The sequence below is a fragment of the Polyergus mexicanus genome, unplaced genomic scaffold, assembly GCF_030449975.1.
Source record: "Polyergus mexicanus isolate NDT 795.1 unplaced genomic scaffold, iyPolMexi1.0 SCAF_13, whole genome shotgun sequence".
In the NCBI taxonomy this organism is placed as follows: domain Eukaryota; kingdom Metazoa; phylum Arthropoda; class Insecta; order Hymenoptera; family Formicidae; genus Polyergus; species Polyergus mexicanus.
The window spans coordinates 4727493-4799581 of NW_027223333.1; the positions used below are offsets into that span (position 1 = coordinate 4727493).

Below are 72089 nucleotides of genomic sequence, written 5' to 3' on the forward strand. Positions count from 1 at the left end.
ATAGCGATCTCAGCTTTTTGCGCAGAAAAACGTATATCTTCAATTTCCTTAATGTCGTGCAAGAATTTTCGACTAAACTCACTTACTGACACGTAACTAAGACGTTCCGAACGAACATAACTTGCGTACATAGCGATTTTCACAATGTATGCCGTGAAGCGGTTCTTCTCAATTTCCTTGATGTTGCACAAGGATTTTAGACAAATCTCACTTACTGACACGTAACTAAGACATTCCGAACGACCAAAACTTGCGTACATAGCGATTTTAACAATGTATGCCGTGAAGCGGTTCTTCCCAATTTCTTTGATGTTGCACAAGAATTTTAGACAAATCTCACTTACTGACACGTAACTAAGACGTTCCGAACGAACAAAACTTGCGTACATAGCGATCTCAGCTTTGTGCGCAGAAAACGTATATCCTCAATTTCCTTAATGTCGTGCAAGAATTTTCGACTAAACTCACTTACTGACACGTAACTAAGACGTTCCGAAGGAACAAAACTTGCGTACATAGCGATTTTAACAATGTATGCCGTGAAGCGGTTCATCTCAATTTCCTTGATGTTGCACAAGAATTTTAGACAAATCTCACTTAGTGACACGTAACTAAGACGTTCCGAACGAACAAAACTTGCGTACATAGCGATCTCAGCTTTGTGCGCAGAAAAACGTATATCCTCAATTTCCTTAATGTCGTGCAAGAATTTTCGACTAAACTCACTTACTGACACGTAACTAAGACGTTCCGAACGAACAAAACTTGCGTACATAGCGATTTTAACAATGTATGCCGTGAAGCGGTTCTTCCCAATTTCTTTGATGTTGCACAAGAATTTTAGACAAATCTCACTTACTGACACGTAACTAAGACGTTCCGAACGAATAAAACTTGCGTACATAGCGATCTCAGCTTTGTGCGCAGAAAAACGTATATCCTCAATTTCCTTAATGTCGTGCAAGAATTTTCGACTAAACTCACTTACTGACACGTAACTAAGACGTTCCGAACGAACAAAACTTGCGTACATAGCGATCTCAGCTTTGAGCGCAGAAAAACGTATATCCTCAATTTCCTTAATGTCGTGCAAGAATTTTCGACTAAACTCACTTACTGACATGTAACTAAGACGTTCCGAAGGAACAAAACTTGCGTAAATAGCGAATTTAACAATGTATGCCGTGAAGCGGATCTTCTCAATTTCCTTGATGTTGCACAAGGATTTTAGTCAAATCTCACTTACTGACATGTAACTAAGACATTCCGAACGACCAAAACTTGCCTACATAGCGATTTTAACAATGTATGCCGTGAAGCGGTTTTTCTCAATTTCCTTGATGTTGCATAATAATTTTAGACAAATCTCACTTACTGACACGTAACTAAGACGTTCCGAACGAACAAAACTTGCGTACATAGCGATCTCAGCTTTTTGCGCAGAAAAACGTATATCTTCAATTTCCTTAATGTCGTGCAAGAATTTTCGACTAAACTCACTTACTGACACGTAACTAAGACGTTCCGAACGAACATAACTTGCGTACATAGCGATTTTCACAATGTATGCGGTGAAGCGGTTCTTCTCAATTTCCTTGATGTTGCACAAGGATTTTAGACAAATCTCACTTACTGACACGTAACTAAGACATTCCGAACGACCAAAACTTGCGTACATAGCGATTTTAACAATGTATCCCGTGAAGCGGTTCTTCCCAATTTCTTTGATGTTGCACAAGAATTTTAGACAAATCTCACTTACTGACACGTAACTAAGACGTTCCGAACGACCAAAACTTGCGTACATTGCGATCTCAGCTTTGTGCGCAGAAAAACGTATATCCTCAATTTCCTTAATGTCGTGCAAGAATTTTCGACTAAACTCACTTACTGACACGTAACTAAGACGTTCCGAAGGAGCAAAACTTGCGTACATAGCGATTTTAACAATGTTTGCCGTGAAGCGGTTCTTCTCAATTTCCTTGATGTGGCACAAGAATTTTAGACAAATCTCACTTAGTGACACGTAACTAAGACGTTCCGAACGAACAAAACTTGCGTACATAGCGATCTCAGCTTTGTGCGCAGAAAAACGTATATCCTCAAATTCCTTGATGTGGTGCAAGAATTTTCGACTAAACTCACTTACTGACACGTAACTAAGACGTTCCGAACGAACAAAACTTGCGTACATAGCGATCTCAGCTTTTTGCGCAGAAAAACGTATATCTTCAATTTCCTTAATGTCGTGCAAGAATTTTCGACTAAACTCACTTACTGACACGTAACTAAGACGTTCCGAACGAACAAAACTTGCGTACATAGCGATCTCAGCTTTGTGCGCAGAAAAACATATATCCTCAATTTCCTTAATATCGTGCAAGAATTTTCGACTAAACTCACTTACTGACACGTAACTAGAACGTTCCGAACGAACAAATATTGCGTACAAAGCGATCTCAGCTTTGTGCGCAGAAAAACGTATATCCTCAAATTCCTTAATGTGGTGCAAGAATTTTCGACTAAACTCACTTACTGACACGTAACTAAGACGTTCCGAACGAACAAAACTTGCGTACATAGCGATCTCAGCTTTTTGCGCAGAAAAACGTATATCTTCAATTTCCTTAATGTCGTGCAAGAATTTTCGACTAAACTCACTTACTGACACGTAACTAAGACGTTCCGAACGAACAAAACTTGCGTACATAGCGATTTTCACAATGTATGCCGTGAAGCGGTTCTTCTCAATTTCCTTGATGTTGCACAAGGATTTTAGACAAATCTCACTTACTGACACGTAACTAAGACATTCCGAACGACCAAAACTTTCGTACATAGCGATTTTAACAATGTATACCGTGACGCGGTTCTTCCCAATTTCTTTGATGTTGCACAAGAATTTTAGACAAATCTCACTTACTGAAACGTAACTAAGACGTTCCGAAGGAACAAAACTTGCGTACAAAGCGATCTCAGCTTTGTGCGCAGAAAAACGTATATCCTCAAATTCCTTAATGTCGTGCAAGAATTTTCGACTAAACTCACTTACTGACACGTAACTAAGACGTTCCGAACGAACAAAACTTGCGTACATAGCGATTTTAACAATGTATGCCGTGAAGCGGCTCTTCTCAATTTCTTTGATGTTTCACAAGAATTTTAGACAAATCTCACTTACTGACACGTAACTAAGACGTTCCGAACGAACAAAACTTGCGTACATAGCGATCTCAGCTTTGTGCGCAGAAAAACGTATATCCTCAATTTCCTTAATGTCGTGCAAGAATTTTCGACTAAACTCACTTACTGACACGTAACTAAGACGTTCCGAACGAACAAAACTTGCGTACATAGGGATTTTAACAATGTATGCCGTGAAGCGGTTCTTCTCAATTTCTTTGATGTTTCACAAGAATTTTAGACAAATCTCACTTACTGACACGTAACTAAGACGTTCCGAACGAACAAAACTTGCGTACATAGCGATCTCAGCTTTGTGCGCAGAAAAACGTATATCCTCAATTTCCTTAATGTCGTGCAAGAATTTTCGACTAAACTCACTTACTGACACGTAACTGAGACGTTCCGAACGAACAAAACTTGCGTACATAACGATCTCAGCTTTGAGCGCAGAAAAACGTATATCCTCAATTTCCTTAATGTCGTGCAAGAATTTTCGACTAAACTCACTTACTGACACGTAACTAAGACGTTCCGAAGGAACAAAACTTGCGTACATAGCGATTTTAACAATGTATGCCGTGAAACGGTTCTTCTCAATTTCCTTGATGTTGCACAAGAATTTTAGACAAATCTCACTTAGTGACACGTAACTAAGACGTTCCGAACGAACAAAACTTGCGTACATAGCGATCTCAGCTTTGTGCACAGAAATACGTATATCCTCAATTTCCTTAATGTCGTGCAAGAATTTTCGACTAAACTCACTTACTGACACGTAACTAAGACGTTCCGAACGAACAAAACTTGCGTACATAGCGATCTCAGCTTTGTGCGCAGAAAAACGTATATCCTCAATTTCCTTAATATCGTGAAAGAATTTTCGACTAAACTCACTTACTGACACGTAACTAAGACGTTCCGGACGAACAAAACTTGCGTACAAAGCGATCTCAGCTTTGTGCGCAGAAAAACGTATATCCTCAAATTCCTTAATGTGGTGCAAGAATTTTCGACTAAACTCACTTACTGACACGTAACTAAGACGTTCCGAACGACCAAAACTTGCGTACATAGCGATCTCAGCTTTGTGCGCAGAAAAACGTATATCCTCAATTTCCTTAATATCGTGCAAGAATTTTCGACTAAACTCACTTACTGACACGTAACTAAGACGTTCCGGACGAACAAAACTTGCGTACATAGCGATCTCAGCTTTGTGCGCAGAAAAACGTATATCCTCAATTTCCTTAATGTCGTGCAAGAATTTTCGACTAAACTCACTTACTGACACGTAACTAAGATGTCCCGAAGGAACAAAACTTGCGTACATAGCGATTTTAACAATGTATGCCGTGAAGCGGTTCTTCTCAATTTCCTTGATGTTGCACAAGAATTTTAGACAAATCTCACTTAGTGACACGTAACTAAGACGTTCCGAACGAACAAAACTTGCGTACATAGCGATCTCAGCTTTGTGCGCAGAAAAACGTATATCCTCAATTTCCTTAATGTCGTGCAAGAATTTTCGACTAAACTCACTTACTGACACGTAACTAAGACGTTCCAAACGAACAAAACTTGCGTACATAGCAATCTCAGCTTTGTGCGCAGAAAAACGTATATCCTCAATTTCCTTAATATCGTGCAAGAATTTTCGACTAAACTCACTTACTGACACGTAACTAAGACGTTCCGAAGGAACAAAACTTGCGTACAAAGCGATCTCAGCTTTGTGCGCAGAAATGCGTATATCCTCAATTTCCTTAATGTCGTGCAAAAATTTTCGACTAAACTCACTTACTGACACGTAACTAAGACGTTCCGAACGAACAAAACTTTCGTACATAGCGATCTCAGCTTTGTGCGCAGAAAAACGTATATCCTCAATTTCCTTAATATCGTGCAAGAATTTTCGACTAAACTCACTTACTGACACGTAACTAAGACGTTCCGAAGGAACAAAACTTGCGTACAAAGCGATCTCAGCTTTGTGCGCAGAAATGCGTATATCCTCAATTTCCTTAATGTCGTGCAAAAATTTTCGACTAAACTCACTTACTGACACGTAACTAAGACGTTCCGAACGAACAAAACTTGCGTACATAGCGATCTCAGCTTTGTGCGCAGAAAAACGTATATCCTCAATTTCCTTAATATCGTGCAAGAATTTTCGACTAAACTCACTTACTGACACGTAACTAAGACGTTCCGAACGAACAAAACTTGCGTACATAGCAATCTCAGCTTTGTGCGCAGAAAAACGTATATCCTCAATTTCCTTAATATCGTGCAAGAATTTTCGACTAAACTCACTTACTGACACGTAACTAAGACGTTCCGAACGAACAAAACTTGCGTACAAAGCGATCTCAGCTTGGTGCGCAGAAAAACGTATATCCTCAATTTCCTTAATGTCGTGCAAGAATTTTCGACTAAACTCACTTACTGACACGTAACTAAGACGTTCCGAAGGAACAAAATTTGCGTACATAGCGAATTTAACAATGTATGCCGTGAAGCGGTTCTTCTCAATTTCCTTGATGTTGCACAAGGATTTTAGTCAAATCTCACTTACTGACATGTAACTAAGACATTCCGAACGACCAAAACTTGCCTACATAGCGATTTTAACAATGTATGCCGTGAAGCGGTTCTTCTCAATTTCCTTGATGTTGCATAATAATTTTAGACAAATCTCACTTACTGACACGTAACTAAGACGTTCCGAACGAACAAAACTTGCGTACATAGCGATTTTAACAATGTATGCCGTGAAGCGGTTCTTCTCAATTTCTTTGAAGATGCACAAGAATTTTATACAATTCTCACTTAGTGACACGTAACTAAGACGTTCCGAACGAACAAAATTTGCGTACATAGCGATCTCAGCTTTGTGCGCAGAAAAACGTATATCCTCAATTTCTTTGATGTTGCACAAGAATTTTAGACAAATCTCACTTATTGACACGTAACTAAGACGTTCCGAACGAACAAAACTTGCGTACATAGCGATTTTACTATGTATGCCGTGAAGCGGTTCTTCTCAATTTCCTTGATGTTGCACAAGGATTTTCGACTAAACTCACTTACTGACACGTAACTAAGACGTTCCGAACGAACAAAACTTGCGTACATAGCGATCTCAGCTTTGTGCGCAGAAAAACGTATATCCTCAATTTCCTTAATGTCGTGCAAGAATTTTCGACTAAACTCACTTACTAACACGTAACTAAGACGTTCCGAACGAACAAAACTTGCGTACAAAGCGATCTCAGCTTTGTGCGCAGAAAAACGTATATCCTCAAATTCCTTAATGTGGTGGAAGAATTTTTGACTAAACTCACTTACTGACACGTAACTAAGACGTTCCGAACGAACAAAACTTGCGTACATAGCGATCTCAGCTTTTTACGCAGAAAAACGTATATCTTCAATTTCCTTAATGTCGTGCAAGAATTTTCGACTAAACTCACTTACTGACACGTAACTAAGACGTTCCGAACGAACAAAACTTGCGTACATAGCGATCTCAGCTTTGTGCGCAGTAAAACGTATATCCTCAATTTCCTTAATGTCGTGCAAGAATTTTCGACTAAACTCACTTACTAACACGTAACTAAGACGTTCCGAACGAACAAAACTTGCGTACATAGCGATCTCAGCTTTGTGCGCAGTAAAACGTATATCCTCAATTTCCTTAATGTCGTGCAAGAATTTTCGACTAAACTCACTTACTGACACGTAACTAAGACGTTCCGAACGAACAAAACTTGCGTACAAAGCGATCTCAGCTTTGTGCGCAGAAAAACGTATATCCTCAATTTCCTTAATGTCGTGCAAGAATTTTCGACTAAACTCACTTACTGACACGTAACTAAGACGTTCCGAACGAACAAAACTTGCGTACATAGCGATTTTAACAATGTATGCCGTGAAGCGGTTCTTCTCAATTTCCTTGATGTTGCACAAGAATTTTAGACAAATCTCACTTAGTGACACGTAACTAAGACGGTCCGCACGAACAAAACTTGCGTACATAGCGATCTCTGCTTTGTGCGCAGAAAAACGTATATCCTCAATTTCCTTAATGTCGTGCAAGAATTTTCGACTAAACTCACTTACTGACACGTAACTAAGACGTTCCGAACGTACAAAACTTGCGTACATAGCGATCTTAGCTTTGTGCGCAGAAAAACGTATATCCTCAATTTCCTTAATGTCGTGCAAGAATTTTCGACTAAAATCACTTACTGACACGTAACTAAGACGTTCCGAATGAACTAAACTTGCGTACATAGCGATCTCAGCTTTGTGCGCAGAAAAACGTATATCCTCAATTTCCTTAATGTCGTGCAAGAATTTTCGACTAAACTCACTTACTGACACGTAACTAAAACGTTCCGAACGAACAAAACTTGCGTACATAGCGATTTTAACAATGTATGCCGTGAAGCGGTTCTTCTCAATTTCCTTGATGTTGCACAAGGATTTTAGACAAATCTCACTTACTGACACTTAACAAAGACATTCCGAACGACCAAAACTTGCGTACATAGCGATTTTAACAATGTATGCCGTGAAGCGGTTCTTCTCAATTTCCTTGAAGTTGCACAAGAATTTTAGACAAATTTCACTTAGTGACACGTAACTAATACGTTCCGAACGAACAAAACTTGCATACATAGCGATCTCAGCTTTGTGCGCAGAAAAACCTATATCCTCAATTTCCTTAATGTCGTGCAAGAATTTTCAACTAAACTCACTTACTGACACGTAACTAAGACGTTCCGAACGAACAAAACTTGCGTACATAGCGATTTTCACAATGTATGCCGTGAAGCGGTTCTTCTCAATTTCCTTGATGTTGCACAAGGATTTTAGACAAATCTCACTTACTGACACTTAACAAAGACATTCCGAACGACCAAAACTTGCGTACATAGCGATTTTAACAATGTATGCCGTGAAGCGGTTCTTCTCAATTTCCTTGATGTTGCACAAGAATTTTAGACAAATCTCACTTAGTGACACGTAACTAAGACGTTCCGAACGAACAAAACTTGCGTACATGGCGATCTCAGCTTTGAGCGCAGAAAAACGTATATCCTCAATTTCCTTAATGTCGTGCAAGAATTTTCGACTAAACTCACTTACTGACACGTAACTAAGACGTTCCGAAGGAACAAAACTTGCGTACATAGCGATTTTAACAATGTATGCCGTGAAGCGGTTCTTCTCAATTTCCTTAATGTCGTGCAAGAATTTTCGACTAAACTCACTTTCTGACACGTAACTAAGACGTTCCGAACGAACAAAACTTGCGTACATAGCGATTTTCACAATGTATGCCGTGAAGCGGTTCTTCTCAATTTCCTTGATGTTGCACAAGGATTTTAGACAAATCTCACTTACTGACACTTAACAAAGACATTCCGAACGACCAAAACTTGCGTACATAGCGATTTTAACAATGTATGCCGTGAAGCGGTTCTTCTCAATTTTCTTGATGTTGCACAAGAATTTTTGACTAAACTCACTTACAGACACGTAACTAAGACGTTCCGAACGAACAAAACTTGCGTACATAGCGATCTCAGCTTTGTGCGCAGAAAAACGTATATCCTCAATTTCCTTAATGTCGTGCAAGAATTTTCAACTAAACTCTCTTACTGACACGTAACTAAGACGTTCCGAACGAACAAAACTTGCGTACATAGCGATCTCAGCTTTGAGCGCAGAAAAACGTATATCCTCAATTTCCTTAATATCGTGCAAGAATTTTCGACTAAACTCACTTACTGACACGTAACTAAGACGTTCCGAACGAACAGAACTTGCTTACATAGCGATTTTAACAATGTATGCCGTGAAGCGGTTCTTCTCAATTTCTTTGATGTTGCACGAGAATTTTAGACAAATCTCATTTACTGACACGTAACTAAGACGTTCCGAACGAACAAACCTTGCGTACATAGCGATCTCAGCTTTGTGCGCAGAAAAACGTATATCCTCAATTTCCTTAATGTCGTGCAAGAATTTTCGACTAAACTCACTTACTGACACGTAACTAAGACGTTCCGAACGAACAAAACTTGCGTACATAGCGATCTCAGCTTTGTGCGCAGCAAAACGTATATCTTCAATTTCCTTAATGTCGTGCAAGAATTTTCGACTAAACTCACTTACTGACACGTAACTAAGACGTTCCGAACGAACAAAACTTGCGTACAAAGCGATCTCAGCTTTGTGCGCAGAAAAACGTATATCCTCAATTTCCTTAATGTCGTGCAAGAATTTTCGACTAAACTCACTTACTGACATGTAACTAAGACGTTCCGAACGAACAAAACTTGCGTACATAGCGATTTTAACAATGTATGCCGTGAAGCGGTTCTTCTCAATTTCCTTAATGTCGTGCAAGAATTTTCGACTAAACTCACTTACTGACACGTAACTAAGACGTTCCGAACGAACAAAACTTGCGTACATAGCAATCTCAGCTTTGTGCGCAGAAATACATATATCCTCAATTTCCTTAATGTCGTGCAAGAATTTTCGACTAAACTCACTTACTGACACGTAACTAAGACGTTCCGAACGAACAAAACTTGCGTACATAGCGATTTTAACAATGTATGCCGTGAAGCGGTTCTTCTCAATTTCCTTGTTGTTACACAAGGATTTTAGACAAATCTCACTTACTGACACGTAACTAAGACGTTCCGAACGAACAAAACTTGCGTACAAAGCGATCTCAGCTTTGTGCGCAGAAAAACGTATATCCTCAATTTCTTTGATGTTGCACAAGAATTTTAGACAAATCTCACTTATTGACACGTAACTAAGATGTTCCGAACAAACAAAACTTGCGTACATAGCGATTTTACAATGTATGCCGTGAAGCGGTTCTTCTCAATTTCCTTGATGTTGCACAAGGATTTTCGACTAAACTCACTTACTGACACGTAACTAAGACGTTCCGAACGAACAAAACTTGCGTACATAGCGATCTCAGCTTCGTGCGCAGAAAAACGTATATCCTCAATTTCCTTAATGTCGTGCAAGAATTTTCGACTAAACTCACTTACTGACACGTAACTAAGACGTTCCGAATGAACAAAACTTGCGTACATAGCGATCTCAGCTTTGTGCGCAGAAAAACGTATATCCTCAATTTCCTTCATGTCGTGCAAGAATTTTCGACTAAACTCACTTACTGACACGTAACTAAGACGTTCCGAACGTACAAAACTTGCGTACATAGCGATCTCAGCTTTGTGCGCAGAAAAACGTATATCCTCAATTTCCTTAATGTCGTGCAAGAATTTTCGACTAAACTCAATTACTGACACGTAACTAAGACGTTCCAAACGAACAAAACTTGCGTACATAGCGATTTTAACAATGTATGCCGTGAAGCGGTTCTTCTCAATTTCCTTGATGTTGCACAAGAATTTTTGACTAAACTCACTTACTGACACGTAACTAAGACGTTTCGAACGAACAAAACTTGCGGACATAGCGATCTCAGCTTTGTGCGCAGAAAAACGTATATCCTCAATTTCCTTAATGTCGTGCAAGAATTTTCGACTAAACTCACTTACTGACACGTAATTAAGACATTCCGAACGACCAAAACTTGCGTACGTAGCGATTTTAACAATGTATGCCGTGAAGCGGTTCTTCCCAATTTCTTTGATGTTGCACAAGAATTTTAGTCAAATCTCACTTACTGACACGTAACTAAGACGTTCCGAACGAACAAAACTTGCGTACATAGCGATCTCAGCTTTGTGCGCAGAAAAACGTATATCCTCAATTTCCTTAATGTCGTGCAAGAATTTTCGACTAAACTCACTTACTGACACGTAACTAAGACGTTCCGAACGAACAAAACTTGCGTACAAAGCGATCTCAGCTTTGTGCGCAGAAAAACGTATATCCTCAATTTCCTTAATGTCGTGCAAGAATTTTCGACTAAACTCACTTACTGACACGTAACTAAGACGTTCCGAACGAACAAAACTTGCGTACAAAGCGATCTCAGCTTTGTGCGCAGAAAAACGTATATCCTCAATTTCCTTAATGTCGTGCAAGAATTTTCGACTAAACTCACTTACTGACACGTAACTAAGACGTTCCGAACGAACAAAACTTGCGTACATAGCGATTTTAACAATGTATGCCGTGAAGCGGTTCTTCTCAATTTCCTTAATGTCGTGCAAGAATTTTCGACTAAACTCACTTACTGACACGTAACTAAGACGTTCCGAACGAACAAAACTTGCGTACATAGCGTTTTTCACAATGTATGCCGTGAAGCGGTTCTTCTCAATTTCCTTGATGTTGCACAAGGATTTTAGACAAATCTCACTTACTGACACGTAATTAAGACATTCCGAACGACCAAAACTTGCGTACGTAGCGATTTTAACAATGTATGCCGTGAAGCGGTTCTTCCCAATTTCTTTGATGTTGCACAAGAATTTTAGACAAATGTCACTTACTGGCACGTAACTAAGACGTTCCGAACGAACAAAACTTGCGTACATAGCGATTTTAACAATGTATGCCGTGAAGCGGTTCTTCTCAATTTCCTTAATGTCGTGCAAGAATTTTCGACTAAACTCACTTACTGACACGTAACTAAGACGTTCCGAACGAACAAAACTTGCGTACATAGCGATTTTAACAATGTATGCCGTGAAGCGGTTCTTCTCAATTTCCTTAATGTCGTGCAAGAATTTTCGACTAAACTCACTTACTGACACGTAACTAAGACGTTCCGAACGAACAAAACTTGCGTACATAGCGATTTTCACAATGTATGCCGTGAAGCGGTTCTTCTCAATTTCCTTGATGTTGCACAAGGGTTTTAGACAAATCTCACTTAGTGACACGTAACTAAGACGTTCCGAACGAACTAAACTTGCGTACATAGCGATCTCAGCTTTGTGCGCAGAAATACGTATATCCTATATTTCCTTAATGTCGTGCAAGAATTTTCGACTAAACTCACTTACTGACACGTAACTAAGACGTTCCGATGGAAAAAACTTGCGTACATAGCGATTTTAACAATGTATGCCGTGAAGCGGTTCTTCTCAATTTCCTTGATGTTGCACAAGAATTTTAGACAAATCTCACTTAGTGACACGTAACTAAGACGTTCCGAACGAACAAAACTTGCGTACATAGCGATCTCAGCTTTGTGCGCAGAAAAACGTATATCCTCAATTTCCTTATTGTCGTGCAAGAATTTTCGACTAAACTCACTTACTGACACGTAACTAAGACGTTCCGAACGAACAAAACTTGCGTACAAAGCGATCTCAGCTTTGTGCGCAGAAAAACGTATATCCTCAATTTCCTTAATGTCGTGCAAGAATTTTCGACTAAACTCACTTACTGACACGTAACTAAGACGTTCCGAACGAACAAAACTTGCGTACATAGCGATCTCAGCTTCGTGCGCAGAAAAACGTATATCCTCAATTTCCTTAATGTCGTGCAAGAATTTTCGACTAAACTCACTTACTGACACGTAACTAAGACGTTCCGAATGAACAAAACTTGCGTACATAGCGATCTCAGCTTTGTGCGCAGAAAAACGTATATCCTCAATTTCCTTCATGTCGTGCAAGAATTTTCGACTAAACTCACTTACTGACACGTAACTAAGACGTTCCGAACGTACAAAACTTGCGTACATAGCGATCTCAGCTTTGTGCGCAGAAAAACGTATATCCTCAATTTCCTTAATGTCGTGCAAGAATTTTCGACTAAACTCAATTACTGACACGTAACTAAGACGTTCCAAACGAACAAAACTTGCGTACATAGCGATTTTAACAATGTATGCCGTGAAGCGGTTCTTCTCAATTTCCTTGATGTTGCACAAGAATTTTTGACTAAACTCACTTACTGACACGTAACTAAGACGTTTCGAACGAACAAAACTTGCGGACATAGCGATCTCAGCTTTGTGCGCAGAAAAACGTATATCCTCAATTTCCTTAATGTCGTGCAAGAATTTTCGACTAAACTCACTTACTGACACGTAATTAAGACATTCCGAACGACCAAAACTTGCGTACGTAGCGATTTTAACAATGTATGCCGTGAAGCGGTTCTTCCCAATTTCTTTGATGTTGCACAAGAATTTTAGTCAAATCTCACTTACTGACACGTAACTAAGACGTTCCGAACGAACAAAACTTGCGTACATAGCGATCTCAGCTTTGTGCGCAGAAAAACGTATATCCTCAATTTCCTTAACGTCGTGCAAGAATTTTCGACTAAACTCACTTACTGACACGTAACTAAGACGTTCCGAACGAACAAAACTTGCGTACATAGCGATCTCAGCTTTGAGCGCAGAAAAACGTATATCCTCAATTTCCTTAATGTCGTGCAAGAATTTTCGACTAAACTCACTTACTGACACGTAACTAAGACGTTCCGATGGAAAAAACTTGCGTACATAGCGATTTTAACAATGTATGCCGTGAAGCGGTTCTTCTCAATTTCCTTGATGTTGCACAAGAATTTTAGACAAATCTCACTTAGTGACACGTAACTAAGACGTTCCGAACGAACAAAACTTGCGTACATAGCGATCTCAGCTTTGTGCGCAGAAAAACGTATATCCTCAATTTCCTTATTGTCGTGCAAGAATTTTCGACTAAACTCACTTACTGACACGTAACTAAGACGTTCCGAACGAACAAAACTTGCGTACAAAGCGATCTCAGCTTTGTGCGCAGAAAAACGTATATCCTCAATTTCCTTAATGTCGTGCAAGAATTTTCGACTAAACTCACTTACTGACACGTAACTAAGACGTTCCGAACGAACAAAACTTGCGTACATAGCGATCTCAGCTTCGTGCGCAGAAAAACGTATATCCTCAATTTCCTTAATGTCGTGCAAGAATTTTCGACTAAACTCACTTACTGACACGTAACTAAGACGTTCCGAATGAACAAAACTTGCGTACATAGCGATCTCAGCTTTGTGCGCAGAAAAACGTATATCCTCAATTTCCTTCATGTCGTGCAAGAATTTTCGACTAAACTCACTTACTGACACGTAACTAAGACGTTCCGAACGTACAAAACTTGCGTACATAGCGATCTCAGCTTTGTGCGCAGAAAAACGTATATCCTCAATTTCCTTAATGTCGTGCAAGAATTTTCGACTAAACTCAATTACTGACACGTAACTAAGACGTTCCAAACGAACAAAACTTGCGTACATAGCGATTTTAACAATGTATGCCGTGAAGCGGTTCTTCTCAATTTCCTTGATGTTGCACAAGAATTTTTGACTAAACTCACTTACTGACACGTAACTAAGACGTTTCGAACGAACAAAACTTGCGGACATAGCGATCTCAGCTTTGTGCGCAGAAAAACGTATATCCTCAATTTCCTTAATGTCGTGCAAGAATTTTCGACTAAACTCACTTACTGACACGTAATTAAGACATTCCGAACGACCAAAACTTGCGTACGTAGCGATTTTAACAATGTATGCCGTGAAGCGGTTCTTCCCAATTTCTTTGATGTTGCACAAGAATTTTAGTCAAATCTCACTTACTGACACGTAACTAAGACGTTCCGAACGAACAAAACTTGCGTACATAGCGATCTCAGCTTTGTGCGCAGAAAAACGTATATCCTCAATTTCCTTAATGTCGTGCAAGAATTTTCGACTAAACTCACTTACTGACACGTAACTAAGACGTTCCGAACGAACAAAACTTGCGTACAAAGCGATCTCAGCTTTGTGCGCAGAAAAACGTATATCCTCAATTTCCTTAATGTCGTGCAAGAATTTTCGACTAAACTCACTTACTGACACGTAACTAAGACGTTCCGAACGAACAAAACTTGCGTACAAAGCGATCTCAGCTTTGTGCGCAGAAAAACGTATATCCTCAATTTCCTTAATGTCGTGCAAGAATTTTCGACTAAACTCACTTACTGACACGTAACTAAGACGTTCCGAACGAACAAAACTTGCGTACATAGCGATTTTAACAATGTATGCCGTGAAGCGGTTCTTCTCAATTTCCTTAATGTCGTGCAAGAATTTTCGACTAAACTCACTTACTGACACGTAACTAAGACGTTCCGAACGAACAAAACTTGCGTACATAGCGTTTTTCACAATGTATGCCGTGAAGCGGTTCTTCTCAATTTCCTTGATGTTGCACAAGGATTTTAGACAAATCTCACTTACTGACACGTAATTAAGACATTCCGAACGACCAAAACTTGCGTACGTAGCGATTTTAACAATGTATGCCGTGAAGCGGTTCTTCCCAATTTCTTTGATGTTGCACAAGAATTTTAGACAAATGTCACTTACTGGCACGTAACTAAGACGTTCCGAACGAACAAAACTTGCGTACATAGCGATTTTAACAATGTATGCCGTGAAGCGGTTCTTCTCAATTTCCTTAATGTCGTGCAAGAATTTTCGACTAAACTCACTTACTGACACGTAACTAAGACGTTCCGAACGAACAAAACTTGCGTACATAGCGATTTTAACAATGTATGCCGTGAAGCGGTTCTTCTCAATTTCCTTAATGTCGTGCAAGAATTTTCGACTAAACTCACTTACTGACACGTAACTAAGACGTTCCGAACGAACAAAACTTGCGTACATAGCGATTTTCACAATGTATGCCGTGAAGCGGTTCTTCTCAATTTCCTTGATGTTGCACAAGGGTTTTAGACAAATCTCACTTAGTGACACGTAACTAAGACGTTCCGAACGAACTAAACTTGCGTACATAGCGATCTCAGCTTTGTGCGCAGAAATACGTATATCCTATATTTCCTTAATGTCGTGCAAGAATTTTCGACTAAACTCACTTACTGACACGTAACTAAGACGTTCCGAACGAACAAAACTTGCGTACATAGCGATTTTAACAATGTATGCCGTGAAGCGGTTCTTCTCAATTTCCTTGATGTTGCACAAGAATTTTAGACAAATCTCACTTATTGACACGTAACTAAGACGTTCCGAACGAACAAAACTTACGTACATAGCGATCTCAGCTTTGTGCGCAGAAAAACGTATATCCTCAATTTCCTTAATGTCGTGCAAGAATTTTCGACTAAACTCACTTACTGACACGTAACTAAGACGTTCCGAACGTACAAAACTTGCGTACATAGCGATCTCAGCTTTGTGCGCAGAAAAAAGTATATCCTCAATTTCCTTAATTTCGTGCAAGAATTTTCGACTAAACTCACTTACTGACACGTAACTAAGACGTTCCGAACGAACAAAACTTGCGTACATAGCGATCTCAGCTTTGTGCGCAGAAAAACGAATATCCTCAATTTCCTTAATGTCGTGCAAGAATTTTCGACTAAACTCACTTACTGACACGTAACTAAGACGTTCCGAACGAACAAAACTTGCGTACATAGCGATCTCAGCTTTGTGCGCAGCAAAACGTATATCCTCAATTTCCTTAATGTCGTGCAAGAATTTTCGACTAAACTCACTTACTGACACGTAACTAAGACGTTCCGAACGAACAAAACTTGCGTACAAAGCGATCTCAGCTTTGTGCGCAGAAAAAAGTATATCCTCAATTTCCTTAATGTCGTGCAAGAATTTTCGACTAAACTCACTTACTGACACGTTACTAAGACGTTCCGAACGAACAAAACTTGCGTACATAGCGATTTTAACAATGTATGCCGTGAAGCGGTTCTTCTCAATTTCCTTAATGTCGTGCAAGAATTTTCGACTAAACTCACTTACTGACACGTAACTAAGACGTTCCGAACGAACAAAACTTGCGTACATAGCGATTTTCACAATGTATGCCGTGAAGCGGTTTTTCTCAATTTCCTTGATGTTGCACAAGGATTTTAGACAAATCTCACTTACTGACACGTAATTAAGACATTCCGAACGACCAAAACTTGCGTACGTAGCGATTTTAACAATGTATGCCGTGAAGCGGTTCTTCCCAATTTCTTTGATGTTGCACAAGAATTTTAGTCAAATCTCACTTACTGACACGTAACTAAGACGTTCCGAACGAACAAAACTTGCGTACATAGCGATCTCAGCTTTGTGCGCAGAAAAACGTATATCCTCAATTTCCTTAACGTCGTGCAAGAATTTTCGACTAAACTCACTTACTGACACGTAACTAAGACGTTCCGAACGAACAAAACTTGCGTACATAGCGATCTCAGCTTTGAGCGCAGAAAAACGTATATCCTCAATTTCCTTAATGTCGTGCAAGAATTTTCGACTAAACTCACTTACTGACACGTAACTAAGACGTTCCGATGGAAAAAACTTGCGTACATAGCGATTTTAACAATGTATGCCGTGAAGCGGTTCTTCTCAATTTCCTTGATGTTGCACAAGAATTTTAGACAAATCTCACTTAGTGACACGTAACTAAGACGTTCCGAACGAACAAAACTTGCGTACATAGCGATCTCAGCTTTGTGCGCAGAAAAACGTATATCCTCAATTTCCTTATTGTCGTGCAAGAATTTTCGACTAAACTCACTTACTGACACGTAACTAAGACGTTCCGAACGAACAAAACTTGCGTACAAAGCGATCTCAGCTTTGTGCGCAGAAAAACGTATATCCTCAATTTCCTTAATGTCGTGCAAGAATTTTCGACTAAACTCACTTACTGACACGTAACTAAGACGTTCCGAACGAACAAAACTTGCGTACATAGCGATTTTAACAATGTATGCCGTGAAGCGGTTCTTCTCAATTTCCCTGATGTTGCACAAGGATTTTAGACAAATCTCACTTACTGACACGTAACAATGACATTCCGAACGACCAAAACTTGCGTACATAGCGATTTTAACAATGTATGCCGTGAAGCGGTTCTTCTCAATTTCCTTGAAGTTGCACAAGAATTTTAGACAAATCTCACTTAGTGACACGTAACTAAGACGTTCCGAACGAACAAAACTTGCGTACATAGCGATCTCAGCTTTGTGCGCAGAAAAACGTATATCCTCAATTTCTTTGATGTTGCACAAGAATTTTAGACAAATCTCACTTATTGACACGTAACTAAGACGTTCCGAACGAACAAATCTTACGTACATAGCGATCTCAGCTTTGTGCGCAGAAAAACGTATATCCTCAATTTCCTTAATGTCGTGCAAGAATTTTCGACTAAACTCACTTACTGACACGTAACTAAGACGTTCCGAACGAACAAAACTTGCGTACATAGCGATCTCAGCTTTGTGCGCAGAAAACGTATATCCTCAATTTCCTTAATGTCGTGCAAGAATTTTCGACTAAACTCACTTACTGACACGTAACTAAGACGTTCCGAACGAACAAAACTTGCGTACATAGCGATTTTAACAATGTATGCCGTGAAGCGGTTCTTCTCAATTTCCTTGATGTTGCACAAGAATTTTAGACAAATCTCACTTATTGACACGTAACTAAGACGTTCCGAACGAACAAAACTTACGTACATAGCGATCTCAGCTTTGTGCGCAGAAAAACGTATATCCTCAATTTCCTTAATGTCGTGCAAGAATTTTCGACTAAACTCACTTACTGACACGTAACTAAGACGTTCCGAACGTACAAAACTTGCGTACATAGCGATCTCAGCTTTGTGCGCAGAAAAAAGTATATCCTCAATTTCCTTAATTTCGTGCAAGAATTTTCGACTAAACTCACTTACTGACACGTAACTAAGACGTTCCGAACGAACAAAACTTGCGTACATAGCGATCTCAGCTTTGTGCGCAGAAAAACGAATATCCTCAATTTCCTTAATGTCGTGCAAGAATTTTCGACTAAACTCACTTACTGACACGTAACTAAGACGTTCCGAACGAACAAAACTTGCGTACATAGCGATCTCAGCTTTGTGCGCAGCAAAACGTATATCCTCAATTTCCTTAATGTCGTGCAAGAATTTTCGACTAAACTCACTTACTGACACGTAACTAAGACGTTCCGAACGAACAAAACTTGCGTACAAAGCGATCTCAGCTTTGTGCGCAGAAAAAAGTATATCCTCAATTTCCTTAATGTCGTGCAAGAATTTTCGACTAAACTCACTTACTGACACGTTACTAAGACGTTCCGAACGAACAAAACTTGCGTACATAGCGATTTTAACAATGTATGCCGTGAAGCGGTTCTTCTCAATTTCCTTAATGTCGTGCAAGAATTTTCGACTAAACTCACTTACTGACACGTAACTAAGACGTTCCGAACGAACAAAACTTGCGTACATAGCGATTTTCACAATGTATGCCGTGAAGCGGTTTTTCTCAATTTCCTTGATGTTGCACAAGGATTTTAGACAAATCTCACTTACTGACACGTAATTAAGACATTCCGAACGACCAAAACTTGCGTACGTAGCGATTTTAACAATGTATGCCGTGAAGCGGTTCTTCCCAATTTCTTTGATGTTGCACAAGAATTTTAGTCAAATCTCACTTACTGACACGTAACTAAGACGTTCCGAACGAACAAAACTTGCGTACATAGCGATCTCAGCTTTGTGCGCAGAAAAACGTATATCCTCAATTTCCTTAACGTCGTGCAAGAATTTTCGACTAAACTCACTTACTGACACGTAACTAAGACGTTCCGAACGAACAAAACTTGCGTACATAGCGATCTCAGCTTTGAGCGCAGAAAAACGTATATCCTCAATTTCCTTAATGTCGTGCAAGAATTTTCGACTAAACTCACTTACTGACACGTAACTAAGACGTTCCGATGGAAAAAACTTGCGTACATAGCGATTTTAACAATGTATGCCGTGAAGCGGTTCTTCTCAATTTCCTTGATGTTGCACAAGAATTTTAGACAAATCTCACTTAGTGACACGTAACTAAGACGTTCCGAACGAACAAAACTTGCGTACATAGCGATCTCAGCTTTGTGCGCAGAAAAACGTATATCCTCAATTTCCTTAATGTCGTGCAAGAATTTTCGACTAAACTCACTTACTGACACGTAACTAAGACGTTCCGAACGAACAAAACTTGCGTACAAAGCGATCTCAGCTTTGTGCGCAGAAAAACGTATATCCTCAATTTCCTTAATGTCGTGCAAGAATTTTCGACTAAACTCACTTACTGACACGTAACTAAGACGTTCCGAACGAACAAAACTTGCGTACATAGCGATTTTAACAATGTATGCCGTGAAGCGGTTCTTCTCAATTTCCCTGATGTTGCACAAGGATTTTAGACAAATCTCACTTACTGACACGTAACAATGACATTCCGAACGACCAAAACTTGCGTACATAGCGATTTTAACAATGTATGCCGTGAAGCGGTTCTTCTCAATTTCCTTGAAGTTGCACAAGAATTTTAGACAAATCTCACTTAGTGACACGTAACTAAGACGTTCCGAACGAACAAAACTTGCGTACATAGCGATCTCAGCTTTGTGCGCAGAAAAACGTATATCCTCAATTTCTTTGATGTTGCACAAGAATTTTAGACAAATCTCACTTATTGACACGTAACTAAGACGTTCCGAACGAACAAATCTTACGTACATAGCGATCTCAGCTTTGTGCGCAGAAAAACGTATATCCTCAATTTCCTTAATGTCGTGCAAGAATTTTCGAATAAACTCACTTACTGACACGTAACTAAGACGTTCCGAACGTACAAAACTTGCGTACATAGCGATCTCAGCTTTGTGCGCAGAAAAAAGTATATCCTCAATTTCCTTAATTTCGTGCAAGAATTTTCGACTAAACTCACTTACTGACACGTAACTAAGACGTTCCGAACGAACAAAACTTGCGTACATAGCGATCTCAGCTTTGTGCGCAGAAAAACGAATATCCTCAATTTCCTTAATGTCGTGCAAGAATTTTCGACTAAACTCACTTACTGACACGTAACTAAGACGTTCCGAACGAACAAAACTTGCGTACATAGCGATCTCAGCTTTGTGCGCAGCAAAACGTATATCCTCAATTTCCTTAATGTCGTGCAAGAATTTTCGACTAAACTCACTTACTGACACGTAACTAAGACGTTCCGAACGAACAAAACTTGCGTACAAAGCGATCTCAGCTTTGTGCGCAGAAAAAAGTATATCCTCAATTTCCTTAATGTCGTGCAAGAATTTTCGACTAAACTCACTTACTGACACGTTACTAAGACGTTCCGAACGAACAAAACTTGCGTACATAGCGATTTTAACAATGTATGCCGTGAAGCGGTTCTTCTCAATTTCCTTAATGTCGTGCAAGAATTTTCGACTAAACGCACTTACTGACACGTAACTAAGACGTTCCGAACGAACAAAACTTGCGTACATAGCGATTTTCACAATGTATGCCGTGAAGCGGTTTTTCTCAATTTCCTTGATGTTGCACAAGGATTTTAGACAAATCTCACTTACTGACACGTAATTAAGACATTCCGAACGACCAAAACTTGCGTACGTAGCGATTTTAACAATGTATGCCGTGAAGCGGTTCTTCCCAATTTCTTTGATGTTGCACAAGAATTTTAGTCAAATCTCACTTACTGACACGTAACTAAGACGTTCCGAACGACCAAAACTTGCGTACATAGCGATTTTAACAATGTATGCCGTGAAGCGGTTCTTCTCAATTTCCTTGATGTTGCACAAGGATTTTAGTCAAATCTCACTTACTGACATGTAACTAAGACATTCCGAACGACCAAAACTTGCCTACATAGCGATTTTAACAATGTATGCCGTGAAGCGGTTCTTCTCAATTTCCTTAATATTGCATAATAATTTTAGACAAATCTCACTTACTGACACGTAACTAAGACGTACCGAAGGAACAAAAGTTGCGTACATAGCGATTTTAACAATGTATGCCGTGAAGCGGTTCTTCTCAATTTCCTTGATGTTGCACACGAATTTTAGACAAATCTCACTTAGTGACACGTAACTAAGACGTTCCGAACGAACAAAACTTGCGTACATAGCGATCTCAGCTTTGTGCGCTGAAAAACATATATCCTCAATTTCCTTAATGTCGTGCAAGAATTTTCGACTAAACTCACTTACTGACACGTAACTAAGACGTTCCGAACGAACAAAACTTGCGTACATAGCGATCTCAGCTTTGTGCGCAGAAAAACGTATATCCTCAATTTCCTTAATGTCGTGCAAGAATTTTCGACTAAACTCACTTACTGACACGTAACTAAGACGTTCCGAACGAACAAAACTTGCGTACATAGCGATCTCAGCTTTGTGCGCAGAAAAACGTATATCCTCAATTTCCTTAATGTCGTGCAAGAATTTTCGACTAAACTCACTTACTGACACGTAACTAAGACGTTCCGAACGAACAAAACTTGCGTACATAGCGATCTCAGCTTTGAGCGCAGAAAAACGTATAACCTCAATTTCCTTAATGTCGTGCAAGAATTTTCGACTAAACTCACTTATTGACACGTAACTAAGACGTTCCGAACGAACAAAACTTGCGTACATAGCGATTTTAACAATGTATGCCGTGAAGCGGTTCTTCTCAATTTCCTTGAAGTTGCACAAGAATTTTAGACAAATCTCACATAGTGACACGTAACTAAGACGTTCCGAACGAACAAAACTTGCGTACATAGCGATCTCAGCTTTGTGCGCAGAAAAACGTATATCCTCAATTTCCTTAATGTCGTACAAGAATTTTCGACTAAACTCACTTACTGACACGTAACTAAGACGTTCCGAACGAACAAAACTTGCGTACATAGCGATCTCAGCTTTGTGCGCATAAAAACGTATATCCTCAATTTCCTTAATGTCGTGCAAGAATTTTCGACTAAACTCACTTACTGACACGTAACTAAGACATTCCGAACGAACAAAACTTGCGTACATAGCGATTTTAACAATGTATGCCGTGAAGCGGTTCTTCTCAATTTCCTTAATGTCGTGCAAGAATTTTCGACTAAACTCACTTACTGACACGTAACTAAGACGTTCCGAACGAACAAAACTTGCGTACATAGCGATTTTAACAATGTATGCCGTGAAGCGGTTCTTCTCAATTTCTTTGATGTTGTTCAAACTTGCCCGTTAAAAGTTATTCTCGAACATTCATCAAAATTATATCGCGATAGCTAAGGCAAATATTTTGGATCGGAAATTCGGTAGCGGGCGAGCGCGTAAACAACTAACCCGCGTTCGCTTTCTTTCGCATTCGGCCCCCCTTTTTTTTTGCCATTCCTTTCACGATTTTGCCGGTTTTTCGTATCACTCGCAATACGCCGAGACGATCGCGCGATGTTTCTCACCGCCAATGAGATCATCGAAATTTAGCGACAGTAACCGGCGGAATTCCATGCCGTAAAATTTGCCCATCGTTTCGACAGTCTTGCGCCCGATTTCGCCTGCCGACCACACATTTTCGCTGTGTCTCGTGCCCGCGTCTATCGGCCTAGGCTCGTCTCAGCGTCGAAAGTAGTTGTTATTACGGGCGCTAATCCAGTTCGCGCTAATTGCGAAGAATCTCATCAATCGCTTTCGCGACAAGATCTCTGTCGCGCTATTACTCGGCAGTGAAAAGGACACGAAACGGAAGCTTTCCGATGATCGTCTAAGCCGTCGATCTCGCACGATATAGTCGGCCAGCGCTATCTCGTTCTCCGCTGCGTGTCGAGTATCACGACCAAGTGTCCAGCTATTGTTAATTTTGTGACCTGAAATAAACTTAGAGGGTTCAGTTGCGTGCATAATCCTGCCTCTTTTCTTTCTCTTTCCGTTTGTGATCGTCTGTCCTCCAACGATTCTGCGGAATCGTGTTACGCGCACTCCGCGCTCAGCGCTGGGCGGTCCCGGCATTTTCATCTCATCGCGCGTACGGTCATCTCAAGGTTACGACGCGATCATTTGTTGGTCCTTCGAGCCGGATCGTGAGTGCGGGTGGAGGACAGAACGCTTTCGTCCCGAGTGAGTGTCATTTTGTGCGGACATAATGTCCGAATTATTGGCGTCGCAAGCGGCGCTCCAACGCTCGATCGAGCGTGCGCTTGAAAACTTCAAGAAAATAGGGAGAAATAATCTGACGGCGGCGAAGGTTCGCACACGTATCTCCGCTCTCAAGGAACTGTGGCGTCCTTTCCGGGAAGGTCACGTCATCATGACGAGGACGATTCCAGTTTCCGACCAGATTACCATGGATTACTTTACCAAGGCGACGTTCGACAAGACGGAGGAGGTGTACAACACAACGTGGGAACACATGGTGGAGTGCTTAGAGGAGCTCGAGCCGCCATTAAGTCCAAACCAGTCTATCATGAGCGGACATTCGAATCCCGACGCGTCCGCTCTTTCGCTCTCCCATCTTCCGCCGATTCGCTTGCCACCGTTCGACGGCAATTATGCGGAATGGGAGAATTTCCGCGATCGATTTACCGCGCTTATTATTAACAATAAAGACGTGAGCGATTTCGCGCGCATGCATTTTCTCGCCTCTTCATTAAAGGGTCGCGCACTTGAGACAATCGGGAATATTGCGATCACGGCAACGAATTTTCCAATTGCATGGCACGCGTTAACAGCGAGATTTGAAAATAAGCGACGGTTGCTAACTTCACATCTTTCTACGTTGCTCGGCTTATCGGCAGTATCAAAGGAGTCCGCGTCTGACTTACAGTTTTTATGCGATAAGGCTAATATCGCGATTGCGTCATTGCAAAATTTAGATCGAACTCCGAGCAATCTTTGGAACGATATTCTCGTTCACCTTCTTTCGCAAAAATTGGACGCGGCAACTAGAAAAGCGTGGACTCTTCATACTCATCATGTCGATACGCCACCGACGTATGAAGATCTCAATAAATTTCTGTTTTCTCGAATTCGCGCGTTGGAAGAGTGTGCGTTTAATTCCACCGCTAAACCTGCGTCAAAATCAGCGACATCCTCGCGCGTCAATGTCGCCACTGCTTCTACCGTCGCGCTGGCAGCTTGCCCGTTGTGCAAGGCCCGGCATTATCTCAACGCATGTCCAGAGTTTATAGGAAAGAATGCGACTCAGCGTCGGGAAACAGTAAAAAGGTTCAAGCGGTGCTTTAACTGCTTGAGTGCTCGTCACTCCGCTCAAGAGTGCAAAAGCAAATATACTTGTCGATCGTGCGACAAACGACATCACACCATGCTCCACGCTGAGTCGGATTCTAGTTCTGGATCTTATACTCTAACACCGCAACTTTCGCCGTCGGCCACAATCTCAGCAGACACGGTCAATTCGTTGTCAGCTTCCACGAAACCTGGCGTGCGACCGCCGGTTCTTTTAGCGACCGCGTTAGTTAGAGTCAAGGTCGCCTCCGGCCGTTCGGCTACGGTGAGGGCTTTGATTGATCAGGGCTCGGAAGCTTCGATTATTTCCGAGAATTTAGCTCAATTGTTGCGTGCAAAGCGAATTCGCATGCCAACTGCAATCGCTGCCCTTGGAGGCACTCCCGTCGCAACGCTCCGACATGCCGCCGCGATCGTAGTTTCTTCTCGCGATTCTGACGCCCCGTCGGTGTCAACAACAGCATTGATTATGGCAACGTTAACGGCATATCGTCCGAAACGCGTGTCAGACTATGCAGCGTATCCGCATTTGACAAATTTAAAATGGGCGGATGCTGATCCGACCAGCTCCGACCCAATTCAACTCATTCTCGGGTCGGATGTCTATCATGATGTTCTTCTTGACGGTCGTCGGAAGGGCAAGCTCGGCCAACTCGCGGCGCAAGAATCAATCTTTGGCTGGGTAATCTCCGGTCCCTTAACGGCAAATGCTCAGACTTCTCGTTTTCCTGCTGGGAACGGTTCGACAATCTGCTCCACCAGTCATATTACGGTGCACCACTGCACCTCAATTAATACCCTCGCCAAGGACATTCAAAAATTTTGGGAGATTGAGGAGCTCCCTCAATCTCACATTCTTACGCCGCAAGATGAACAGTGCGAGGCTCATTTTCGCGACACGCATTCGCGCGATGCCGACGGGCGCTATATAGTGCGGTTGCCCTTCAAGCGAGGTCCGCCGATTGACATCGGACGTTCTCGGCTCACGGCCGAGCGCCTCTTCAAGTCGTTGACTCGGCGGTTCCGATCGAATGCCGATTTACAGATGGAGTATTCTAATTTTATGAGCGAATATGAGACGCTCGGGCATATGCGTCGGGCGTCGATAAACCACGAATCGTCGGATCAACGCGTATACATTCCGCATCACCCGGTATTTCGTGACGGCAGTTCTACGACGCATTTGCGCGTGGTATTTAATGCGTCAAGCGTTTCGTCAAACGGCTCGTCGCTCAACGACCACTTGTTCGCTGGTCCCAAGTTGCAAACTGAGTTACCCGCGATTATCTTGCAGTGGCGGCATTTTAAATACGTTTATGCTGCAGACATTGCGAAAATGTATCGTCAAATATTGATCGACCCTCGCGACGTTCATTATCAGTGCGTTCTCTGGAAAGGCGACTCAGAGGATCCCATCGATTATCAACTGCTCACCGTCACTTACGGTATGACGTGCGCTCCGTATCTGGCACTTCGGGTTCTAAGAAGCTTGATCGATGATGACGGGCATCGGTTTCCACTCGCGACTCCTATTTTACGGGATCAGATCTATGTTGACGATGTTCTATTCGGCGGTGATGACCCAACGCTCGTTCGTCAATCTCGAGACCAGCTCGTCGCCTTATTGCAATGCGGTAAATTCACCTTACGCAAGTGGGTTAGTAACTCGTCGAGTATGCTTGAAGACATTGATCCTTCTGATCACGGCTTAGCCTTTGAGAAACCGATCGCAACTGACGATAAACTCAAGGTCCTCGGTATCGTCTGGAATCCGACGCGCGACGTCTTCCAGTTTAAAGTTTCGTTGAATGACTCTCTTCCGTGGAGCAAGCGCGCGATTTTATCGACCATCGCGAAACTTTACGATCCATTAGGCTGGGTCACTCCTGTCACAGTATCGGCTAAGATTTTTATGCAACAGCTTTGGCGGCGCAAGCTCTTATGGGACGATGTCATTCCCGAGCCTCTTCTAGGCAAATGGCAATCGATTCATTCAAAGCTTTCGCATCTCAACGACCTTCAAATTGATCGGTGGACCGGAGTTCAGAGCGATGTCGCGCATATCGAACTTCACGGTTTCGCAGACGCTTCGACGCTCGCATATGCCGCCGCGGTTTATCTTAAGGTTGTCTCCGGCTCTGGCAATATTGTTGTCACTCTGCTCGCTGGCAAATCAAGGGTCGCGCCAATTGCGCCTCTCACTGTTCCTCGTCTCGAACTTTCCGCGGCATTACTCCTTGTTCGACTCATTGATTTCGTCAGAAGATCATTCAAATCAAAACCGCTTCCCTGTGTCTGTTGGACAGATTCAACTATCGTCCTCACATGGTTGCGCTCTCATCCATCTCGGTGGAAAACCTTTGTCGCCAACCGTGTCACCGAGATTCAATCTCGCTTACCGGATACTGACTGGCGTCACGTGCCTACTTCGGATAATCCCGCGGATTGTGCGTCGCGTGGATTAGTTGGCGACGAACTAATCAATCATGCCATTTGGTGGCATGGACCATCCTGGCTTAAACACCCCAAGGAGGATTGGCCTCCCGAGCCTGTTTCTCACCCTGTTCCTCACAACGTGGAAGAAAAGGTTATCGCGTTAAATGTTTCTGAGCTTCCAACTCACTGGGATCTTGCGTCACGATATTCGTCGTGGCCTAAATTGCTTCGCGTTACCGCATATCTATTTAAATTTATTTATGCTTGTCGACATTGTAAGGTCGACTCTCGAGCCAACGCTCAACCGAGCAAGGCTATCAATTCAGTCTACGTCGGGTTGGCAACGACCTTTTGGATCAAACGCATCCAAATTAACTTATTCTCTGATGAGATCAATCAGTTGACCAAAAGACAGCGGGTCGCGTCTCGAAGCCCTATCGTAAGTCTTTTGCCGTTTCTCGATGCCGACGGGATCCTTCGTGTAGGGGGCCGCCTGCGCCACGCTCCTCTTCCGTATCGAGTCAAACATCCAATCTTGTTAGCCTCGCACCCGCTAGTGCAGCTTATAGTGTTACAAGCGCACACTCGGGCGTTGCATGGCGGGTCGCAGCTCACTCTGAGCATCCTCCGTCAAGCCTATTGGATTCTTCGCGCTCGGAGCATGGTAAAAGCAGTGATCCACAGATGCATTGTTTGCGTTCGAGAGCGCGCGGCTGTCCCGACGCAGCTCATGGGGGATCTTCCCGCGATGCGAGTCTCGCCTCCGCCACGATGCTTTTCGCATTGCGGTCTAGACTACGCGGGACCGGTCAGAGTTCGGGCCTCTGCCGGTCGAGGAGTTGTCTCGCGAAAGGCATACATTGCATTGTTTGTATGTCTGGCTACACGCGCCATTCATTTAGAGTTAGTTGTCGACTACTCTACTGCAGCATTTCTCAATGCGTATTTGAGATTTTGCTCTCGTCGAGGCCTTCCGCACTCGATGTATTCGGATAACGGAACTAGCTTCGTGGGAGCCGATAAAGAGCTCCAGATTGCCTATCAATCGGCGATCCGCGATCCGAATTTTCTTAACAAAACCGCGTGTGATAACGTAACGTGGAATTTTATTCCACCGTCAGCCCCGCATTTCGGTGGAATGTGGGAAGCAGGCGTGCGGAGTGTCAAACATCACCTGCGACGCGTCCTAGGTGAGCACACGCTCACATTCGAAGAATTCACCACTCTGTTATGCAAGATTGAAGCATGTCTAAATTCGCGTCCTCTCGCGCCGTTGTCGGATTCGCTTGACGAGTTTGATAGCCTTACTCCGGGCCATTTTTTGATCGGTCAAGCCCTCACCGTTCCGCCGGAACCATCTCTTGTTTCGCTGACCGAAAACCGATTGTCTCGATGGCAACTTATTCGACACGTGTCAGAGCGGTTTTGGAAAATCTGGGCGTGCGACTATGTAAATACGTTGCAACAGCGACACAAATGGCAAAAGGTTCAACCAGCGGTTAAACTCGGCCAATTGGTCTTGTTACGTAATACAAATTTACCTCCCTGCAAATGGGAACTCGGGCGGATCACCCAGCTTCATCCCGGGTCGGATAGTTTAACGAGAGTGGTGACGGTAAAAACCGCCACCTCGGAATTCAGGCGCCCGATCGTGAAGCTCTGTGCTCTGCCAGTCGACAGCGTTGCGCCTAACTAGCAAATCAGTAGCACCCAAATTATATTGTAAGGCCGTGACTTATCGCTCGTGTGAGCCCATTCTACTATTATGGGCATTTCGATCATAGTTCTAATTACTTTATACTTCTTTATAAGCGTATAGACATAACTTAGTGTATCATGCAGACCGTCTCGCGACCAGCGGGCGGTGCGGCCTAATTCTCTTGAATTTCGAGCTATTGAAACCCGCGTTTCAAGGCGGGCGGTATGTTCAAACTTGCCCGTTAAAAGTTATTCTCGAACATTCATCAAAATTATATCGCGATAGCTAAGGCAAATATTTTGGATCGGAAATTCGGTAGCGGGCGAGCGCGTAAACAACTAACCCGCGTTCGCTTTCTTTCGCATTCGGCCCCCCTTTTTTTTTGCCATTCCTTTCACGATTTTGCCGGTTTTTCGTATCACTCGCAATACGCCGAGACGATCGCGCGATGTTTCTCACCGCCAATGAGATCATCGAAATTTAGCGACAGTAACCGGCGGAATTCCATGCCGTAAAATTTGCCCATCGTTTCGACAGTCTTGCGCCCGATTTCGCCTGCCGACCACACATTTTCGCTGTGTCTCGTGCCCGCGTCTATCGGCCTAGGCTCGTCTCAGCGTCGAAAGTAGTTGTTATTACGGGCGCTAATCCAGTTCGCGCTAATTGCGAAGAATCTCATCAATCGCTTTCGCGACAAGATCTCTGTCGCGCTATTACTCGGCAGTGAAAAGGACACGAAACGGAAGCTTTCCGATGATCGTCTAAGCCGTCGATCTCGCACGATATAGTCGGCCAGCGCTATCTCGTTCTCCGCTGCGTGTCGAGTATCACGACCAAGTGTCCAGCTATTGTTAATTTTGTGACCTGAAATAAACTTAGAGGGTTCAGTTGCGTGCATAATCCTGCCTCTTTTCTTTCTCTTTCCGTTTGTGATCGTCTGTCCTCCAACGATTCTGCGGAATCGTGTTACGCGCACTCCGCGCTCAGCGCTGGGCGGTCCCGGCATTTTCATCTCATCGCGCGTACGGTCATCTCAAGGTTACGACGCGATCAGATGTTGCACAAGAATTTTAGACAAATCTCACTTACTGACATGTAACTAAGACCTTCCGAACGACCAAAACTTGCCTACATAGCGATTTTAACAATGTATGCCGTGAAGCGGTTCTTCTCAATTTCCTTGATGTTGCATAATAATTTTAGACAAATCTCACTTACTGACACGTAACTAAGACGTTCCGAACGAACAAAACTTGCGTACATAGCGATTTTAACAATGTATGCCGTGAAGCGGTTCTTCTCAATTTCCATGAAGATGCACAAGAATTTTATACAAATCTCACTTAGTGACACGTAACTAAGACGTTCCGAACGAACAAAACTTGCGTACATAGCGATCTCAGCTTTGTGCGCAGAAAAACGTATATCCTCAATTTCCTTAATGTCGTGCAAGAATTTTCGACTAAACTCACTTACTGACACGTAACTAAGACGTTCCGAACGAACAAAACTTGCGTACATAGCGATTTTAACAATGTATGCCGTGAAGCGGTTCTTCTCAATTTCCTTGATGTTGCACAAGGATTTTAGACAAATCTCACTTACTGACGCGTAACAATGACATTCCGAACGACCAAAACTTGCGTACATAGCGATCTCAGCTTTGTGCGCAGAAAAACGTATATCCTCAATTTCCTTAATGTCGTGCAAGAATTTTCGACTAAACTCACTTACTGACACGTAACTAAGACGTTCCGAACGAACAAAACTTGCGTACATAGCGATCTCAGCTTTGTGCGCAGAAAAACGTATATCCTCAATTTCCTTAATGTCGTGCAAGAATTTTCGACTAAACTCACTTACTGACACGTAGCTAAGACGTTCCGAACGAACAAAACTTGCGTACATAGCGATCTCAGCTTTTTGCGCAGAAAAACGTATATCTTCAATTTCCTTAATGTCGTGCAAGAATTTTCGACTAAACTCACTTACTGACACGTAACTAAGACGTTCCGAAGGAACAAAACTTGCGTACATAGCGATTTTAACTATGTATGCCGTGAAGCGGTTCTTCTCAATTTCCTTGATGTTGCACAAGGATTTTAGACAAATCTCACTTACTGACACGTAACTAAGACATTCCGAACGACCAAAACTTGCGTACATAGCGATTTTAACAATGTATGCTGTGAAGCGGTTCTTCTCAATTTCCTTGATGTTGCACAAGGATTTTAGACAAATCTCACTTACTGACACTTAACAAAGACATTCCGAACGACCAAAACTTGCGTACATAGCGATTTTAACAATGTATGCCGTGAAGCGGTTCTTCTCAATTTCCTTGAAGTTGCACAAGAATTTTAGACAAATCTCACTTACTGACACGTAACTAAGACGTTCCGAACGAACAAAACTTGCGTACATAGCGATCTCAGCTTTGTGCGCAGAAAAACGTATATCCTCAATTTCCTTAATGTCGTGCAAGAATTTTCGACTAAACTCACTTACTGACACGTAACTAAGACGTTCCGAACGAACAAAACTTGCGTACATAGCGATCTCAGCTTTGAGCGCAGAAAAACGTATATCCTCAATTTCCTTAATGTCGTGCAAGAATTTTCGACTAAACTCACTTACAGACACGTAACTAAGACGTTCCGAAGGAACAAAACTTGCGTACATAGCGATTTTAACAATGTATGCCGTGAAGCGGTTCTTCTCAATTTCCTTGATGTTGCACAAGGATTTTAGACAAATCTCACTTACTGACATGTAACTAAGACATTCCGAACGACCAAAACTTGCCTACATAGCGATTTTAACAATGTATGCCTTGAAGCGGTTCTTCTCAATTTCCTTGATGTTGCACAAGAATTTTAGACAAATCTCACTTAGTGACACGTAACTAAGACGTTCCGAACGAACAAAACTTGCGTACATAGCGATCTCAGCTTTGTGCGCAGAAAAACGTATATCCTCAATTTCCTTAATGTCGTGCAAGTATTTTCGACTAAACTCACTTACTGACACGTAACTAAGACGTTCCGAACGAACAAAACTTGCGTACATAGCGATCTCAGCTTTGTGCGCAGAAAAACGTATATCCTCAATTTCCTTAATATCGTGCAAGAATTTTCGACTAAACTCACTTACTGACACGTAACTAAGACATTCCGAACGACCAAAACTTGCGTACATAGCGATTTTAACAATGTATGCTGTGAAGCGGTTCTTCTCAATTTCCTTGATGTTGCACAAGGATTTTAGACAAATCTCACTTACTGACACTTAACAAAGACATTCCGAACGACCAAAACTTGCGTACATAGCGATTTTAACAATGTATGCCGTGAAGCGGTTCTTCTCAATTTCCTTGAAGTTGCACAAGAATTTTAGACAAATCTCACTTACTGACACGTAACTAAGACGTTCCGAACGAACAAAACTTGCGTACATAGCGATCTCAGCTTTGTGCGCAGAAAAACGTATATCCTCAATTTCCTTAATGTCGTGCAAGAATTTTCGACTAAACTCACTTACTGACACGTAACTAAGACGTTCCGAACGAACAAAACTTGCGTACATAGCGATCTCAGCTTTGAGCGCAGAAAAACGTATATCCTCAATTTCCTTAATGTCGTGCAAGAATTTTCGACTAAACTCACTTACAGACACGTAACTAAGACGTTCCGAAGGAACAAAACTTGCGTACATAGCGATTTTAACAATGTATGCCGTGAAGCGGTTCTTCTCAATTTCCTTGATGTTGCACAAGGATTTTAGACAAATCTCACTTACTGACATGTAACTAAGACATTCCGAACGACCAAAACTTGCCTACATAGCGATTTTAACAATGTATGCCTTGAAGCGGTTCTTCTCAATTTCCTTGATGTTGCACAAGAATTTTAGACAAATCTCACTTAGTGACACGTAACTAAGACGTTCCGAACGAACAAAACTTGCGTACATAGCGATCTCAGCTTTGTGCGCAGAAAAACGTATATCCTCAATTTCCTTAATGTCGTGCAAGTATTTTCGACTAAACTCACTTACTGACACGTAACTAAGACGTTCCGAACGAACAAAACTTGCGTACATAGCGATCTCAGCTTTGTGCGCAGAAAAACGTATATCCTCAATTTCCTTAATGTCGTGCAAGAATTTTCGACTAAACTCACTTACTGACACGTAGCTAAGACGTTCCGAACGAACAAAACTTGCGTACATAGCGATCTCAGCTTTTTGCGCAGAAAAACGTATATCTTCAATTTCCTTAATGTCGTGCAAGAATTTTCGACTAAACTCACTTACTGACACGTAACTAAGACGTTCCGAAGGAACAAAACTTGCGTACATAGCGATTTTAACAATGTATGCCGTGAAGCGGTTCTTCTCAATTTCCTTGATGTTGCACAAGGATTTTAGACAAATCTCACTTACTGACACGTAACTAAGACATTCCGAACGACCAAAACTTGCGTACATAGCGATTTTAACAATGTATGCCGTGAAGCGGTTCTTCTCAATTTCCTTGATGTTGCACAAGGATTTTAGACAAATCTCACTTACTGACACTTAACAAAGACATTCCGAACGACCAAAACTTGCGTACATAGCGATTTTAACAATGTATGCCGTGAAGCGGTTCTTCTCAATTTCCTTGAAGTTGCACTAGAATTTTAGACAAATCTCACTTAGTGACACGTAACTAAGACGTTCCGAACGAACAAAACTTGCGTACATAGCGATCTCAGCTTTGTGCGCAGAAAAACGTATATCCTCAATTTCCTTAATGTCGTGCAAGAATTTTCGACTAAACTCACTTACTGACACGTAACTAAGACGTTCCGAACGAACAAAACTTGCGTACATAGCGATCTCAGCTTTGAGCGCAGAAAAACGTATATCCTCAATTTCCTTAATGTCGTGCAAGAATTTTCGACTAAACTCACTTACTGACACGTAACTAAGACGTTCCGAAGGAACAAAACTTGCGTACATAGCGATTTTAACAATGTATGCCGTGAAGCGGTTTTTCTCAATTTCCTTGAAGTTGCGCAAGAATTTTAGACAAATCTCACTTAGTGACACGTAACTAAGACGTTCCGAACGAACAAAACTTGCGTACATAGCGATCTCAGCTTTGTGCGCAGAAAAACGTATATCCTCAATTTCCTTAATGTCGTGTGTTCGTGAGCGGAGGAGGATCCCCGCGCCGCGAGAATGCGAATGCGAATACCGGCACAAGCCTCGAGAGAGGCACGCGATCGGGAACGTTGCTCGATATGAATCGCTATCGGATCGGAAGTGGATGCGAGAATGACGAAACACAAAGTATAACAGGCACTGACAGAATACTTTATTGCACAGACAGTTACATGAGGCGGCCGACGGGAATTGAAACTGACGGAACGCTGAGGCGCGAATCCGACGATTGACGGAAATCTTGACGAGCGACTTATGTTGTGACGTAATGTCCGGCTCGGTAACCGAGCGGTAACGCGAGAGCGGAAATCTTGTCGGGGCGCGGGATGGCCAGCGCGATCGCGTTTACGCACCTCAGACGCGAGTCTTCCCGTCGATCGTCACAATAATAATTGCGCTTAATGGAGAGCGACACAGAGTCCTGAAGATCGAAACGCGCCCTGAGCCGCGAGCGCGGGGCAGGGCCGACGATATAGAGTTAAGCGCGGCGGCGATGCACTCGGCACGATTCAATCGCCCGCACCTTTTGTATTTGGTTTCCGCACTGGTGCAGGGCAAGCGGTTCGGAATATCGCTGCCGCTGGCGAAAGACGCGAAACTTGCGTTCGCGACACTGCTGATGCGATGTGTCGCGTGCGGCCTTCCAAGAGGAACTAAACTGTAGATGATCCCAAATAGGATCGGCAACTACGGACTAAATTATAAAAACTGACATTCCTTTCGGTCACTCTCGTAGAGCATGATCACGCACTTAGCCGGAGAGCGACAGGAAACATTCGAAACATACGCGAAAGAGAGCGAACGAAAACATACGAACGCGCTAGGCTCTCTCTCTCTCTCGTCCTTCCGCGATACCGCGACAAGTAAACACGCAGGAATTTCACGGCCGTTTGACATGAGAACTAAAGCGAACGAATAACGCGAAGCAAATATGTTCGATCTTGAACATCGTGCAAGAATTTTCGACTAAACTCACTTACTGACACGTAACTAAGAAGTTCCGAACGAACAAAACTTGCGTACATAGCGATCTCAGCTTTGTGCGCAGAAAAACGTATATCCTCAATTTCCTTAATGTCGTGCAAGAATTTTCGGCTAAACTCACTTACTGACACGTAACTAAGACGTTCCGAACGAACAAAACTTGCGTACATAGCGATCTCTGCTTTGTGCGCAGAAAAACGTATATCCTCAATTTCCTTAATGTCGTGCAAGAATTTTCGACTAAACTCACTTACTGACACGTAACTAAGACGTTCCGAACGAACAAAACTTGCGTACATAGCGATTTTAACAATGTATGCCGTGAAGCGGTTCTTCTCAATTTCCTTAATGTCGTGCAAGAATTTTCGACTAAACTCACTTACTGACACGTAACTAAGACGTTCCGAACGAACAAAACTTGCGTACAAAGCGATCTCAGCTTTGTGCGCAGAAAAACGTATATCCTCAATTTCCTTAATGTCGTGCAAGAATTTTCGACTAAACTCACTTACTGACACGTAACTAAGACGTTCCGAACGAACAAAACTTGCGTACAAAGCGATCTCAGCTTTGTGCGCAGAAAAACGTATATCCTCAATTTTTTTAATGTCGTGCAAGAATTTTTGACTAAACTCACTTACTGACACGTAACTAAGACGTTCCGAACGAACAAAACTTGCGTACATAGCGATTTTAACAATGTATGCCGTGAAGCGGTTCTTCTCAATTTCCTTAATGTCGTGCAAGAATTTTCGACTAAACTCACTTACTGACACGTAACTAAGACGTTCCGAACGAACAAAACTTGCGTACATAGCGATCTCAGCTTTGTGCGCAGAAAAACGTATATCCTCAATTTCCTTAATGTCGTGCAAGAATTTTCGACTAAACTCACTTACTGACACGTAACTAAGACGTTCCGAACGAACAAAACTTGCGTACATAGCGATCTCAGCTTTGTGCGCAGAAAAACGTATATCCTCAATTTCCTTAATGTCGTGCAAGAATTTTCGACTAAACTCACTTACTGACACGTAGCTAAGACGTTCCGAACGAACAAAACTTGCGTACATAGCGATCTCAGCTTTTTGCGCAGAAAAACGTATATCTTCAATTTCCTTAATGTCGTGCAAGAATTTTCGACTAAACTCACTTACTGACACGTAACTAAGACGTTCCGAACGAACAAAACTTGCGTACATAGCGATCTCAGCTTTGTGCGCAGAAAAACGTATATCCTCAATTTCCTTAATGTCGTGCAAGAATTTTCGACTAAACTCACTTACTGACACGTAACTAAGACGTTCCGAACGAACAAAACTTGCGTACATAGCGATCTCTGCTTTGTGCGCAGAAAAACGTATATCCTCAATTTCCTTAATGTCGTGCAAGAATTTTCGACTAAACTCACTTACTGACACGTAACTAAGACGTTCCGAACGAACAAAACTTGCGTACATAGCGATTTTAACAATGTATGCCGTGAAGCGGTTCTTCTCAATTTCCTTAATGTCGTGCAAGAATTTTCGACTAAACTCACTTACTGACACGTAACTAAGACGTTCCGAACGAACAAAACTTGCGTACAAAGCGATCTCAGCTTTGTGCGCAGAAAAACGTATATCCTCAATTTCCTTAATGTCGTGCAAGAATTTTCGACTAAACTCACTTACTGACACGTAACTAAGACGTTCCGAACGAACAAAACTTGCGTACAAAGCGATCTCAGCTTTGTGCGCAGAAAAACGTATATCCTCAATTTTTTTAATGTCGTGCAAGAATTTTTGACTAAACTCACTTACTGACACGTAACTAAGACGTTCCGAACGAACAAAACTTGCGTACATAGCGATTTTAACAATGTATGCCGTGAAGCGGTTCTTCTCAATTTCCTTAATGTCGTGCAAGAATTTTCGACTAAACTCACTTACTGACACGTAACTAAGACGTTCCGAACGAACAAAACTTGCGTACATAGCGATCTCAGCTTTGTGCGCAGAAAAACGTATATCCTCAATTTCCTTAATGTCGTGCAAGAATTTTCGACTAAACTCACTTACTGACACGTAACTAAGACGTTCCGAACGAACAAAACTTGCGTACATAGCGATCTCAGCTATGTGCGCAGAAAAACGTATATCCTCAATTTCCTTAATGTCGTGCAAGAATTTTCGACTAAACTCACTTACTGACACGTAACTAAGACGTTCCGAACGAACAAAACTTGCGTACATAGCGATCTCAGCTTTGTGCGCAGAAGAACGTATATCCTCAATTTCCTTAATGTCGTGCAAGAATTTTCGACTAAACTCACTTACTGACACGTAACTAAGACGTTCCGAACGAACAAAACTTGCGTACATAGCGATTTTAACAGTGTATGCCGTGAAGCGGTTCTTCTCAATTTCCTTAATGTCGTGCAAGAATTTTCGACTAAACTCACTTACTGACACGTAACTAAGACGTTCCGAACGAACAAAACTTGCGTACATAGCGATCTCAGATTTGTGCGCAGAAAAACGTATATCCTCAATTTCCTTAATGTCGTGCAAGAATTTTCGACTAAACTCACTTACTGACACGTAACTAAGACGTTCCGAACGAACAAAACTTGCGTACAAAGCGATCTCAGCTTTGTGCGCAGAAAAACGTATATCCTCAATTTCCTTAATGTCGTGCAAGAATTTTCGACTAAACTCACTTACTGACACGTAACTAAGACGTTCCGAACGAACAAAACTTGCGTACAAAGCGATCTCAGCTTTGTGCGCAGAAAAACGTATATCCTCAATTTTTTTAATGTCGTGCAAGAATTTTTGACTAAACTCACTTACTGACACGTAACTAAGACGTTCCGAACGAACAAAACTTGCGTACATAGCGATTTTAACAATGTATGCCGTGAAGCGGTTCTTCTCAATTTCCTTAATGTCGTGCAAGAATTTTCGACTAAACTCACTTACTGACACGTAACTAAGACGTTCCGAACGAACAAAACTTGCGTACATAGCGATCTCAGCTTTGTGCGCAGAAAAACGTATATCCTCAATTTCCTTAATGTCGTGCAAGAATTTTCGACTAAACTCACTTACTGACACGTAACTAAGACGTTCCGAACGAACAAAACTTGCGTACATAGCGATCTCAGCTATGTGCGCAGAAAAACGTATATCCTCAATTTCCTTAATGTCGTGCAAGAATTTTCGACTAAACTCACTTACTGACACGTAACTAAGACGTTCCGAACGAACAAAACTTGCGTACATAGCGATCTCAGCTTTGTGCGCAGAAGAACGTATATCCTCAATTTCCTTAATGTCGTGCAAGAATTTTCGACTAAACTCACTTACTGACACGTAACTAAGACGTTCCGAACGAACAAAACTTGCGTACATAGCGATTTTAACAGTGTATGCCGTGAAGCGGTTCTTCTCAATTTCCTTAATGTCGTGCAAGAATTTTCGACTAAACTCACTTACTGACACGTAACTAAGACGTTCCGAACGAACAAAACTTGCGTACATAGCGATCTCAGATTTGTGCGCAGAAAAACGTATATCCTCAATTTCCTTAATGTCGTGCAAGAATTTTCGACTAAACTCACTTACTGACACGTAACTAAGACGTTCCGAACGAACAAAACTTGCGTACAAAGCGATCTCAGCTTTGTGCGCAGAAAAACGTATATCCTCAATTTCCTTAATGTCGTGCAAGAATTTTCGACTAAACTCACTTACTGACACGTAACTAAGACGTTCCGAACGAACAAAACTTGCGTACATAGCGATCTCAGCTTTGTGCGCAGAAAAACGTATATCCTCAATTTCCTTAATGTCGTGCAAGAATTTTCGACTAAACTCACTTACTGACACGTAACTAAGACGTTCCGAACGAACAAAACTTGCGTACAAAGCGATCTCAGCTTTGTGCGCAGATAAACGTATATCCTCAATTTCCTTAATGTCGTGCAAGAATTTTCGACTAAACTCACTTACTGACACGTAACTAAGACGTTCCGAATGAACAAAACTTGCGTACATAGCGATTTTAACAATGTATGCCGTGAAGCGGTTCTTCTCAATTTCCTTGATGTTGCACAAGAATTTTAGACAAATCTCACTTACTGACACGTAACTAAGATGTTCCGAACGAACAAAACTTGCGTACATAGCGATCTCAGCTTTGTGCGCAGAAAAACGTATATCCTCAATTTCCTTAATGTCGTGCAAGAATTTTCGACTAAACTCACTTACTGACACGTAACTAAGACGTTCCGAACGAACAAAACTTGCGTACATAGCGATCTCAGCTTTTTGCGCAGAAAAACGTATATCCTCAATTTCCTTAATGTCGTGCAAGAATTTTCGACTAAACTCACTTACTGACACGTAACTAAGACGTTCGGAACGAACAAAACTTGCGTACATAGCGATCTCATCTTTGTGCACAGAAAAACGTATATCTTCAATTTCCTTAATGTCGTGTGTGGCGGATAATCCACCACCAAGTAGAAACGCATGCCATATAAGGCGCGCGAAATACTCGCGGGAAATAAAGGTCTACGCGCTAATCACGTGCCACGCGCACAACAAGAACCGCGCGCTAAGCACGTGCCGCGCGCAGGACGAAAACCACGCGCTGAGCACGTGCCGCGCACAGGACGAAGAGCACGCGATAAGCACGTGCATAACAGATCAGGTAGTCAAATACCTAACCGCGAGGCGGCGAATTGGGCAAACCAAAATCTCGCTATCAGAATACCATCAACAACAGTATATAAGGTAGCGAAGCGACAAGGCAAGACAGTCTGCTCACGCTTTCGAGAGCGCAAGCAACAGATACGTGAGCACGACTCTTTTGATATACGCTTAGAGCGTCAAAAAGCTGTTAAACAGCACCCTAACAGGTTCGCCTTCACGACCGCTGCCGCCCCGTTCACCAGAGGCCGACCTACGGCAGAGAGCGGACCAGGAGGGCACACAGCGAACTAGCGAACCACCAGCCAAGCGGGTACAGTGGTCATTACTGCCCTGGAAGCTGGAGCCGCTGGAGATACCGGCCGTCAACTTCACACGTCCTCCAAGAAGCCTGCTCGCTACCTGGGACATCCGACTGAGGAGGTATACATCACCCTCCTATCCAGCAACGGTGCCAGCACTCCTGACACCACCGCCGCTGACACCTCCCAGGAGCGACGCAAAAAGAGGCGACAAGCAGGAGCGGGCCACCCAGACGGATCGTCGCGGCCTGGTACATCGCGGCACGCAACACCGACAACCGCAGAAACAGGAGCGGGCCACGCAGTCCTCCGACTCCGACTGGGAGGCCACCACCAGGACGACGGCCACGCAAACAGAGGCAGCATATCACAGGGCCTCCACAAGTATCCGGCGAGCGGTTTCCACACCGGCGAAGCCCAGGGGCACGTCCGGGCAAGGACCCTTGAAGTGGACTCGAACCACACCACACATCTCGTGGCGAGAAAACCTCGCCACGCGTAGGAGTCGCTAAACGCGACGCAATCGGCCCTTTTCAGGGCCACACAAAATTTAACACTTGTACATATATAATCAGGAGAATATATTTATTGTCGATACATAGACCACGCATTCTACCTTTCAATCGACATCCTATCTTCGAACACATCCACGCGACCACCACATTGGTGACCCCGACGAGGAAGGATGCCGAGAAACCCGAAGGATAGCACGATACTCGTCGACGACGAAGACCAGCCAACAAGCAGGATGGGACTACGCATCCCACCCTTCTGGCCGGAAGACCCGGAGCTGTGGTTCTCGCAGCTAGAAGGACAGTTCGCGTTGAGCAGCATCACAGATGACAACACGAAGTACGCTTACGTTCTCTCACGGATAGAACCTAAGCAAGCAAGAGAAGTCAAAGACGTCATCACGCAGCCACCAGCAACTCGCAGATACGAGGCCATCAAGAAGGCCCTCATACAGCGCCTAACAGATTCACAGGCGCAAAAGATAAAGCAACTCCTTGAGCACGAAGAACTAGGCGACAGGAAATCGTCGCAGTTTCTACGACATCTGACTACCTTGGCCGGAACGACGGTATCAGACGAGCTGCTAAGGACCTTGTGGCTAGGGCGATTGCCTCCACAAATGCAAGCAATACTAGCTACACGAACGGAGGACGAACTGAGCAGCGTAGCAGAGCAAGCAGACCGAATACACGAGGTCAGCAACCGGACACTCGTGGCGGCAATCGGACAGCAAACGGCAGCAACACAAGCAGCCAACCCATGGACAGCACAGATAGAAATGCTGACAAAGCAGGTCGCAGCACTCACGACACAGATGACAAGGTTCATGAAGCAAAGGAACACCCGAGGCAGCACGAGAGAACGCTCAAGAAGCAGGAGCCGAAATTATCAAAGAACACCTAAACAAGAGGGCATATGCTATTATCACAAACGCTTTGGAGCAGAGGCACGCAAATGCACTCAACCATGCACGTACAAACAGCCAAAAAACGAGGAAAGCAGTCATTGAGGGCGGCCAATGACGGCGACACAGAACCTCGCCGCCTGTACATAAAAGACCAGAAATCAAAAATAACATTTCTGATAGATACAGGCTCCGACATAAGCGTCTATCCACGCAGGTTTAGGCAGGGAAATCAGCAGAGACAGCCATTCGATCTATTCGCAGCAAACGGCACGAGGATCGTAACGTACGGCATGATAACCCTGCAACCAAACCTGGGATTGAGACGAGCATTTCCATGGCGCTTCACGGTAGCAGACGTAGCACAACCAATCATCGGCTCAGACTTTCTGGCTCAATATCACCTATTACCAGACGTCAAGAACCGAAAATTAATAGACGGGAAGACCGGACTGGCCACGCCAGGAACGGCAAAATACAGCGAAGTCACCTCGATAAAAGTTGTGAAAGAGGAAACACTCTACCACCGTATAATAGCAGAGTTTCCGGGAATCACACAGCCCGCAGGAGCGCAGAAGATAGCAAAACATAATACAGAGCACCATATAGCGACAACACCAGGACAGCCGGAAGCAAGCCGACCACGCAGATTGGCACCCGATAAATTACAAGCAGCAAAAGCGGAGTTCGACCTCTTGCTACAAGAGGGAATTATAAGACCATCAAAAAGTCCTTGGGCATCACCGCTACACATGGTGCCAAAGAAAGAGAATAACTGGAGACCATGCGGAGACTACCGCAAACTAAACGCGAGAACGATTCCAGACAGCTACCCAATTCCGCACATAGAGGACTTCGCGCAAACGCTGCATCAGAAACAGATCTTCACAACAATCGATCTAGTACGGGCATACAACCAGATCCCGGTACACCCCGCCGATATCGTAAAAACGGCAATAGCAACACCATTCGGACTCTACGAATTTCTATACATGCCATTCGGATTGAGAAACGCTGCACAAACATTCCAACGTTTTATAAACGAAATCCTACACGGACTGGATTACTGTTATGCCTACATAGACGACATACTGATAGCCTCAAAAACAAAAGAGGAACACAGTAAACATATGAGAGAAGTTTTTACCAGATTAGATACATATGGGATCAAAATAAATCCAGCCAAATGTGTTTTCGAGGCAAAACAAGTAAAGTTTCTCGGATACCTCGTGTCACAAGAAGGTACTAGGCCACTTCCTGAAAAAGTAGAAGCCATAAGAAACTTTCCAAAACCTAGCAGCATTAAACAAATGCGCCAGTTCTTGGGGATAATAAACTTTTATAGACGTTTTATCCCCGGGGCTGCTAAAGAACAGGCAACCCTCAACGACGTGCTGAAAGGTCCAAAGAAGAAAGGAAAAACACCTATCACATGGACGACAGAACTAGAAGAAGCATTCACCAGCTGTAAAAACAGCTTAGCTCGAGCAACACTACTAGCACATCCAGATCCAGCAGCAGAATTAGCGGTAACAACAGACGCCTCAGACACCGCAATCGGAGCTGTAGTCCAACAACGAGTAGACGGACAATGGCAGCCACTCGCGTTTCTAAGTAAAAAACTTAACAACGCACAAAAGCAGTATAGCCCGTATGATCGAGAGCTACTAGCGATCTACGTTGCTGTAAAACATTATAGACACTTGCTGGAAGGACGAACATTCACAGTATACACGGACCATAAACCGATTACGTTCGCCTTCAGACAAGATCCACTGCGCAGCTCACCACGACAAGCCAGACACCTCGAATTGATCGGACAATTTACAACCGACATTCGACACGTCTCCGGAAAAGAAAACGTCGTGGCAGATTCTCTTTCTCGCGTAGAAGCTGTAGAAAAGGCAGTAAACTACGAAGCACTCGCTCGAGCACAAGAGGAAGACTCAGAGTTACAAAAGATCCTGAAAGCAAAGAAAGGATTAAAACTAACAAAGATACCTCTTCCCGGAACAATAACCGGATTGTATTGTGACACGGAAACGCCAATCACACGACCATACGTACCAGAAGCACTACGGCGACAAATCTTCCTGTCACTACATAACCTGGCACACCCAGGAAGAAAGGCAACAGTAAAACTTATCACACAACGATACGTATGGCCACAAGCACAAAAAGACTGCACAAGATGGGCACAAGCATGCATACCATGCCAAAAAGCAAAAATCTCAAGGCATAATCAAACACCGTTGGGAAACTTCCTAAATCCCACACAGAGATTCCAACATATACACATGGACATTGTAGGACCTCTACCAATTTCGAAGGGATACCGATATTGCCTAACCATCATAGACCGATTTTCGAGATGGCCAGAAGCCATCCCAATACGAGACATAACCGCAGAAACAGTTGCACAACACTTATACACAGAATGGATCACACGCTACGGCACACCAGCAAAAATTACAACAGATCAGGGCCGACAATTTGAAGCAGATTTATTCAAACAACTAACACAGCTAACCGGTACGACGCACATAAGGACAACAGCATACCACCCGGCAGCCAACGGAATGGTCGAGCGCTTACACAGACAATTGAAGGGCGCAATCAAATGCTATCAAACCACCTCATGGACGGAGGTACTACCAACAATACTACTAGGCATTAGAGCCGCATGGAAGGAAGACCTGCAGGCAACCCCCGCCGAAATGGTTTACGGAGAAACAATCCGGCTCCCTGGACAATTCCTATGGGAACAACAGGGACAGGAGAGAGAGCAACAATCAGACACAGTAGTTGAGAAACTACGCAAAACTATGCAACAGTTAAGACCCGTAATAAAAAGGCACGGACAGAAAGCAGTATTCATATTCAAGGACATGGCAACGACACCACAAGTCTTCGTACGCCATGACGCCCCAACCGGAGCGCTACAACAGCCATACGACGGACCATACGAAGTACTGCAAAGAAATGAGAAGACATACAAGATCAAGGTCAACGGAAAACCAGTCAACATATCAATAGACAGACTGAAACCAGCATACGTCCTAGAAGAAGAACCAACGCCAACAACGCTAACATCGCCAGCAACGCCAACAACGCAAGAACAGAAACAGCCAATAAAAAAGGGATACACCCGATCCGGAAGACCAATACGACCACCGGTCAGATTCAACATTGACCAGTAAAGGAACTTCACCACAACCAAGGGGGTCCTGTGGCGGATAATCCACCACCAAGTAGAAACGCATGCCATATAAGGCGCGCGAAATACTCGCGGGAAATAAAGGTCTACGCGCTAATCACGTGCCACGCGCACAACAAGAACCGCGCGCTAAGCACGTGCCGCGCGCAGGACGAAAACCACGCGCTGAGCACGTGCCGCGCACAGGACGAAGAGCACGCGATAAGCACGTGCATAACAGATCAGGTAGTCAAATACCTAACCGCGAGGCGGCGAATTGGGCAAACCAAAATCTCGCTATCAGAATATCATCAACAACAGTATATAAGGTAGCGAAGCGACAAGGCAAGACAGTCTGCTCACGCTTTCGAGAGCGCAAGCAACAGATACGTGAGCACGACTCTTTTGATATACGCTTAGAGCGTCAAAAAGCTGTTAAACAGCACCCTAACAGGTTCGCCTTCACGACCGCTGCCGCCCCGTTCACCAGAGGCCGACCTACGGCAGAGAGCGGACCAGGAGGGCACACAGCGAACTAGCGAACCACCAGCCAAGCGGGTACAGTGGTCATTACTGCCCTGGAAGCTGGAGCCGCTGGAGATACCGGCCGTCAACTTCACACGTCCTCCAAGAAGCCTGCTCGCTACCTGGGACATCCGACTGAGGAGGTATACATCACCCTCCTATCCAGCAACGGTGCCAGCACTCCTGACACCACCGCCGCTGACACCTCCCAGGAGCGACGCAAAAAGAGGCGACAAGCAGGAGCGGGCCACCCAGACGGATCGTCGCGGCCTGGTACATCGCGGCACGCAACACCGACAACCGCAGAAACAGGAGCGGGCCACGCAGTCCTCCGACTCCGACTGGGAGGCCACCACCAGGACGACGGCCACGCAAACAGAGGCAGCATATCACAGGGCCTCCACAAGTATCCGGCGAGCGGTTTCCACACCGGCGAAGCCCAGGGGCACGTCCGGGCAAGGACCCTTGAAGTGGACTCGAACCACACCACACATCTCGTGGCGAGAAAACCTCGCCACGCGTAAAAGTCGCTAAACGCGACGCAATCGGCCCTTTTCAGGGCCACACAAAATTTAACACTTGTACATATATAATCAGGAGAATATATTTATTGTCGATACATAGACCACGCATTCTACCTTTCAATCGACATCCTATCTTCGAACACATCCACGCGACCACCACATCGTGCAAGAATATTCGACTAAACTCACTTACTGACACGTAACTAAGACGTTCCGAACGAACAAAACTTGCGTACATAGCGATCTCAGCTTTGTGCGCAGTAAAACGTATATCCTCAATTTCCTTAATGTCGTGCAAGAATTTTCGACTAAACTCACTTACTGACACGTAACTAAGACGTTCCGAACGAAAAAAACTTGCGTACATAGCGATCTCAGCTCTGTGTTTTGATAAGTGTTTCTACTCAATTTCGTTGACGTTGCACAAGAATTTTCTGCGTATCTCACATGTTGACACGTAACTAAGACCTTCCGAACGAAAAAAATTGCGTACATAGCGATCTCAGCACTGTGTTCAGAGAAGTGTTTTTACTCAATTTCCTTGATGTTGCACAAGAATTTTCTGCGTATCTCACATGTTGACACGTAACTAAGACCTTCCGAACGAAAAAAACTTGCGTACATAGCGATCTCAGCTCTGTGTTTTGATAAGTGTTTCTACTCAATTTCGTTGACGTTGTACAAGATTTTTCTGCATATCTCACATGCTGACACGTAACTAAGACGTTCCGAACGAAGGAAACCTGCGTACATCGTGATCTCTGCTCTGTTTGTAGAGAAACGTGGATCCACAATTTCCTTGACCTTGTACAAGAATTTTCTGCATATCTCACTTGCCGACTCGTAACTAAGACGTTTCGAACGTAGGAAACATGCGTACACAGCGATCTCTTCTCTGTGTGCAGAGAAACGTGATTCCTCTATTTCCTTGACGTTGTACAAGAATTTTCTGCATACCTCACATGCTGACACGTAACTAATACGTTCCGAACGAAGGAAACTTGCGTACATAGTGATCTCTGATCTGTTTGTAGAGAAACGTGGATCCACAATTTCCTTGACCTTGTACAAGAATTTTCTGCATATCACACTTGCCGACACGTAGCTAAGACGTTTCGAACGTAGGAAACTTGCGTACACAGCGATCTCTTCTCTTTGTGCAGAGAAACGTGATTCCTCTATTTCCTTGACCTTGTACAATAATTTTCTGCATATCACACATGTTGACACGTAACTAAGACGTTCCGAACGAAGGAAACTTGCGTACATAGTGATCTCTGCTCTGTTTGTAGAGAAACGTGGATCCACAATTTCCTTGACCTTGTACAAGAATTTTCTTCATATCACACTTGCCGACACGTAACTAAGACGATCCGAACGTAGGAAACTTGCGTACACAGCGATCTCTTCTCTGTGTGCAGAGAAAAGTGATTCCTGTATTTCCTTGACGTTGTACAAAATTTTTCTGCATATCTCACCTGCCGACACGTAGCTAAGACATTTCGAACGTAGGAAACTTGCGTACACAGCGATCTCTGCTCTGTGTGCAGAGAAGTGTTTCTACTCAATTTCGTTGATGTTGCACAAGAATTTTCTGCATATCTCACTTGCCGACACGTAACTAAGACGTTCCGAACGAAAAAAACTTGCGTACATAGTGATCTCTGCTCTGTTTGTAGAGAAACGGGGATCCTCAATTTCCTTGACCTTGTACAAGAATTTTCTGCATATCACACTTGCCGACACGTAACTAAGACGTTCCGAACGAAGAAATCTTGCGTACATAGCGATCTTAGCTCTGTGTTCAAAGAAGTGTTTTTACTCAATTTCCTTGATGTTGCACAAGAATATTCTGCGTATCTCACATGTTGACACGTAACTAAGACCTTCCGAACGAAAAAAACTTGCGTACATAGCGATCTCAGCTCTGTGTTTTGATAAGTGTTTCTACTCAATTTCGTTGACGTTGTACAAGATTTTTCTGCATATCTCACATGCTGACACGTAACTAAGACGTTCCGAACGAAGGAAACTTGCGAACATAGTGATCTCTGCACTGTTTGTAGAGAAACGTGGATCCTCAATTTCCTTGACCTTGTACAAGAATTTTCTGCATATCTCACTTGCCGACACGTAACTAAGACGTTTCGAAAGTAGTAAACTTGCGTACACAGCGATCTCTTCCCTGTGTGCAGAGAAACGTGATTCCGCTATTTCCTTGATGTTGCACAAGAATTTTCTGTATATCACACTTGCCGACACGTAACTAAGACGTTCCGAACGAAGAAATCTTGCGTACATATCGATCTCTGCTCTGTGTGCAGAGAAACGTGATTCCTCTATTTCGTTGATGTTGTACAAGATTTTTCTGCATATCTCACATGTTGACACGTAACTAAGACGTTCCGAACGAAAAAAACTTGCGTACATAGCGATCTCAGCTCTGTGTTTTGATAAGTGTTTCTACTCAATTTCGTTGACGTTGTACAAGATTTTTCTGCATATCTCACATGCTGACACGTAACTAAGACGTTCCGAACGAAGGAAACTTGCGTACATAGCGATCTCAGCTCTGTGTGCAGAGAAGTGTTTCTACTCAATTTCGTTGACGTTGTACAAGATTTTTCTGCATATCTCACATGCTGACTCGTAACTAAGACGTTCCGAATGAAGGAAACTTGCGTACATAGTGATCTCTGATCTGTTTGTAGAGAAACGTGGATCCACAATTTCCTTGACCTTGTACAAGAATTTTCTTCATATCACACTTGCCGACACGTAACTAAGACGTTCCGAACGTAGGAAACTTGCGTACACAGCGATCTCTTCTCTGTGTGCAGAGAAACGTGATTCCTCTATTTCCTTGACGTTGTACAAGATTTTTCTGCATATCTCACCTGCTGACACGTAGCTAAGTCGTTTCGAACGTAGGAAACTTGCGTACACAGCGATCTCTTCTCTGTGTGCAGAGAAACGTGATTCCTCTATTTCCTTGACCTTGTACAATAATTTTCTGCATATCACACTTGCCGACACGTAACTAAGACGTTCCGAACGAAGGAAACTTGCGTACATAGCGATCTCTGCTCTGTGTGCAGAGAAACGTGATTCCTCTATTTCGTTGATGTTGTACAAGATTTTTCTGCATATCTCACATGTTGACACGTAACTAAGACGTTCCGAACGAAAAAAACTTGCGTACATAGCGATCTCAGCTCTGTGTTTTGATAAGTGTTTCTACTCAGTTTCGATGACGTTGCACAAGAATTTTCTGCGTATCTCACATGTTGACACGTAACTAAGACCTTCCGAACGAAAAAAATTGCGTACATAGCGATCTCAGCTCTGTGTTCAGAGAAGTGTTTTTACTCAACTTCCTTGATGTTGCACAAGAATTTTATGCGTATCTCACATGTTGACACGTAACTAAGACCTTTCGAACCAAAAAAACTTGCGTACATAGCGATCTCAGCTCTGTGTTTTGATAAGTGTTTCTACTCAATTTCGTTGACGTTGTACAAGATTTTTCTGCATATCTCACATGCTGACACGTAACTAAGACGTTCCGAACGAAGGAAACCTGCGTACATCGTGATCTCTGCTCTGTTTGTAGAGAAACGTGGATCCACAATTTCCATGACTTTGTACAAGAATTTTCTGCATATCACACTTGCCGACACGTAACTAAGACGTTCCGAACGAAGAAATCTTGCGTACATAGTGATCTCTGCTCTGTTTGTAGAGAAACGTGATTCCTCTATTTTGTTGATGTTGTACAAGAATTTTCTGCGTATCTCAAATGCTGACACGTAACTAAGACGTTCCGAACGAAGAAATCTTGCGTACATAGCGATCTTAGCTCTGTGTTCAGAGAAGTGTTTTTACTCAATTTCCTTGATGTTGCACAAGAATTTTCTGCGTATCTCACATGTTGACACGTAACTAAGACCTTCCGAACGAAAAAAATTGCGTACATAGCGATCTCAGCTCTGTGTTTTGATAAGTGTTTCTACTCAATTTCGTTGACGTTGTACAAGATTTTTCTGCATATCTCACATGCTGACACGTAACTAATACGTTCCGAACGAAGGAAACTTGCGTACATAGTGATCTCTGATCTGTTTGTAGAGAAACGTGGATCCACAATTTCCTTGACCTTGTACAAGAATTTTCTTCATATTACACTTGCCGACACGTAACTAAGACGTTCCGAACGTAGGAAACTTGCGTACACAGCGATCTCTTCTCTGTGTGCAGAGAAACGTGATTCCTCTCTTTCCTTGACATTGTACAATAATTTTCTGCATATCACACATGTTGACACGTAACTAAGACGTTCCGAACGAAGGAAACTTGCGTACATAGTGATCTCTGCTCTGTTTGTAGAGAAACGTGATTCCTCTATTTCCTTGACCTTGTACAATAATTTTCTGCATATCACACTTGCCGACACGTAACTAAGACGTTCCGAACGAAGGAAACTTGCGTACATAGCGATCTCTGCTCTGTGTACAGATAAGTGTTTCTACTCAATTTCGTTGATGTTACACAAGAATTTTCTGCATATCTCACTTGCCGACACGTAACTAAGACGTTTCGAACGTAGTAAACTTGCGTACACAGCGATCTCTTCTCTGTGTGCAGAGAAACGTGATTCCTCTATTTCCTTGATGTTGCACAAGAATTTTCTGTATATCACACTTGCCGACACGTAACTAAGACGTTCCGAACGAAGAAATCTTGCGTACATAGCGATCTCTGCTCTGTGTGCAGAGAAACTTGATTCCTCTATTTCGTTGATGTTGTACAAGATTTTTCTGCATATCTCACATGTTGACACGTAACTAAGACCTTCCGAACGAAAAAAACTTGCGTACATAGCGATCTCAGCTCTGTGTTTTGATAAGTGTTTCTACTCAATTTCCTTGATGTTGCACAAGAATTTTCTGCGTATCTCACATGTTGACACGTAACTAAGACCTTCCGAACGAAAAAAACTTGCGTACATAGCGATCTCAACTCTGTGCTTTGATAAGTGTTTCTACTCAATTTCGTTGACGTTGTACAAGATTTTTCTGCATATCTCACATGCTGACACGTAACTAAGACGTTCCGAACGAAGAAATCTTGCGTACATAGCGATCTCTGCTCTGTGTGCAGAGAAACGTGATTCCTCTATTTCGTTGACGTTGTACAATATGTTTCTGCATATCTTACATGGTGACACGTAACTAAGACGTTCCGAACGAAAAAAACTTGCGTACATAGCGATCTTAGCTCTGTGTTCAGAGAAGTGTTTCTACTCAATTTCCTTGACGTTGTACAAAAATTTTCTGCATATGTCATTTGCCGACACGTAACTAAGACGTTCCGAACGAAGGAAACTTGCGTACACAGCGATCTCTGCTCTGTGTGCAGAGAAACGTGATTCCTCTATTTCGTTGACGTTGTACATGATTTTTCTGCATATCTCACATGCTGACACGTAACTAAAACGTTCCGAACGAAAAAAACTTGCGTACATAGCGATCTTAGCTCTGTGTTCAGAGAAGTGTTTCTACTCAATTTCCTTGACGTTGTACAAAAATTTTCTGCATATGTCATTTGCCGACACGTAACTAAGACGTTCCGAACGAAGGAAACTTGCGTACATAGTGGTCTCTGCTCAGTTTGTAGAGAAACGTGATTCCTCTATTTCCTTGACCTTGTACAAGAATTTTCTGCATATCACACTTGCCGACACGTAACTAAGACGTTCCGAACGAAGAAATCTTGCGTACATAGCGATCTCTGCTCTGTTTGTAGAGAAACGTGATTCCTCTATTTCGTTGACGTTGTACAAGATTTTTCTGCATATGTCACATGCTGACACGTAACTAAGACGTTCCGAACGAAGGAAACTTGCGTATATAGTGATCTCTGCTCTGTGTGCAGAGAAACGTGATTCCTCTATTTTGTTGACGTTGTACAAGAATTTTCTGCATATCTCACAAGCTGACACGTAACTAAGACGTTTCGAACGAAGGAAACTTGCGTACATAGTGATCTCTGCTCTGTTTGTAGAGAAACGTGGATCCTCAATTTCCTTGACCTTGTACAAGAATTTTTTGCATATCACACTTGCCGACACACAACTAAGACGTTCCGAACGAAGAAATCTTGCGTACATAGCGATCCCTGCTCTGTGTGCACAGAAGTGTTTCTACTCAATTTCGTTGATGTTGCACAAGAATTTTCTGCATATCTCACTTGCCGACAAGTAACTAGGACGTTCCGAACGAAAAAAACTTGCGTACATAGCGATCTTAGTTCTGTGATCAGAGAAGTGTTTTTACTCAATTTCCTTCACCTTGTACAAGAATTTTCTGCATATCTAACTTGCCGACACGTAACTAAGACGTTCCGAACGAAGAAAACTTGCGTACATAGCTATCTCTGCTCTGTGTGCAGAGAAGTGTTTCTACTCAATTTCCTTGATTTTGCACAAGAATTTTCTGCATATCTCACATGTCGACACGTAACTAAGACGTTCCGAACAAAGGAAACATACGTACATAGCGATCTTAGCTCTGTGTTCAGAGAAGTGTTTCTACTCAATTTCCTTGATGTTGCACAAGAATTTTCTGCATATCTCACTTGCCGACACGTAACTAAGACGTTTCGAACGTAGGAAACTTGCGTACATGGCGATCACTTCTCTGTGTGCAGAGAAACGTGATTCCTCTATTTCCTTGTCGTTGTACAAGATTTTTCTGCATATCTCACCTGCTGACGCGTAGCTAAGACGTTCCGAACGAAGGAAACTTGCGTACATAGTGATCTCTGCTCAATTTGTAGAGAAACGTGATTCCTCTATTTCCTTGACCTTGTACAAGAATTTTCTGCATATCACACTTGCCGACACATAACTAAGACGTTCCGAACGAAGAAATCTTGCGTACATAGCTATCTCTGCTTTGTTTGTAGAGAAACGTGATTCCTCTATTTCGTTGACGTTGTACAAGATTTTTCTGCATATGTCACATGCTGACACGTAACTAAGACGTTCCGAACGAAGGAAACTTGCGTATATAGTGATCTCTGCTCTGTGTGCAGAGAAACGTGATTCCTCTATTTTGTTGACGTTGTACAAGAATTTTCTGCATATCTCACATGCTGACACGTAACTAAGACGTTTCGAACGAAGGAAACTTGCGTACATAGTGATCTCTGCTCTGTTTGTAGAGAAACGTGGATCCAAAATTTCCTTGACCTTGTACAAGAATTTTCTGCATATCACACTTGCCGACACGTAACTAAGACGTTCCGAACAAAGAAATCTTGCGTACATAACGATCTCTGCTCTGTGTGCAGAGAAACGTGATTCCTCTATTTTGTTGACGTTGTACAAGAATTTTCTGCATATCTCACATGCTGACACGTAACTAAGACGTTCCGAACGAAGGAAACTTGCGTACATAGTGATCTCTGCTCAGTTTGTAGAGAAACGTGGATCCTCAATTTCCTTGACCGTGTACAAGAATTTTCTGTATATCACACTTGCCGACTCGTAACTAAAACGTTCCGAACGAAGAAATCTTGCGTACATAGCGATCTCTGCTCTGTGTGCAGAGAAACGTGATTCCTCTATTTCGTTGATGTTGTACAAGATTTTTCTGCATATCACACTTGCCGACACGTAACTAAGACGTTCCGAACAAAGAAATCTTGCGTACATAGCGATCTATGCTCTGTGTGCAGAGAAACGTGATTCCTTAATTTGTTGACGTTGTACAAGAATTTTCTGCATATCTCACATGCTGACACGTTACTAAGACGTTCCGAACGAAAGAAACTTGCGTACATAGTGATCTCTGCTCTGTTTGTAGAGAAACGTGGATCCAAAATTTCCTTGACCTTGTACAAGAATTTTCTGCATATCACACTTGCCGACACGTAACTAAGACGTTCCGAACGAAGAAATCTTGCGTACATAGCGATCCCTGCTCTGTGTGCAGAGAAACGTGATCCCTCTATTCCGCTGACGTTGTACAAGATTTTTCTGCATATCTCACATGCTGACACGTAACTAAGACGTTCCGAACGAAAAAAACTTGCGTACATAGCGATCTTAGCTCTGTGTTCAGAGAAGTGTTTTTACTCAATTTCCTTGATGTTGCACAAGAATTTTCTGCATACCACAATTGCCGACACGTAACTAAGACGTTCCGAACGAAGAAATCTTGCGTACACAGCGATCTCTGCTTTGTGTGCAGAGAAACGTGATTCCTCTATTTCGTTGATGTTGTACAAGATTTTTCTGCATATCTCACATGTTGACACGTAACTAAGACCTTCCGAACGAAAAAAACTTCCGTACATAGCGATCTCAGCTCTGTGTTTAGATAAGTGTTTCTACTCAATTTCCTTGATGTTGCACAAGAATTTTCTGCATATCTCACTTGCCGACACGTAACTAAGACGTTCCGAACGAAGAAAACTTGCGTACATAGCGATCTCTGGTCTGTGTGCAGAGAAGTGTTTCTACTCAATTTCCTTGATGTTGCACAAGAATTTTCTGCATATCTCACTTGCCAACACGTAACTAAAACGTTCCGAACGAAGAAAACTTGCGTACACAGCGATCTCTTCTCCGTGTGCAGAGAAACGTGATTCCTCTATTTCCTTGACCATGCACAAGAATTTTCTGCATATCTCACTTGTCGACACGTAACTAAGACGTTCCGAATGAAGGAAAATTGCGCAAATAGCGTTCTGTGCTCTGTGTTCCTAGAAGTGTTTCTACTCAATTTCCTTGATGTTGCACAAGAATTTTCTGCATATCTCACTTGCCGACACGTAACTAAGACGTTCCGAACGAAGAAAACTTGCGTACATAGCGATCTCTGCTCTGTGTGTAGAGAAACGTGATTCCTCTATTTCCGTGACGTTGTACAGGAATTTTTTACATATCTAGTTTAAACGCATGTAACTATAACGTTCCGAACAACGGAAACTTGCGTACATAGCGATTTTAGTTCTGTATGCAGAGAAGTGTTTCTACTCAATTTCCTTGATGTTGCACAAAAATTTTCTGCATATCTCACATGTCGACACGTAACTAAGACGTTCGGAACGAAGGAAACTTGCGTACATAGCGATCTTAGCTCTGTGTTCAGTGAAACTTGATTCCTCTATTTCCTTGACGTTGTACAAAAATTTTCTGCATATCTCACTTGCCGACACATAACTAAGACGTTCCGAACGAAGGAAACTTGCGTACCCAGCGATCTCTTCTCTGTGTGCAGAGAAACGTGATTCCTCTATTTCCTTGATGTTGCACAAAAATTTTCAGCATATTTCACTTGCCGACATGTAACTAAGACGTTCCGAACGAAAGAAACTTGCGTACATAGCGATTTCTTCTCTGTGTGCAGAGAAACGTGATTCCTTTAGTTCCTTGACGTTGTACAAGAATTTTCTGCATATCATACATGGCGACATGTAACAAAGATGTTCCGAATGTAGGAAACTTGCGCAAATAGCGATCTGTGCTCTGTGTGCAGAGAAGTGTTTCTACTCAATTTCCTTGATGTTGCACAAGAATTTTTTGCATATCTCACATGTCGACACGTAACTAAGACGTTCCGAACGGAGGAAACTTGCGTACACAGCGATCTCTTCTTTGCGTGCAGAGAAACGTCATTCCTTTAGTTCCTTGACGTTGTACAAGAATTTTCTACATATCTCACATGTCGACACGTAACTAAGACGTTCCGAACGTAGGATATTTGCGCAAATAGCGATCCTAGCTCTGTGTTCAGAGAAACGTGATTCCTCTATTTTTTTGATGTTATACAAGAATTTTTTGCATATCTCACATGCTGACACGTAACTAAGACGTTCCGAACGAAGAAAACTTGCGTCCATAGCGATCTCTGCTCTGTGTGCAGAGAAGTGTTTCTACTCAATTTCCTTGATGTTGCACAAGAATTTTCTGCATATCTCACTTGCCAACACGTAACTAAAACGTTCCGAACGAAGAAAACTTGCGTACACAGCGATCTCTTCTCTGTGTGCAGAGAAACGTGATTCCTTTAGTTCCTTGACGTTTTTCAAGAATTTTCTGCATATCATACATGGCGACACGTAACTAAGATGTTCCGAACGTAGGAAACTTGCGCAAATAGCGATCTGTGCTCTGTGTGCAGAGAAGTGTTTCTACTCAATTTCCTTGATGTTGCACAAGAATTTTCTGCATATCTCACTTGCCGACACGTAACTAAGACGTTCCGAACGAAGAAAACTTGCGTACATAGCGATCTCTGCTCTGTGTGCAGAGAAGTGTTTCTACTCAATTTCCTTGATGTTGCACAAGAATTTTCTGCATATCTCACTTGCCGACACGTAACTAAGACGTTCCGAACGAAGAAAACTTGCGTACATAGCGATCTCTGCTCTGTGTGCAGAGAAGTGTTTCTACTCAATTTCCTTGATGTTGCACAAGAATTTTCTGCATATCTCACATGTCGACACGTAACTAAGACGTTCCGAACGAAGGAAACTTGCGTACATAGCGATCTTAGCTTTGTGTTTAGGGAAACGTGATTCCTCTATTTCCTTGATGTTATACAAGAATTTTCTGCATATCTCACTTGCCGACACGTAATTAAGTTGTTCCGAACGGAGGAGACTTGTGTACATAGCGATCTCTTCTCTGTGTGCAGAGAAACGTGATTCCTTTAGTTCCTTGACGTTTTTCAAGAATTTTCTGCATATCATACATGGCGACACGTAACTAAGATGTTCCGAACGTAGGAATCTTGCGCAAATAGCGATCCTAGCTCTGTGTTCAGAGAAACGTGATTCCTCTATTTCCTTGACTATGTACAAGAATTTTCTGCATATCTCACTTGCCGACACATGACTAAGACGTTCCGAACGAAGGAAACTTGCGTACATAGCGATCTTAGCTCTGTGTGCAGAGAAGTGTTTCTACTCAATTTCCTTGATGTTGCACAAGAATTTTCTGCATATCTCACTTGCCGACACGTAACTAAGATGTTCCGAACGGAGGAAACTTGCGTACATAGCGATCTCTGCTCTGTGTGCAGAGAAGTGTTTCTATTCAATTTTCTTAATGTTGCACAAGAATTTTCTGCATATCTCACTTGCCGACACGTAACTAAGACGTTCCGAACGAAAGAAACTTGCGTACACAGCGATCTCTTCTCTGTGTGCAGAGAAACGTGATTTCTTTAGTTCCTTGACGTTGTACAAGAATTTTCTGCATATCTTACATGTCGACACGTAACTAAGACGTTCCGAACGAAGGAAACTTGCGTACATAGCGATCTTAGCTCTGTGTTCCTAGAAGTGTTTCTACTCAATTTCCTTGATGTTGCACAAGAATTTTCTGCATATCTCACTTGCCAACACGTAACTAAAACGTTCCGAACGAAGAAAACTTGCGTACACAGCGATCTCTGCTCTGTGTGCAGAGAAGTGTTTCTACTCAATTTCCTTCATGTTGCACAAGAATTTTCTGCATATCTCACTTGCCGTCACGTAACTAAGATGTTCCGAACGGAGGAAGCTTGTGTACATAGCGATCTCTTCTCTGTGTGCAGAGAAACGTGATTCCTCTATTTCCTTGATGTTATACAAGAATTTTCTGCATATCTCTCATGCTGACACGTAACTAAGACGTTCCGAACGAAGAAAACTTGCGTACATAGCGATCTCTGCTCTGTGTGCAGAGAAGTGTTTCTACTCAATTTCCTTGATGTTGCAAAAGAATTTTCTGCATACCTCACTTGCCAACACGTAACTAAAACGTTCCGAACGAAGAAAACTTGCGTACACAGCGATCTCATCTCTGTGTGTAAAGAAACGTGATTCCTCTATTTCCGTGACGTTGTACAAGAATTTTTTACATATCTAGTTTAAACGCATGTAACTAAAACGTTCCGAACGAAGGAAACTTGCGTACATAGCGATTTTAGCTCTATATGCAGAGAAGTGTTTCTACTCAATTTCCTTGATGTTGCACAAAAATTTTCTGCATATCTCACATGTCGACACGTAACTAAGACGTTCCGAACGAAGGAAACTTGCGTACATAGCGATCTTAGCTCTGTGTTCAGTGAAACGTGATTCCTCTATTTCCTTGATGTTGTACAAAAATTTTCTGCATATCTCACTTGCCGACACGTAACTAAGACGTTCCGAAGGAAACTTGCGTACACAGCGAACTTAGCTCTGTGTGCAGAGAAATGTTTATACTCAATTTCCATGATGTTGTACAAGAATTTTTTACATATCTAACTGAAACACATGTAACTAAGACGTTACGAACGAAGGAAACTTGCGTACATAGCGATCTTAGATTTGTGTTTAGGGAAACGTGATTCCTCTATTTCCTTGATGTTATACAAGAATTTTCTGCATATCTCACTTGCCGACACGTAACTAAGATGTTCCGAACGGAGCAAACTTGTGTACATAGCGATTTCTTCTCTGTGTGCAGAGGAACGTGATTCCTCTATTTCCTTGATGTTATACAAGAATTTTTTGCATATCTCACATGCTGCCATGTAACAAAGACGTTCCGAACGAAGGAAACTTGCGTACATAGCGATCTTAGCTCTGTGTTCAGAGAAGTGTTTCTATTCAATTTCCTTGATGTTGCACAAGAATTTTCTGCATATCTCACTTGCCGACACGTAACTACGATGTTCCGAACGGAGCAAACTTGTGTACTAGCGATTTCTTGTCTGTGTGCAGAGAAACGTGATTCCTTTAGTTCCTTGACGTTGTACAAGAATTTTCTGCATATCATACATGGCGACACGCAACTAAGATGTTCCGAACGTAGGAAACTTGCGCAAATAGCGTTCTGTGCTCTGTGTGCAGAGAAGTGTTTCTACTCAATTTCCTTGATGTTGCACAAGAATTTTCTGCATATCTCACTTGCCAACACGTAACTAAAACGTTCCGAACGAAGAAAACTTGCGTACACAGCGATCTCTTCTCTGCGTGCAGAGAAAAGTGATTCCTTTAGTTCCTTGACGTTGTACAAGAATTTTCTACATATCTCACATATCGACACGTAACTAAAACGTTCCGAACGTAGGAAACTTGCGCAAATAGCGATCCTAGTTCTGTGTTCAGAGAAACGTGATTTCTTTAGTTCCTTGACGTTGTACAAGAATTTTCTGCATATCTTACATGTCGACACGTAACTAAGACGTTCCGAACGAAGGAAACTTGCGTACACAGCGATCTCTTCTCTGTGTGCAGAGAAACGTGATTCCTCTATTTCCTTGACCATGTACAAGAATTTTCTGCATATCTCACTTGCCGACACGTAACTAAGACGTTCCGAACGAAGGAAACTTGCGTACATAGCGATCTCTACTCTGTGTGCAGAGAAGTGTTTCTACTCAATTTCCTTAATGTTGCACAAGAATTTTCTGCATATCTCACATGTCGACACGTAACTAAGACGTTCCGAACGAAGGAAACTTGCGTACACAGCGATCTCTTCTCTGTGTGCAGAGAAACGTGATTCCTCTATTTCCTTGACCATGTACAAGAATTTTCTGCATATCTCACTTGCCGACACGTAACTAAGACGTTCCGAACGAAGGAAACTTGCGTACACAGCGATCTCTTCTCTGTGTGCAGAGAAACGTGATTTCTTTAGTTCCTTGACGTTGTACATGAATTTTCTGCATATCTCACTTGCCGACACGTAACTAAGATGTTCCGAACGGAGGAAACTTGCGTACATAGCGATCTCTGCTCTGTGTGCAGAGAAGTGTTTCTATTCAATTTTCTTAATGTTGCACAAGAATTTTCTGCATATCTCACTTGCCGACACGTAACTAAGACGTTCCGAACGAAGGAAACTTGCGTACATAGCGATCTTAGCTCTGTGTGCAGAGAAGTGTTTCTACTCAATTTCCTTGATGTTGCACAAGAATTTTCTGCATATCTCACTTGCCGACACGTAACTAAGATGTTCCGAACGGAGGAAACTTGCGTACATAGCGATCTCTGCTCTGTGTGCAGAGAAGTGTTTCTATTCAATTTTCTTAATGTTGCACAAGAATTTTCTGCATATCTCACTTGCCGACACGTAACTAAGACGTTCCGAACGAAAGAAACTTGCGTACACAGCGATCTCTTCTCTGTGTGCAGAGAAACGTGATTTCTTTAGTTCCTTGAAGTTGTACAAGAATTTTCTGCATATCTTACATGTCGACACGTAACTAAGACGTTCCGAACGAAGGAAACTTGCGTACATAGCGATCTTAGCTCTGTGTTCCTAGAAGTGTTTCTACTCAATTTCCTTGATGTTGCACAAGAATTTTCTGCATATCTCACTTGCCAACACGTAACTAAAACGTTCCGAACGAAGAAAACTTGCGTACACAGCGATCTCTGCTCTGTGTGCAGAGAAGTGTTTCTACTCAATTTCCTTCATGTTGCACAAGAATTTTCTGCATATCTCACTTGCCGTCACGTAACTAAGATGTTCCGAACGGAGGAAGCTTGTGTACATAGCGATCTCTTCTCTGTGTGCAGAGAAACGTGATTCCTCTATTTCCTTGATGTTATACAAGAATTTTCTGCATATCTCTCATGCTGACACGTAACTAAGACGTTCCGAACGAAGAAAACTTGCGTACATAGCGATCTCTGCTCTGTGTGCAGAGAAGTGTTTCTACTCAATTTCCTTGATGTTGCAAAAGAATTTTCTGCATACCTCACTTGCCAACACGTAACTAAAACGTTCCGAACGAAGAAAACTTGCGTACACAGCGATCTCATCTCTGTGTGTAAAGAAACGTGATTCCTCTATTTCCGTGACGTTGTACAAGAATTTTTTACATATCTAGTTTAAACGCATGTAACTAAAACGTTCCGAACGAAGGAAACTTGCGTACATAGCGATTTTAGCTCTATATGCAGAGAAGTGTTTCTACTCAATTTCCTTGATGTTGCACAAAAATTTTCTGCATATCTCACATGTCGACACGTAACTAAGACGTTCCGAACGAAGGAAACTTGCGTACATAGCGATCTTAGCTCTGTGTTCAGTGAAACGTGATTCCTCTATTTCCTTGATGTTGTACAAAAATTTTCTGCATATCTCACTTGCCGACACGTAACTAAGACGTTCCGAAGGAAACTTGCGTACACAGCGAACTTAGCTCTGTGTGCAGAGAAATGTTTATACTCAATTTCCATGATGTTGTACAAGAATTTTTTACATATCTAACTGAAACACATGTAACTAAGACGTTACGAACGAAGGAAACTTGCGTACATAGCGATCTTAGATTTGTGTTTAGGGAAACGTGATTCCTCTATTTCCTTGATGTTATACAAGAATTTTCTGCATATCTCACTTGCCGACACGTAACTAAGATGTTCCGAACGGAGCAAACTTGTGTACATAGCGATTTCTTCTCTGTGTGCAGAGGAACGTGATTCCTCTATTTCCTTGATGTTATACAAGAATTTTTTGCATATCTCACATGCTGCCATGTAACAAAGACGTTCCGAACGAAGGAAACTTGCGTACATAGCGATCTTAGCTCTGTGTTCAGAGAAGTGTTTCTATTCAATTTCCTTGATGTTGCACAAGAATTTTCTGCATATCTCACTTGCCGACACGTAACTACGATGTTCCGAACGGAGCAAACTTGTGTACTAGCGATTTCTTCTCTGTGTGCAGAGAAACGTGATTCCTTTAGTTCCTTGACGTTGTACAAGAATTTTCTGCATATCATACATGGCGACACGCAACTAAGATGTTCCGAACGTAGGAAACTTGCGCAAATAGCGTTCTGTGCTCTGTGTGCAGAGAAGTGTTTCTACTCAATTTCCTTGATGTTGCACAAGAATTTTCTGCATATCTCACTTGCCAACACGTAACTAAAACGTTCCGAACGAAGAAAACTTGCGTACACAGCGATCTCTTCTCTGCGTGCAGAGAAAAGTGATTCCTTTAGTTCCTTGACGTTGTACAAGAATTTTCTACATATCTCACATGTCGACACGTAACTAAAACGTTCCGAACGTAGGAAACTTGCGCAAATAGCGATCCTAGTTCTGTGTTCAGAGAAACGTGATTTCTTTAGTTCCTTGACGTTGTACAAGAATTATCTGCATATCTTACATGTCGACACGTAACTAAGACGTTCCGAACGAAGGAAACTTGCGTACACAGCGATCTCTTCTCTGTGTGCAGAGAAACGTGATTCCTCTATTTCCTTGACCATGTACAAGAATTTTCTGCATATCTCACTTGCCGACACGTAACTAAGACGTTCCGAACGAAGGAAACTTGCGTACATAGCGATCTCTACTCTGTGTGCAGAGAAGTGTTTCTACTCAATTTCCTTAATGTTGCACAAGAATTTTCTGCATATCTCACATGTCGACACGTAACTAAGACGTTCCGAACGAAGGAAACTTGCGTACACAGCGATCTCTTCTCTGTGTGCAGAGAAACGTGATTCCTCTATTTCCTTGACCATGTACAAGAATTTTCTGCATATCTCACTTGCCGACACGTAACTAAGACGTTCCGAACGAAGGAAACTTGCGTACACAGCGATCTCTTCTCTGTGTGCAGAGAAACGTGATTTCTTTAGTTCCTTGACGTTGTACATGAATTTTCTGCATATCTCACTTGCCGACACGTAACTAAGACGTTCCGAACGAAGGAAACTTGCGTACATATCGATCTTAGTTCTATGTTCAGAGAAACGTGATTCCTCTATTTCCTTGACGTTGTACAAGAATTTTCTGCATATCTCACTTGCCGACACGTAGTTATACGTTCCGAACGAAGGAAACTTGCGTATATAGCGATCTGTGCTCTTGTCACGTCCCAGTAGTCGAAGTTATGAAAAAAAAGGAAATTATGTTACTGATGTTAAGTGACTCATTAGAACGCGACTATATTGTTTAAATAGTTGTTAAATTGAGTTAAATCTTCTACTGGTAAGTATTTATGGAAAAGATATTATTTTTGGGTCACTCTGCATTTCACCGAGTCTACCCGGGATCAGAAGATGTCAACTTGTCATTCAATGCTCAGTTGTACCTTAACTTACCAGGTTTTACGTATTTGAATATTTGCTAGAGTAACTGTCTATGCAGCACGCTGAATTCCTTTCTACTTAGTAGTCCTCCAAAGATTTCAATTGTCGTGCGATGAGTGACGGTCGATCAAGGAAGTAGGAACAACCGGTTGTCGAATAAATTGCAATCCGTAATAAAAAATAATCTTTATTGCTATACGACGTTAGATAAACAATATTACAGTCGCAAGACTTGCGACTGGTAAACTCACTATTCAATAATGGAGTATGTTTAAGAGTCTCGAAGACTCGTACGAAATTTGTCGACGACGTCGAGATTCGCGTGCGCCGGATTATTAAATGCTAAACGCCACGGCAATGGAGACAGAGAATAATTTTAGTACAAAAGTAGTAACTGTGTTAACCGTATGAGCGTCGAAATAATAATGCTGAATGTCGGACTTGCACTGAGCTCCTCCGGTCTTCAGGTGTTGGTGGGAGAGATGCTGCAGTGGGGTCGCCTCTTATAGATGGTGGGATATTCTTCCTATGCTTTGTCTTAGGCTTCCTGATGCTGGTGGGAGACCCATGGGCGGGAGCAACGGCAAGTGGAAGCGCCGCTGGTAGGGATCTCTGTGCGAGAAGGAAAGCTATATCGTACCCTCGCAACATTCCAACTTGTTTGTCCGGCTTAATCTTATCGAGTGGCCGGATAAAAATATCGATCGACGGCCAGTCCGCATACCATGCACAGTTTAAGGCTCTTATAAAACTCTTATAATACTATAGTGAATAAAACATTATTTCCTATACTCCTAATTTCGCATTATTAATAATAAAAGCGCTATGTTATATAGGATACGTATACGCGTAGCATAGAATGTATAAATGTGTATGAAGATTCTTAATGCTACTAATATAATATTATGGTGTGCATATAAATGTATGTGTACTTAAAATTATTATATTAAAGCGTAATAACTTTACATTTGCATTGTTCACTGTTTCATTCTTTTCGCTTGTATCTCCTAATTTAATGCTTTTGAAGTTAGATCTTTTGTATACTCATATATATATATATATATATATATATATATATATATATATATATATAATATGTATTACAATTTTTAAAGCGTTTGAATCGTCTGTCTGATTGTGCAATGCAAATATAAATTATTAGTTATTCTTATGGTTTATACATATGATAGTTATTTTTGCGTCACCCGCTGGCGCGCTCGAGCGTTGGCTACATACGGGGTGATTCTCAAGTATGAATACTATTTTACAAGTTAGAACTTTTCCTTGAACGAATAATTTTCCCCGGATTTTTTCTTCTTCCACCTCCTATGGGTGTATTAACAATAAATATATTGTTTAAATAAAATTTGGCGTGCGGCTAAGACGTCACACCACCCCCCTTAGTTTAAATTTCGGAGTAAGAAATTATGATGAAATTTATTCGTCCAATCTGGCACGTAGGTCTCTGAATGTATATACAATAGGTATAGTGGGTGGTTCTGTATTTTCGGCTGGCGCTTTTGGTACTATGTTTGTGTGTGTGTGTTCCGGTGGATTTTCAGGAATCACTTCCGGTTGCGGTTGTGGTCTGTTCGCCAAATACAATAATAAGTGTGTCAAAGAGCTCCATATGGCTCCGAGTAAGTGTAAGCTACAGCCATAAGCTGCGTGTAGCGCATAGCCGTATATCAATGTGTCGAATACAATTTTTATTACTCTTATAATTATAAATATTCCAAATACGCCGGCGGTTGCTGCGCCGAACGTAGTGAAACCGTCCCATATTTTTGTTAATGTATTATTATAGATTTTATTTAACGCGCCTTCATCTAATAAGTTTTGTAATGAAACCGTGTCGGATTGTATTGACTGTCCGGTAAAGCCTCGGGCGATGGTATGTAAAACTGCGTTTTTCTCTGCAGGAAACATAATATGATCTCTTAGTTCGTCTAAATCTTGTTGGGAATAAATGCCGCTAGTGGCTAAGGATTTTGGGGCTAGGTATTTCCAAGATAATTTTTTAAGAGATTTAATTTCGTGTGAGGAGGTTGCCATGGATGGGGTAGGATTGAATTGGAGCCATGTCCCTTCAATGTTATATAAGATCGGGAGTAATGGATTACAGTCCTTTATAGTACTGTGTCTGATTACTATATGTGATTTTGGTGTCATAAATAAAGAAGCATTTCTAAAGGTCACTGGCAGTTCCGTATGACAAGTGTTGGTTTTTCGCAAAGCGACTTCTATTGCTATGCATTTGATAATATAGATCCCTTCGCCTGAAGTCACTGCCATATAGCCAGGTGATTTCATCATTCGATAGGCGAATTCGTCCGGCTGTATTGCTGCCAGAGACAAAGTATTTTGAATTACTTGCTTTTCTAATTCACATTTCTGTATAATGATGTCTCTGTATAATGACGTGATTTGATTTCGTATATATTTTTCAACATACACGAATTTTGAATTTGCGTATGTAAACAGATCTAAATTAGTTACTGCGATTTTAGATCTTGCCTTAAAAATGTTTCCCTTTTGGATCTCAAAGATGAATAATTTTGGATGCTCCGTTCCGTATAGAGTATAGCCGCAAATAGTGTGTCTTCGCGTTAGTGTCAATGCAAAGGTAGTGTCTTGGGATTCTAATGTAAACATTGTGGTGTTTTGGGAATTTAGGAGGCCTTGGATTTTAGTGGAGGTGCCCTCATATAATACGTCATAAGATTCAAATCCGCATGCAGTGTTTGGTACACCTTCCCAAAAAGTGTATCCATCGTCCGAGTCGATACAGGATTCGTCCATTAGGTCGCAAACTGTGCCTGATTTTAGTATTATTTTTCCTACGTTTAATTTAACTGGCACGTATGAATCTCTGAGGGAGATTTTTAAGGTTGCTTGGACTACTACGTCGTCCCATGTGCCATAATAATCCGAATATTGTACTCCCTTGCACGCTCCATCCACGTTTACCTTGCCGGCAAGCGTGACGCTTCTATAATATGTGTGGTTGGGCTTAAGGCCGTCAATAATTTCAGCGGTTCCTACTTTCAAAAGACCTTCTTTGTGCATTTGCACGCATCGGGCTCGAGATGTTTCTTGGAGGTAACTCGCGTAACCATTATGTACTATCGAAATGTGAGAATGCATGCCGCAATGGGATATCGTTCTTGAAATTTCTACCTTACACTGGAAAGCGTGCGTGTGCGCGTACTTCGATAATTGCAATAGTTGAATATACGTGTTGGTAGTTAGCGGTGTTTCGACGTCAATGTCGCAGTCGCCCGAACGCAGCAGAGATACTGTGGTTACGTTTAGATAGGCTCCTCCGCAGTCGTACGCAATAATGGACTGGGTGCCAGACAGTAATGTTGCTAAGGGTCAACGAGAGTAGCATTGCTTGGTACGCCTAAAACTATTATAATTGATTTTAGAAGTTTGCGGAGAGTGTTTGCATTGTTTTATGTTACAATAGTGTGAAGTATGAGTATACATTTACGTGCAGTTATAATAGAAAACTAGTACTAGAGAAATTCACGCTTCTTAGTGTTACTAGATCCGGGGATCCAGGCCACGATTACAAGGTCTGACTTTTTCGTTTTCCTTCAACCCGGATCGATATAGCATGTGCTTTTGCACAACTTTAGCTTATTTACATGAACGACGCGCGGTTTACCTCGGAAGTCTATTTTAGCGTTGTTCATCGGTAGTAATTCAAGAATTTTATAAGGACCGGTATACTGGTCGTCTAACTTTCCCTTTGTTGGTTCTTTTAAGAGATAGACTTCATCATTGACTTTAAATCTTTGAACGTTAATTTTTCTATCATAATATCTTTTACTTATTTCTTTGGATTTTACTAAATTTTGCTTTGCCAAGTCTTAAGATGATTTTATCGTATCGAAAAAGTTAGTAAGATAATCTTGATAAGGGGTTTCGGTTACCTCTTCAGGAGTTACAAAGGATGACGGTGTTCTGGGGAGATGTCCAAAAACTAAAGCATATGATGTATAATTAGTACCCTCATGCACGGATGTATTGTAAGCGAACATAGCGGGTCTGAGGTGTTCATCCCATTCGTTGTTCTGGTTAGTGTACATTTTTAGGTATTCTGTTAGGACATGATGTGAACGTTCAATGGATCCATTTGATTGTGGATAGTAAGCAGTGGTTCGACATTGTTTTATTTTAAAATAACTGGCGATAGTTTTCATTAGGGAAGTGAAAAAGGTTGGAGCTTGGTCTGTTAATAAGGCTTTCGGTGCTCCGTATATGCAAATGAAATCTTTTATAAAGGTGTAACGATGCACCCCCCATCGTTACCCGGCACGTAGCCAGCCGGAAGTCTGCCGCCCGGCGAACACCAGCCAGGCAGTGGCAGAGGCACCTAGCGCCCTTTTTAATACCTCAATCACCGCGGTTGTGATAAACAACCATGCGGCCGTTATACGCCCGCCGTTACGCCGAAGACCGAGCATAGCCGAGCGCTGCCGGAAGATCCCGAGCGTCACCCGCCGAAACGCCGCGTCGTTTCGCCCAGGGGAAGCGACGCGTTTACCGTAATTTACCCGCCGAAAACAACGCGTCGTTATCCCCACCCGGGGGCGAACGACGCAATTACCGATAGACGCTCGGGTATAAGAAGACAGCGTTTCGGCATCTCGGGACCAGAACGATTCCTGAATCCGCTCGAGCAGTACGCTCCGAGATACCAGAACCGATCCTGAAATTTGTAGCAACGACGGAACGTGAGGTTGACGTGTTCGCAGCCTCCGCCGAGCATTCTCGGCTTCCGCGCAGTCTCCGAACTCCTGACACAAATCCGACCGACTCGACGAGAGCGGAGTGTTCGCCGCTCTCCTAGACTACGGTCTATCATTCGACCGCTCCAGCTAGCCGGACCGTGGGTTTGCGAGTTCGCTGCCCCGTCGAGTTTTCTCGACTCCGCCACGCTATCCTCAACTCCGTGAACGGAAGCAGGGACGGAGAGTTCTCCACCCGGTCGAGGGTACTCGATCTCCGCTCGCATTCCCCGACCACTGGGAACACGCGATTAAAATTGCGACTACGATCAAAACCACATTAATACTAGCGAATTATAATTCTCGCGCCGAAATACCCACAACCTAATATTTCATTCTATTCCGCGCGCCGTCAAAATAAACACGGCCTTGCCGTTTACGCGCCGACCGACCGCGCCCAATTTCTTGCGCGTCTCGCGCGCCGTCAGAATAAACACGGCCTTGCCGTACACGCGCCGACCGACCGCGCCCGATTTCTTGTGCGTTTCGCATGCCGTCAAAATAAACACGGTTTTACGGATATTATAAGCGGTTCGATATATCGAACATCGCGCACCGAATAATCTACGCGCATTATATCTAGCGCGTTGCACCATCCACCGCACGCTCACTATTGTAAAACGACCATTGCCGAAAGAGGCAAATAAAGACAATATCTAAATCTTTTCGTGTGTCTCACCTTTTCACGAGCCCTGATCCCGACCGAGTTTATCCACGCGCTCGCGAAAAGTGACCCCGTTACAAAGGCGTCAGCAATGGAAAGGGAGTCAGCAGTTTGCATAGGGGTAGCAATTGAATATTTTGTTAGGAGATCCTGGATAGTTAAAATGTAGGAGTTATTTCGGCTGGTCGTGGGCAATGGTCCTACGACGTCCATGGATATCTTATCAAAGACAGTTCCCGGGGTATCAGTAATCATCATAGGTTGTTTTGTTTTCACCCGGGTAAGTTTTTTGATTTGACAGTTTCTGCAAGTTTTGATGTATTCTTGTATATCTTTCTTCATTGTGGGCCAATAATAATTTTGCCTTATTCGGTGATAAGTTTTATTTACGCCTTTATGTCCGCCGATTTTCGTAGCGTGTTTTTCGTAAATAATGTTCTGTCGTTCTCTTGGGTCGGGACAACAAATTAGAGATTTACAGATTGTTATTGTTAAGGGTAGATCTACTAAAAATCTTTTAAGAGTTTTTAACATAAAGTTCCAGGGAATTGTATCGTATAAATCATTCTGAGCAATACTAACAGATTTCAGTCCCAGTTCTATCACAACATCTCGTAGTGATCGAATACAATTTTGAATATCGCTCTGTTCAATAGTGGTTTTATCATCTTGTTTTATCGGAAGACTTATTAGAAATTTTTTATTATTTAAATTTGTGATCCGCGCTTTCGTGAATGTAAGTTCTTCGAATTTTGGGAGTTTGTTTTCTTTCTGGTAATCTCTTGCTCCTTTATCATAAGGGGCTCCGTCAAGGGTTACAAAAATAACGTGGTGATCCTTCCTAGTAAGCAAAGAGTCACGAGTATCATTTATTTGAAAAGGGCTTTCGTTGTCCGAAGATCTGGGTTGTGGGGAATCTGCTTCATCTTCATCTGTTTCATTTTCGGAGTTTTCGTCCGTTATTGATTCGTCTTCGTTAAGTTCTATTATTTGGTCGTTTGAGTTCATTTCTTCTTCCGGGTTTATGGGAAATGGGAACTGTGGCTTATCGGTAATGATAGGAGGAGTTAATAAGGCATCTTCATTTAGATCTCTGATAATTATTTTCTGTGGAGGGCCTTCGGATATATCATTAGCAACGGAAGGTCTAGATTGTTGTGTATTTGATTGGGCTGTTTGATAAGAGAAAAGAGATTCATTGGAGCTGTCGTTGAATGTGGTTAAGGGGAGCGTGAAAACATCTGAAGTGTATGGATTTCTAGAGAGAGCGTCGGCGACAAGGTTAATTTTCCCCGCTTTATAATTTATTTCGTAATCATATTCTGAAAGTTTTAACCTCCATTTCCACAGCCTTGAACTGAGGTCCTTTATCGAGTGTAACCAAATCAAGGGTTTATGGTCAGTCAAGATGGTAAACCGTCTGCCGTATAGGTAGTGGCGGAAATAAGTGACACAATACATAACTGCCAAACACTCCTTTTCAATAGTGGAGTATTTCCCTTCGGTGTCGTTCAACGTTCTGGAAGTATAAGATATTGGTAAATCTTTTCCAGCTTCGCCTTGACTCAATACGCCTCCTACGGCGTATCCACTCGCATCTGTGGTTAATAGGAAGGGTTCGTTAAAATTTGGATATTGTAAGATGGGTTCCTTGCAAAGTTCATTTTTAAGTGTGTTAAAAGAATTTTCTTGTAAGGTGGTCCAAATGAATGATTTACCTCTCTTTAATAGGTCTGTCAATGGTTTAGCAATTTTTGAGAAGTCCTTTATGAATCTACGATAATATCCAACGAGGCCTAAAAATTGTTTAATGTTCTTGTGATTTTTAGGGACCGGAAAATTTTCTACCGCGATAATTTTATGAGGATCTGGCCTTAAACCGTCACCTCCTATAACGTGTCTCAGATAAGCTACCTCATGCCGTAGAAATTGGCACTTATCAGGTTGTAGTTGTAGATGTGCTTCTTTCAATCTCTGCATAAGCTTTCTGATTTTTATTTTGTGTTCTTCTAGTGACCTGGCGTATATAACGATATCGTCGAGGTAGACGAAAAGTTCATTTCCCTGTAATCTTGTGAGCATGTTATCCATCAAACGTTGAAAAGTCGCAGGTGCGTTTTTAAGTCCGAAAGGTATTCGTTGGTATTCGTAATGTCCATATGGAGTAGAGAAAGCCGTTTTCGCTTGATCTTCAGCAGCCATGGGTATCTGATGAAAACCTTGGGCGAGATCGAAGATAGAAAAATATTTCGCACTTCCCAACTGGTCTAATATTTCTGAAATATTGGGCAGTGGGTATGCATTTCCGATCGTTTTTTCATTCAGTTTCCTGAAGTCAATTACCATTCGCCATCTTTTCTGTCCTTCGGCTGTGGACTTCTTCGGAACTATCCATAAGGGAGCGTTGTATGGTGAAGCTGATGGTACAATAATTTCGTCAGTTAACAATTTAGTTACTTGCCTATCTATTTCCTCCTTATGAATAGGTGGATACCTATTGTACTGTTAACCTATGGTACTGTTTTACATGTATAGGTATATTGTCTGTAGTAGGTATAAGATGTTGGACAAAGATAGTGGACTTAAGATTTTCTCCTGGGAGATGAAAACAGTCAGCATGCTCTCTGAGTATGCTTTTTACCTGCTCTGCTTCTTCGTCATTTGAATGCTCTGTATTTATGAGAGCTTGAAGCCGTTGTACGCGGCTAGAGATTACATCTGAAATTTCAGAAGGGACCCTCGGGTCTGGAGATATAAGAAATGTGTCAGTTGTTAAAGACATGTTTGAAGATTTCCCATAGTCGGCGAGCTCGGGAGTGGTGCACTTGGACACAGTATAATTGGACACGGTGCAAATGGACACGTTACAAATGGACACGAGATTTTGCACACGGTTCAATTGGACACAGTGCATTTGGACACAGTAATTTTGGATACAGTAGCTTTTGGACACATAAGAAAATACGCATCGTTTACTTGGACACCGCTCACTTGGACACTGTTCATTTGGACACCGTTCGTTTGGACACAGAAAGATGCGCACCGTTCATTTGGACACCGTTTGTTTGGACACCGTTATTTGCCCACCGTTCGTTTGGACACCGTTCATTTGCCCATTGTTCGTTTGGACACCGTTCATTTGCCCACCGTTCGTTTGGACACCGTTCATTTGCCCACCGTTCGTTTGGACACCGTTCATTTGGACACCAAAATTTGATTTACGTTATACGACGTAATTCACACCAAATTTTG

At 42.4% G+C, this 72089-nt stretch overlaps 2 protein-coding genes across 2 annotated transcripts; both read left to right on the forward strand.

Annotated features, from left to right (window-relative positions):
* Positions 1-24181: 24181 nt before the first annotated feature.
* On the forward strand, positions 24182-29416 carry LOC138938993 (uncharacterized). The gene has a single exon (XM_070306417.1). The coding sequence runs from the start codon at positions 24182-24184 to the stop codon at positions 29414-29416; it is 5235 nt and encodes a 1744-aa protein (XP_070162518.1).
* Positions 29417-41295: 11879 nt separating this feature from the next.
* On the forward strand, positions 41296-42132 carry LOC138938994 (uncharacterized). Its single transcript, XM_070306418.1, has one exon. It carries the CDS (start codon positions 41296-41298, stop codon positions 42130-42132), a length of 837 nt encoding a protein of 278 aa, XP_070162519.1.
* Positions 42133-72089: the final 29957 nt, after the last annotated feature.

Excerpts from the sequence above, each read along its gene's own strand:
- LOC138938993 (XM_070306417.1), top strand. The coding sequence starts at position 24,182 with ATGTCCGAATTATTGGCGTCGCAAGCGGCGCTCCAACGCTCGATCGAG.
- LOC138938994 (XM_070306418.1), top strand. The coding sequence starts at position 41,296 with ATGCCGAGAAACCCGAAGGATAGCACGATACTCGTCGACGACGAAGAC.